The sequence below is a fragment of the Camelus ferus genome, chromosome 9 (genome assembly GCF_009834535.1).
Source record: "Camelus ferus isolate YT-003-E chromosome 9, BCGSAC_Cfer_1.0, whole genome shotgun sequence".
Taxonomy (NCBI): domain Eukaryota; kingdom Metazoa; phylum Chordata; class Mammalia; order Artiodactyla; family Camelidae; genus Camelus; species Camelus ferus.
The window spans coordinates 57,885,740-57,957,066 of record NC_045704.1 but is presented as its reverse complement, the minus strand read 5'-3'; the positions used below and the strand labels follow the sequence as shown (position 1 = coordinate 57,957,066).

Here is a 71,327-nt window from a genome sequence, read left to right as displayed (position 1 = left end):
ATCCAGCTCACACTACATCAGCAACTACGTATTCCATCTCTGCGAAACACTTAGGAAGTCCAGGGAGCCTTGGAGAGGGAGGGAGCTGTGGCTCCACCACTGAGGCATCCACAGTGCCCTCTGCTGGTGTCTCTGCATCCCTGCAGACTAATGGGATAAGCGCTCTTCAGCACTGGGCTTTGGACTTCTCCCTCCTCCACACATCAAGTCCTTGGAGCCAGTCTGCTGAAGTTAGCCTTAAAGGGGAGGCAGAGGAAGAGGGGAGGAAAGCAGAGGTGGGGACACAATCAGAAAATTCAACAGCTAATTCCTCTGCCTTTCTCCCACTTGGTGGCCTTTTGGGAGCTGCCTAACCGTGGGAAGGGGCTGGGGCAGAGCTAATCTGGTACAGGCTTAAGGAGAGCAGATGTTTCTTCCAAGCTGTCACCCAGGAAGGCAATTTTCCAGCCTTGAGTTTTTCACTCTGAATTTCTCTGTCGCTCTCCTCCGGCCTCCATTGCCAATTTCACTAAAATTGACTTATCCTCACTCTGCCACGGAAAAGTGCCAGTCCTGCATGTGGGTGACGGGAAAGTGAGCAAGGCTTGAAGGCAGGGGGGCAGGCTTGAGTCTTCACTAGAAGTGGGACTTGGACCTGTCCCTCACTCTCTCTGAGCCTCAGTTTCCTTGCCTGTAAAGTGAAAATCAGAGTACATATCTCATGAGATAGGTACTGTGAAAGGAAATCAGAAAACTGAAAGTTGTGTGCCAAATAAAAAGCACAAAATAAGTACAGGGTGTTTATCCAAACTGTACGTAGGGTGGCATTTATTTTGTGGGCTAATTTGAGGTGATGATGTTACTGGCGGTGCCACTTCCCAGGGGCTTCAGAGGAGATGGAAGCCCTGATGTCGTATCCACGGCCCTTGGGTAGATGGCTGTCCTGTTAGTCTGTGGGTGGCTGATTTCTGCTTTTGAGGATATCTAATAAGAGCCCTTTCAGTTAAATCCATCATTTGGTCCTATGTTAAATTCCTGGGTTTTTAAAAAATTTTGTTGAAGTATAGTCAGTTATAATGTATCCATTTCTGGTGCACAGCTTTTTTTGGAAAGAGATGGGGTGGAAAGAGATGTTGGCTCTTTCTCCAGAAATGCTACACATTCTGATTTCTGTGCCCTGGTTGACTTGTTCCTTCCATGGGATGTCCCCCCTTCCCCGCCCCTCTTCCCCCTCAATCTACCTGTCCTTGAAGACCTGGGTAAAATGCCACCTTTATCAGGAAACTTCCACAGTCTGGAAAGTCTTCCAGTGACTGAACTCATGTTCACACAGAGCTCCAGAGCAAGATCAAGCTGACCATGCTGGAGGGAGACATTCTGGATAAGCAGTGCCTGAAGGACGCCTGCCAGGGCATCTCAGTGGTCATCCACACGGCCGCCATCATTGACGTCGTGAATGCCGTGCAGCAGGAGACCATCATGAACATCAACGTGAAAGGTACAGGGTCCCGGGGAGGAGATGGAGTGAGGTGGGCCAGTGAGGGGCAGAAGCCAGGATGAGGAAGGGAAGGGAAGCTGGTTGAACCCCTGCCAAGCGGGCACCAAGTGCTTCTGCTGGTCACCTCCAACAGAGATTCAGGGCCTCCACCCTCAGTTTTTTCAGATGAGGAAACTAGGGCTGGGAAGGCTAAGCAATGTGTCCAAGGCCCTAGGGGTAGGAATGAAAGAGAATTTAAACCCACACCTGTGTGGCTCCAAAGGCCATGAAAGCTCTTTCTTCTGCTGCTCCAATTAAGTGTGGACAAAACTCCAACCTCAAACTCCTGCTCTCCAGCCACCTCCTGCCTCCCCTGGGCTGGAACCAGACCTTCCAAGTACTTCCTTGGTCAGAACGTTAACCCTTCTGTGCGGCTGGAGGGGGTGGTCACGCCACGGCCAAGAACTAAGAGCTTTGTGATAGGAGGTGCCTCCAAGTCAGGAGCGACGGGCCACAGCTCCAGGCTGGCTCCCTTCAGGCAGGATTTCCTGCACAGGATCCCGAAGGGTAAGAGGACCAGAGACCTCTAGCTCACCTCCCGGGGATTCCTCCCAGGAGAACTAGCAAAGCTGGTTCACAGTGGCCTGGCAGTACAGAATTATCCAGCACTTGCCTTCCCATAATATTTTCTAAACAAGAATAGTTTCCCATTATCCATAACAACGTCCCCTCAGCTCACTGCCAGGTCTACTATTGAAGAGTAGTTCTAGCCAGGAGCCCCAAGGACACCCTCCTTAATCCTCATCCCTTCAGTGCTTGGTGGCTCTTTCTGAATTGTGGCTTTCCAATCTACTTTAAATCTAGACACATTCACTCCAGGGATTAGTTTAAACCCCTTATTAACTTGCTCTGTAGTATCATCCCTCTGATCCCTGGAAGCCAGCCTCTCTAAGACCACAGCACCCCAGCCCCCAGCCCATCTGTCTTCCACGCCCTGCCCACCGAAGTTGGTCTACTCAGAGGCTCCTTTTCTAAAGCAACTCATTGCTTTTGTGTCTCCAGCCTAAAATAGAACAATCTCAAAAAAAAAAAAAAAAAAAAAAAAAAAAAGACCCTTTCTAGTTTCTACTTAGCCACACCCCTGATCACCCCTGATTGCTGCCAGGAAGGTGCTAAAATTAACCAGTTTTTAGTTTTCAGGCCCCCCTCTCATAACTTCTACTCTCCACAGCTGCCAGCAATAGGGCATTTGAAATCCCTCGGAAATGTTAGAGGCCGCTGTTGACTAAAAGTAGTATCGCTTCCAGGTTTAGAAAATACATCCCAGTGATGGTCATTTCCCTCTCTGCAGGTTAATTAGCTCCAAATTTTCTCTGCTTCCAGATTTAATGAAAAAGAAAAAATGAATCTTGTCCTCCTGAAAATCAAATTGGACAAAGGCTTTAAAGGGGATTTTTTTTTTCAAAATACCACCCAAAAAACTGTGCTTTGCCGGGAAATTCCTTTCTTCTTGTCGGAAAGGCACTCTAGACTACCTCCACGAGCTAAAATACTCGCCGGCTCAAGGGATTCGGCCAGGTCCCCCCATTATAGATATTACCAGCAGAGGGCGCACTCCCCTCTGGTTCTTCACCAGGCTCAACATACAAAGCCAGCGCAGGGCTCCAGAACGCTAAGTAAAAAGGCTTATCACCCACCCACGCCTTCCCGCTTTTCCTACCTGGGTAAACGGAGTCACAGCCAGAATTAGGAGTGGCCTTTGTAGGGAACACACAGAAACAGAGTCTGGATCTCCAGCTTCTCCCCAGAACCCACCAATCATTTGCACAGTGACTCAAAAAGTGTCCTTGGGACATTTTTACTGGTCTTCAAAAAAAAAAAAAAAAAAAAAGAAAGAAAAGAAAAAGAAAAAGAAAAATACGAACAATTCAGTGTATATTTAAGAGTGTATATTACCTGTATACATATACACAACTCTGTGTGTGCATGTGAGTCCTTCAACTGTCTTCTTTTGCTTAAAAGCTAGAACTGTCTATATTCCAAGAGGCTGGCCTCCTGATTTTCTTATTCAAGATAGTCTGTCTTTAATGAGGTGGTAGAGGTGAAACATGAGCATTTTTAAATCTCCTTACTCTGCAAAATATAAAGTGGCACCCCTCCATCCTTCTCCAAAATTAAACGTTCTTACGCAGGTCCATGAAACCCAAAAACTTAGAAATGCTTGCTCTCTAGAACCCAAGTCTTGGTCCCTTTTCATTTTTGCCTTTTGTCCTATGGCCATAGCATGGTCACATCTCAGCCAGAGACACAGAAAAATGCACTCCTGTTCTGCAGTAACCACCCGGCTGGGGGGTGAGAGGCAGACTTGGCCTCTGGGCATGGCTGGCTCTGGGTTATTTCCCAACACTGATGGTGTGCTCCCCGTGGGCAGGTACCCAGCTCCTGTTGGAGGCCTGTGTTCAGGCGAGTGTGCCCATCTTCATCTATACCAGCACCATAGAGGTGGCTGGGCCCAACTCCTACAAAGAGGTCATCCAGAATGGCCACGAAGAAGAGCATCTAGAAAGCCGATGGCCCGCTCCATATCCACAAAGCAAAAAGCTTGCTGAGAAGGCTGTGCTGGAAGCTAATGGGTGCGCTCTTAAAAATGGTGGCACTTTGTACACTTGCTCCTTACGGCCCATGTATATCTATGGGGAGAGGAGCCCCTTCCTTTCTGGCCACATAGACTGTGCCCTGAAGAACAATGGCATGCTGACAAATTACGGCAGGTTCTCCGTCGTCAACCCAGTTTATGTTGGCAATGTGGCCTGGGCCCATATTCTGGCCTTGAGGGCCCTGCGGGACCCCAGAAAGGCCCCAAGCATCCAAGGACAGTTCTACTACATCTCAGACGACACGCCTCACCAAAGCTATGATGACCTCAATTACGCTTTGAGCAAAGACTGGGGCTTCCGGCTTGATTCCAGAATGAACCTTCCTATTTTTCTGCAGTATTGGCTTGCCTTCCTGCTGGAAATGGTGGGCTTCTTGCTTAGTCCAATTTACAAATATAAGCCCACCTTCAGCCGCCACCTCGTGACACTATCAAACAGTGTGTTCACCTTCTCCTATAAGAAAGCTCAGCGAGATCTGGGGTATGAACCCCTCTTCACGTGGGAGGAAGCCAGCCAGAATACCACGGAGTGGGTTGGCTCCCTGGTGAGACAGCACAGGGAGACCCTGAAAACAAAGACTCACTGATCTGGGGGCGACAACAATGTGGATGTGCATATTGCTAGATGTCTGTCAAGCTCTCTCCTCCGGCTTCCTACAGAAAGTAACACAGATACAGGCCCGGATACTACGGCCTCCCTTTTACAAGATGGCCATCTTACTGTCTCACTCCCGCCACCAGAAACCTTCTCAGCCACTGGCCCCGCCAGGAGATTTCTGCCCTACCTGCTCTTTAGAGGACAGACAAGGTGATTTGCTGTCGTTGCTGGTCCTAAAGTCTCAGTTGCTAATTCTGAGCTATCTGGGCTACTTTTCACTGAGAGTTTTGCCTGTTGATTCCATTTTCTTTGGTAAATGCAAAAGCATTTCTTTTGAAAGTTCGTATTCCTTCACACAGCTCAATGAAAATAAATGTTTTAATGGCTTATCAGGAGGAAGTTGTGGTTTATGTGAATATATGCTTTTTTCCTTTCCCCTCCGTTTCCAGGTGTCACCATCTCCTACTTAGGAAAGCAGCATGGAACTGGGGTGGGCAGAAGCATCCGGAGGGGAAACTAGGATCAATTAAGCACCTACTATGTTTCAGGCGTGTCACAGATGACGGGCATGCATCACTTCTTTAACCCTCACCAGAAACCTAGGGGGCAAGGGTTACTATTTCCTTTTATGAATAAGGAAATTTGTTCACAGCCACACTAACTGGTAGGTGACCAGGACATTTAATCCAGATCAACTGCCTTGAAAGCCCTTATCTCCCCACTGAATCGTGTAGCCTGAACTGCCCAAAATTTACAGCAAAGTGGGGAGGGGTGATGGATAGGTTTGTTGGGGGTGCAGCGGAGCACTGGAGCATGGGGTGCTGATCCTTGGGAGAGCCCAGCTCCGTTGGGTCACCTACCTCCTGCCTGGTCCTGTGCAGGAGACTCCCTAGGACCAAGGAGAACCCCTTGGGGGAATCTGAAAGGTGTTCATACCCTTGTCCACTGGGCAAGGAAGGGAGAAGCAGAGAGGCAGACAGCCTCACTGCCAATGCCACTGTCCTTGAAGATCTCTAGAATACTCCTGGGTACATGTGTGTTGGCGACTCTGGCAACTCATAAGCCTGTATTCGAAGCTTTCAAAACACACAATGAAGCCACACCATGGGTTCCTAGGAAAGTAGAGGGTACTTGGGTGAGCTCTCTCAAACATTTGTCTCCTGCTCAGCCCCAGAAGTAGAGGTCTACTCTGTCACACCTCCAGACTTAACTTGTGTTCCTCCTCATTCCTTCTCCCTCACCCTGCATGCTCTCTGCCCTTATCCCTCCACCTCCTTAGCCTCTGTCCCTTCCCTCCATCTTCCCCTTAGTCACTGGTCCCCTCATCCTGCTCAACTCCCCTAAGAGAAAGAGGCCAATCAAGACAACTTTGGGGACGTAAGTGATGACACATTCATTAACTAAACGGAGGACCAACAGCCAAAAGAGATACTGTCAGGCCAACAAGGACCATGTGACCTGAAGCAGGTGAGGAGGTGGCTGTGGGGGTCAGAGTGTGGGAGATGGGCTCTGTCTCCCTCCAGACCAGGGTATTGTCATCTGTATGAACCACAGTCACACAAGAATCACAGCCAACATCAAGATGGCCTCTTTCTTGCTTGGAATTAATGGATCATGAATTCAACTGAATTATCACAAAGGAGATAGTTTAAGCATTCACTGTTAAGAAGAAAGGAAAAGAATGCTCTGGCCCAGACAGACAGGTTTCTGTCACCTTCGAAACCCCAAGGGACGAAGGGTCAGCACCCCAAGATCAGGGTGGAGTCGTCCCACAGGGGTGGGGTGAGATGAGAAATGAAACCCTCTCTTGCTGCCATCCTTCACTACACAAAACACAAGAGGCAGCATCTGTCCTGCCTTGTAAGGTGTGCACACCTCCATATGTCTGTGCCAATAGGGAAGGAAGGAAACAAGGGTGGTGGAGTCTGGATCAAATTCCCATCAGTCATACTTTCAGCCTGGTGAAGCCCCACACCTATAAACCTCTTCACTGGGTTGGCGTGTGCGGAGAAAGAGGGGACGGGATCTGACCAGCTGTTGGTCTTAACTGAATAAGCGTAAAAACCTGGGAATGTTTTGGCCAACGAGTCAGCCATGCTTAATGACTACACAGAATAAAGCACGGGGCTATCTGACCAGCACACGAGCCCGGGGGTGCACTGCATGGGGAGAACCACACGGGGGCAGCAGAGGCTCGGAGGGAAGAAGGAAGCCACGCCAGCCTGGAACTGGGATTGGGGCCCGCCTCATCTCAAAGGACCTGACTGTTCTGGGCAGCTGGGCCCACCCTAAAACGGATGAAGCAATTTAACTTGTATGGTACTGCATGTGAATATCCATCCTTTTTTTTCCTGCAGAAATTTCAGGGTGTTTAATTACAAGATGCTAACCTGGATCCTGCTGGGGGTGTTTTGTAATATATGATAGATACACTTAAGATCAAAAAGAAATCTGAATTCTAAACCACATCTATCTAGCCCCAGGGGTTTTGGATAAAAAATTGTGGCCCTTCAGTAGCAGAATTATGAGCCAGGTAATGCTGTAAACACTTTATAGAGTCATATCCAAATAACACTCAACAGTAAGTACTCTTATTATCCTAATTTGACATATGAGGAAATGGAGACACAGAGAGGTTAATAACTTACTCAGGGTCAACCAGCTGTTTAGTGGTTCAGTTCCAGCAGTGAAAAGGCTTTTTGACTTTAAAGATTTTACATGAAGATGGCAAACTCACACGCCTGCAGGAGCCAGACACTCATGTGTACAGGTGAGGCAGGCTAGAGCTAAGAGGTCTTAGGGAGCGGTGGGGAATGTGGCATGCCTCAGGGGGGGCAGCTGCGGCAGCGCCCCTGACAATTCCTGTGGAAATATTCCCCAAGTTACCAGATCTTCTGACCCTTCAAGGAAAGCAAAACTTCCCATTTTTTTAATGTGAAATCTTTTGATTTCTAAATACTGTCAACTAATTCTAAATTTGAAAATCAGTGTGAAGACCAGCCCTGGGAACGGGATGGCGTGGGCTAGTGCTTAAATTGTATGCGTAATATTTTGTTCCTTAAAAAACGGGCGGTGAGGTGTTGGAGGCCGTCTATTCGTTCTCGGCTATAGGTTCCGAGTATTGATGATACCGTATTCTGTACTTTTCTGTAGAGGTTATAACTTTTTCATAAATTAATTTTGATTAAAAACTAAGAGTTCAAACTCACAAAGCACACCTGTGGACTGGACTGACCCCCATGGCTTCCAGTTTCCCATCTCTGCTCCTGTCTTAGGGGGGCAGATGAGGCGTGGTAAGTGCTGTACACAGTAAAATGTACCAAGATCCGTCAGAGAGATCACGTGCTTCCTGGGGATCCCATCTGGGTCAGGGACTCGGTGGAGCCCTTGCATTTGGGCTGGATATTGACAATGGGTGGGATTTCAACGGGCAGATATGCGTGGGAATGTATTCCAGGCAGAGGCGATGGAGTCAGGAAAGACAGCGTGGTGGGAAAGGGGAATCATTTTCAGGCAACTCTGTGACCAGTGTGGACAGACCAGAGAGCGCAGGTGCAGGAGAGGATAGCAGACACACCTGGAAAAACATGATGGGGAAAGACTGGGGTCACCTTGGGTCACCTCTAGGAGACACTTTGCTTCCTTCCTTCTTTCCCCTTCCAAACACATTTGAACTTTTAACTACTTCACATGTAACATGCCCCACCTTCTCTGGAAAATTAGGCTGTTTAAGAACAAGGAGCCTGTCTACATGTCCCCCCTAGCAGCAAATACTGATAGTCACCGCTGAAGAACTTGGAGATTACTCGCTATGCCGTGGGACACCACTGAAGATTCTTGTTCGGCTGTTCCTGGAAGATGACTTTGGCAGCAGTGTGGACTGAGAGAGGTCAGGAGGATACTTCAAGAATCTAGGCAACAGGGGGCGGGTAGAGCTCGGTGGTAGAGTGTGTGCTTAGCATGCACAAGGCCCTGGGTTCGATCTCCAGTACCTCCATTAGAAAAATAAATAAACAAACCTAATTACCTCCCCTCTGAAAAAATTTTTTTAAGAAAGACTAGAAATCAAGGCCTGATTTACGTAGTGTTGACAAAGTGGACACGGGGCAGCTGAGGCCAGCCTGAGGCAGAATGGGTGTTACTTTAGGCAATGCCTGAGTGTGACCACAGCACCCCATGCACCCACTTTCTGAAGCCAGAAACCTAGATGCCCTTCCCCCACTCTCCTTCCAGCCTATCATTCGGTCCTCCCCATTTCACCTCCAAAACACCTCCCGAGGGTGTCTTCTCCCTCCCTAGTAACGCAGCCTGGTTTCCTCACACCTCTTGCCTTGCCTCCCTGCCCCGGAGAATCAGGAAATTCATTCTCCGCAGTGTTGCTGGAGTTGTCCATCCAACATAAAATCTGACCACGTCACTCCCTTCCTCAAAACCATTCAGTGGGGCCCCTCTGCCCTTTAGGATAGCCCTGAGTGTCTTAGGACAATGTATAAAGGCTCTCAAGATCGAGCCCCTGCCTACCTCTCAAGACTGGATTGCCACCAATCCCTGCCCTGTCTCCGGATTCCCCCACTCTGCGCCAACAGGAGGCCAGTACTGAGGGCTGCCAGCGTACATCACGCTTTAACACACTCCCATGCCAACGCATGGTGCTCCCTCTGCGTACAGCTCCCCCGCCCACCTCTCCTGCCGCCACATCCTTCTCACCTCCTTATCACCCTCCCGAGCTTCCCAATTTATCGCCCCTGCACCTGGTGCGCATCTAAGTGCTATGTACGTGTTCGGCCTTCCTGGCTACACTATCATATCCTGGCGGGCAGGGACTCACCATTTCACCTCTGGGTCCCCAGTGCCTGGTCCTGTGCCTGACACAAAGTGGACACACGGATGGCCAGACGGATGGGTGGATAAAGAGACAGACAGGCAAAACACAAACAAACAACTGAATGGCTGAGATGGGGAGCAAAGGGAGTCAGGGAGGCAGAAGGAAGGACAAAGAACATTCGGGGTAAGGGTGGACGAATGAATTAATTTGCATTCTATGAAGAGGAAATGAGTGAGTGACGAGTGTATGGAGAGAACATAAGAGGGGAGGGACTTCTATGAAGGCAAAACCTAGCTGCTAAGATTTTAAGGGGACTGGAAATCAGATGTACAACCCGAAACAATGCTGTGCCCAGACAGTTTTTATACTACAAAAATAAGGAAGTTCTATTTCTAAAAACTGACTTCCGAAGAAACTCTCCCACTCTCTTACGTGACTCGAGGTGAGGACTTCTCAATCCTCTGGTTACAGTCAGGGCTTCTTAAAGCACCCAAGGGATTCTGGGGAAGTTTGCGGGGAGTCCTTTTCCTTTCTCGTGGCCCAGGATCCCAAGGGTCTGGACACGGAATGGACTTGGGAGTTTCAAAGCGTGAAAGAGGCTCATTATGACCACATGGGGCTGGGGAGGGTGGCAGGGGGAGGACCGACAAAAAGTGGATTGGCCACTCTGTCACCAAGGGCAGGGGGCTCTGGGGTCAGCTGCAAACTCTGGAACAGTCACCAGTCTGTTCTAGAGACTTGAAGCTCCCCACTCAGTAAGAGCTCAGTCTTTCCATGAGAAGCAGAAGAACCCGCACCCACAAAGTCAGCCCTTCCTCCAAACAGGTGCTGGTGACAGGAGCGGGTGCAAGGTGGGCTGCTGGCCCCATCACCATCCTCGTGTGGACCCTGGCTGTTAAGGTAGGAATAGCCTTCTATCTCGTCGGCCGGGACCTAAATTCTTCCTCACACCAGCGCAAGTGTGAAGTCACTACGTAGTGACACGCACCCCACCTCCTGGCCCTGTGCTTGGCTTAATGCCCTGCTGCGCGGACCCCACATTTGGAAGCTGGGGGGTGGGGATAAGAGAGAATATTTGGAAAGAGGGCAGAGGGCAGGCTTAACCAGCACATCAGCTGCCTGCATCTTCTATGGAATGTGGGTCCTTGTTGACAGGCAGGCGCTAGGAACGAAGGTAGCTGGATGAGGGAGGCCTGGGGAAGGGGGAAGAGGAGGGCAAAGGGAAGAGAGCATTTGCTCATTTTAGAAGCAGACCATTTCCTCAAATAACAACAAAAACTCTAGGGGGAGGGTATAGCTCAGTGGTAGACAGCATACTTAGCATGTGTGAGGTCCTGGGTCCAATCCCCAGTACTTCCATCAAAAAAGAAAACTGGGATTAACAGATACACATCACTACATATAAAATAGATAAGCAACAAGGACCTACCATATAGCACAGGGAACGATATTCAACTAGGATTCAAACCGTGTTTCTTGTAATGAGCTTTAATGGAAAAGAAACTGAATACATATATATGTATGTATGTATATGTATAACTGAATCGCTTTGCTGTACACCTGAAACTAACATTGTAAATTGACTACACTTCTATAAAATTTAAGAATTAAAAAAGGAAATAAATAAGAAAAAAGAGAAAGAATGAAAACTGGATTCTCTTTCAATTTTGCTTTCAAAGTTAGGCAAATCCCTTTACTTTCCTGGGTCTGTTTCCTTACCTGCAAAATGAAGGTTGTGGCCCACGTCTAAGGTCCATCCCAATAATACTGGGGAGCCGTAAGTCAGCTACATCTCCCCCGGCACCCCCCATACTTCTGCAGCTAACCCGCACAGTAACACCGTCCTCTCTTGAGTATTTCTGTTTGTGCAAAGCCAAGGCTGAGGCCTCGGTTTCCCAGTCCTGCCCCAGCTCTCTTGGCACCAGGCACCTCATCCGTTACGGAAAATTGGAGACAACACAGTCATCGTGCAAGCAAATGCCTCTCTCCCCCTTCTCGGCTCCCAGGAGCTATGATGCAAGCTCCTAAACCTTCCAAGAACCTTCATGTTTGTTATTTGGTTTGGTCTTCTCCCCACATGTCACACCTGCATCTTTCCACTGGAAGACAAGGCCAAGATCAAGTCCACCTGCAGTGCCCAGCCTAGGCTGCAGCAAGGTTGGACAGTGGCTCTCTCCGTCCAGAGTCTTTGTGGCTGTGAAATCAGGTCTCTGACCCCTACTATGTCACTAACCCAGGGGGCAGTAGGGCTACCTCAGCCAAAGCCTTGAGTTGTCCTGGTCTATCGAAGTTCCACTCTATTCAGACGCTTCCTGACGAAAGAAATGTCTAGCCAGATCTCGTAGCTGTCCCTTACGTCATTAGCCTCTCCAAGGTCACACACTGCCCCTCTTCTCCAACCACAAAGCCAGATAAAGCAGACACTGCCTGATTTGCAGCGGTGGTGACCGAGACTTACAGTCACAACAGTCCTCAGCAGAGAAACTGCTTTATCCTGAGCCTTTGGGGAGGTACCGTCTTGCCCAGGTGTGACACTGGAAGGTATTATGAAGTTCCTCCTTGCGGGGCAGGTATAGCTTAGTGGTAGAATGTGTGCTTAGCATGCATGAGGCCGTCGGTTCAATCCTCAGCACCTCCATTAAAAAATACATAAATAAATAAATATGCCCAATTACCTCCCTGCCCAAAAATAAAAAATTTAAAAATTAAAAAAAAAGAAGTTCCTTCTTTCCTCTCTCCTGCCTGCCCACCGCCCCCCACCCCCACCCCCCAGGCCAAACACTTGAAGTTACACAGTTTGCAAAATGATTCACCACAAGGAAGCTGGGTTGGATGTTAGGCCGAGAACAGAACAGCCTTTCCTTCACTCTCTGGACTGTTAGGACATGCGGGCTTCTCTCTCTCTCACAAGTGTACCCCAGCATCAGGCACTGGCCAGCACACGGCCACTCGGCCGGCTGTGGAGTGAATTCCTCAGGGACTCTGCTCTTAGCAAGCCACAGACTTGGGGCACAAGAGAGGCTGCCCAGACACCAGAAATGTATACAGGTTATTAGGGGAACATCTCTGCAGAAGAGCTATTCCAGCCCTCATAGGTCAGGGAGGGCATCTCGGAGGAGTATCTTCTGTGAGTAACTGTCTGCACTGAACTGCTTCCACTGAATCCAGTCTCCAGTAACGGGTGGGCCCAGAACCTTTCAGTCCTTTCACTCAGGATGAAACCATTCCAAATATGTACGTGGGAACGCCAGCTTGAGCACTGCGTGTACAGGTATCTTCTTCCGTCTTAAGCCCAGGGATATTTGGTACATGAAACACCTTGTCACTTACTTCTTTGGTTTCGAAACCTGAGCATCCTGGCTGCTGTGAAGAGCCAGGTCACCTCATCACAGATGGGTGCAGAAGAGACTGTGAACAGGATCCCGCTAGGGCAGCTGGAAATTGAAAACCATTGGAATGTGCTTTGGGTTAACAGAGGTGACCTTGAAATGCAGGCGGGCAGCAGGGAACTGCAAGCACTTGAGGCACTGACTGGGCGATGCTAGTCTGTTCAAGCTGAGGACCTGCTGGTGGGTTCCTCTGACCACCAGGGGCAGCTGAGAAAAAAAGAAATGCATGGAATTTTGCTTTGCAAAGTGAGCGGAGTGAATGAGGATCAGAAAGGAGAGGACGAAGGCAGTCTGTTTGGCAAACACAGAAGGGCCAGTGGCAGCCTGCGGTGCCCATGGGACAGTATCTGATGAACAACAAAGCAGGCGCTTTCCTGGCCTTCCTTATTATCTTTATTTGGGGAAGCCATGTTGGAAAGGTAGGCATTAACAATGGAGACAGGCAGAAAAGCCTGCTACACGTGACAATCCCCTTGGCATCTGACAGATGCCCCCTGTACCTCTTAGGAGAGGATTTGAGGCTTATGAGTTTTACCTACCAAAATCTCCAAGGAAAAAAGGAGGTGCTTAAATGGTCCTATAGACTTCTCAACCCTTGTTGAGATTTCCATTAAATTCCTATTAAAATAGCCTAGGAAGACTTTGCAAAATCACAGGTACTTGGACATGACCACAGACCAATCCATCAATGCCTGGAACACTCTTTTGGTTTGGGTTTTTTGTTTTTGTTTTTAAAGCTCTCCAGGTAATTCCACTGTGCAGTTAATGTTAAATGAAGAACATCTCTGTCTGAAATTAATCAAGCCCAGAGAATTCCAAGTTGACCAGAGACACCTTCTCTAACTGGGACATGGACAGAGGCTGCTCTAGGAGGAAGTTCAGGTTGAGCATACCCTCAAGGTGCAGTGCTGAAGGCCAGGTCTACTGCTGTGTCCCCACAGGATGCTGAATGAATCCTTCAAGTGCTTGGTTTAATGTAGTTTCTCCAGGGACCAGGAGTTAGACTGGTGGTTGCTTCAAGCCAGAAAAAGTCAGGCTTGGGGAGGAATGTTGCAGTCCCAGAACTGACTGCCCTCCTTCCAGGACCAGAACCCAGCATTTGCTGGCCCTGCTAGGCAGGGAAAGGGCTGTGGACATTCTTTCAAGGAGGTAGCTGTGATGATTAAAAGAAATTAAGGTGCTTTTTATGCTTCCTCTTCTCTATTTCTTGGGAAACCCTTCCTTCCACACTGCTCTCTCATTGTTTCCCTGATGTTGGGCAGAGACTAGCTAAAAAGTATTTTGAGCAAAAGGTCAGTCTAGCTGATAAGTTCCATTCCGTATTATGAGTAGCCACTAAGTTACATTTCCAAGAACTGGGGGAAAGAAAATACTTTGTTACGTGATTCAGGAATACATTTTTTATAGATTAGGGATGAGACCTGAGACTGCCTCTCTTCTCCATGACTACCTTCCCCCTGCCCGCTGCCCAAATTCCCCACAGATCGCTTCTTAACAAGGAATGAAGACACAGATCTCTGCAAATCAGGACAACAGTATAACATAAACACGTTCCCAACCTCCCGAAGCCGTATCAGTGCAGAAGTGCTGCCGTGAATTATGGGTTAGAATGGGCAGACTCTTCAGACATCAGCCAGCTCCACGATGATCTCGGATCCACCAGGACATTAAATCAGGAGGCAGCAAGCTCTCTCTGTACCGGTCCAGGCAGTAAATATCTCAGGATTGTGGGTCACGTCGCCGCTGTAACAACTACTCAACCTTGCTGTCTTAGTGCAAAACCAGCCACAGACATTAGGTAAGAAGGCTGTCTGGGTAGAACGGTATTCCAACAAAATTTTGTTTACACAAAGGGGCAGGCTGGATTTGATAGTTTGAACACTCCTGCTTTACCAGAACGGAGCTTCCATAGACTGAACTGAGTGATATTTAACAAGTGACAAGTAAAGAGAGGAAAGAATGACATGGTAAAAGATGGATATGGATTTAATGACATATTCCGGATTGGTTGCTGAACACCAGAATGCTGTCCAAGGAACCATTATTAAATAAAACCACCTGAAAATAAGGCAATTCTCACATACACAAGCACACACCCACACACACACATACAAAACCTGTTACTTTTAGGATCATTAAATTATTCACTATTTTAACAAACGGCTGTAAAATAACATTACAGGAAAGGAAAATGGGCACACACTTTAGAAACAGTTCAGATTGTCTATGAACACGGTTTCTTAGTTTGTCCTTTTTCACATATGTACAGCCTCCTGATCTTGAAGAGGCCACATGGCTCAAGGGCTTAACTTCTCCTCCTCTTCTTTGAACACAGCATTCAATATTTAATCAAGCCGGTTAACCAATTTAAAACTGCTCCAGGTTCTGCTCCGTAAAGGGCGGCCTGCCCTTGACCAAACTCCCCAGGGAACAAATGATACACTTGCCTCCACCATCATGAATGACTTGGTGGAAGGAGTCTTCAGATGACCGTTTTCAAGGATGAACCAGTTGCCAGGGTTTGCTTTAGAAATCCTAAAACTAGATCCAAGAAACAACCTCCTGAATGCATTCAACCTCACTTAACACAGATATGTTCCCTGAAGAATTGTAAGAGAAATGGAATCACATTTGAGATGCACCAGGAGAGTGGGGCGTTGATGGCTGGACTGTCTTCTTTGCTAAAGGATGCGCTCACAGGACAGATACAGAAGTAGTAGCTGGCTCTCTCATCCAAGGTAATAGACAGAACAGGAGAGGTCAATGAAATCCAAAGATTTCCACTGCCATTAAATTATTTCACATTAACTTCAATCTCTTCTCCTCATTGAACCCACTCTCGAAATCTGCTGCTACAGGACACCCTGGGTGCCGAGGAGATTATGCAATAGTATGAAAACATCAGCAAAAGACCAAGTCACCCATAAAGTCGATCATCAACCCATGAATAATCAAAAGTTGGATGAGATTTCATACGCACAGACTCAAGAGAACTTAAAACAGCTGGAAGAGGTAGATGTGCATGAAAAAAAAAACACACACAAAGGAGAAAGGGCACCTGCAAACTGGCTATATTATTTTCCTGTGAGTCTTATACACTTAGTATTCAGACGACAGCTCAGAATAAATAATGGACGCTTGCTTTGCTCAGACTACTCTTGACTAAAAGAAAATTAAAAGGAATTCAGATCTTCCAGAACTATCTATATTTCGAAAATCTATTCGCCTTTGTGAATAACAATAAACTGATCAACAGGGCAAGATCAGCAGGCTTGACACAAGCCCCGAATTCTCAGGGTTTTTAAATAAGTGTTTTTTATAATGGCAAAAACATGCTTTCCTCTGGTACCCAAGGAGGTTCTTTGCTTGAATATAACTGATCAAGTATAAATTACCAGTATCCATAGAAAGTTGCTAAAATCACAAAAACAATCTTGTGGGCTTTTTTTTTTTTTTTCCCTTCAAGTGTGTCCAACAGTTTGTGAAGACACTTCCATGAAAAGTGTAGGGCAATAATCACTAGCAAAGAAAACAAAACCGCTTTCCACAACTCTACCTTCTAAAGGCTAACCTAAGGGAGGGGTGTTCAGCAGAGGTCACTGAAGTCTATACAAGAGTCATCTAACTACAGTCCCTACTAGGAATGGAACATCTCTAGGACACTCTAATTACATGACAAAGACCAGCTTTGTCAACTAGGACATCTTTGGCCCTTCTAGACTAGCCTTAAGTTTTCCATCAAGCATTAAGAATGTTCAGTGTCCTTATTTTATGATATAAATCACGGCAGGTAAGTCTTCCTAGCAGCTGAGCTGGAGAGCACAAAAAGTCAGACCACACCTATCCACACCGTCACCGCCTCTCTTCAGAACTGCGCACTGCACACCTGTCCCCAGGCCCTCCCTAAGACGGGGGTCATAATACTGCTCTACCTCACAAAGACGCGAGAAACAACTAACAATCATGAAAAAGCATAAAGCACTTTACAAATACAAAAGTGCTCTTTTGGCATTTATATAACAACCAGAAAACATTCATTGCTTGTGCTATTTGGCAATTTTGCATTTACACCTCTCCCTGCTTGTGCCCTCCTTGAGTAAAGTCTGAAGCTTTCTATTGTGCCTCCCTACATAGGAAAGAGAAATTTCTACTCACACCAGAACCCATATCAATAGGGATGGAGGTGGGGGTTGGAATAGCGCCTCCATTACTGCAGAGGGGGAGGGGCACACAGATACGAAGTGAAGGCAAATAAGAGGGAAGAAGCCTTGCACCCCAACATGTGAACATTTGCTTTCCTGGGTTTATCCCACAAGGACAGGAAAACTCGAAGCTACTGGACTTTTGTAGCAGGTCACCGGGGCAACTGCTGGTGGCCTGGAGTTCACTTGAAACAAACATCAAGCAGACTCGGGAAAGGAAAAGTCACACAGAGCTGGGATCACAGATGAGACCTGAAGGAAATCCTGGGCCTGGAACACACCTGACACCAGGGGCAGGGGTCTGGTCATCCACATAGACAACCTTGACCCAGCAAGAAGCTACAATATTTTAGAGGAAGTAGCCAAGAACCAGGAGCAGGACCAAGATTTCCAAGATCTGAAAACCAGTTATGAATGAATTTCCAAACCTCCGAAATTCGGCCCTTGAAATGAGGGTGTGTAGCTTTTCTGCCCAGTTTCCCCTGGATGTCTCAAAATAGCAGCTAACGGTGGCTCAGAGAGAGGAAGGGAAGCGGACACAAGGTATCCACTCCTGTAAGATTGACAAGGTTCCTCTACTTTTTGTGGGACTAGAGCTGATGTGGGGGTACAGGGCAAACAGTGGCTCCATACCTGGTGAAACCAGGATAGAATTATTCATGCCCGCCTTTTGTTTTACCCAATAACCCTCACTGCAACCACACTCCCTCCCTGCTTCCCCCAGACCAGCACCGCCCAAACTATTCTATTGCCTGCCATCCTGTTCCCTCCCCCAGCCCGCTAGCTCGCCTTCCTCAAGATCCTCAAGTGCCTGCCCCTCCACGCTCTTCACCCCTACGGCGTGTATATGAAGTCACCAGGCTCAAGCACATCTCCCAAAGATGAAGAGGCGGGCAAAAATCCAGCACACCCAAAGAACAACTCTTACTCTACCTTCCCCTTCAGGACCCCAAACACCTAAAGGCTCCCCAGTCATTCTCAGATTGTCCCTCCCGCCCCTTCCCCATTTCTTTCTCTAGGGTCTGTCCCCAAGACAACTCGTCCAGACGCGCTCCCCGGGTCCAGCCCTAGCACAGGTGCAGCTTCTGGTGCTGCGCGAGGTGCGTTTTGTAGCGGAAGCCCTTGCCGCAGCCGGTGCACTTGTGTGGCTTGTTGCCGGTGTGGATGCGCCGGTGGCGGATCAGGTGCGAGCTCTGGATGAAGCTCTTGCCGCACTCGATGCAGGTGTAGGGCTTCTCGCCCGTGTGCGTGCGCTGGTGCTGCGTGAGAGTGGAGAAGTCGCTGAAGCGCTTCTCACACTGGCCGCAGCAGAAGGGCTTCTCGCCCGTGTGCACACGCAGGTGGTTCACCAGGTGCGAGTTGCGCCCGAAGCCCTTGCCGCACTCGCGGCAGACGTAGGGCCGCTCGCCCGAGTGCGTGCGCTTGTGCGTGAAGAGGTGCGAGCTGACGCTGAAGGTCTCGCCGCACTCGGAGCACATGTAGGGCTTCTCGCCCGTGTGCACGCGCTGGTGCTTCACCAGGTCCGAGCGCCAGCTGAAGCGCTTGCCGCACTCGCCGCAGCCGTGTGGCTTCTCACCCGTGTGAATGCGCTGATGGTTGGCCAGGTGCGAGCGGCGCACGAAGCCCTTGCCGCACTCCCCGCAGGCGAAGGGCCGCAGCGCCGCCGGCCCCGCGCCGCTGGCCGCCGCATGCGCGCGCCGGTGGCTCAGCAGGTGCGAGCTGAGGCTGAAGGCCTCGCCACACTCCGGGCACGGGTAGGGCTTCTCGCCCGTGTGCAGGCGCCGGTGCTTGAGCAGGTCGGCGCGCCAGCTGAAGCTCTTGCCGCAGTCGGCGCACAGGTTGGGCCGCTCGCCCGTGTGCAGCCGCAGGTGGTTGGTCAGGTAGGTGTTGCGGCTGAAGCCCTTGCCGCACTCGCCGCAGCGGAAGGGCTTCTCGCGCGGGGGCCGGGCCAGCGCCGGCCCCGCCCCGAAGGCCCCCGCCACGCCCACCCCCACCACCCCGACCACCGCGCCGCACTCGCCCGCGAGGCCGAAGGGCTCCAGGCTGGCCGCCGCGGCGGCCTCTGCCAGGCGGTGGATGCGCTGGTGCTGCAGGAAGGCGGCGCCCGGGCTGAAGCTCTCCCCGCAGTCGGGGCAGATGGTGGGCGCATCCATGATGCTGGCCATCAGGCTGTCGAGCTCCCCGAGGTCCATGGCCATGGGGTGGTGGAGCCGGCGGAAGCGGCGGTGGGCAGGTTTTTCGCCCCGGTGCCGGGTCCCCAGGGAGAGGTGCCTCCTCCATGGAAGCACCGGAGGGGGTGGCTGCTCCTCTTCCTCCTCTAGGCGGTTCTCCCCAGCGCTCTCCTCCTCCTCCTCCTCTTCTCGGGGACTCCGGGAAACGCTGTCGGACTCAGACAGTCCTGGGAACATCGCCATCTCAGCTACTCCAGATTGGTCATCCTCTTCCTCACGGAGAGCAATCCCTCCTTCCTCACTCAGCAGCCCCTCTGCAACAGAAACGGCAGCAGTTGGGGGTGACTACACTTGACCCTCAGGAGGTAAACCCAGAGGTAGCCAGTGACAGTTAAGAGTGTGCCCCATGGGTAATACCCTTCCCCAGGTACGCTCACGCCCTCTCTTTCCAAGGTCCCCCCACCTCCATTCCAGCCTCCTGCCCACTGTGGTTCTCCAGGGGAAAGCCTAAAGGAAAGCGAATGCCGAAAGCAGGGGGGAAAGCTCATTAACCTGCCCCCGCAACCCCGCCTGCCCTCCAGCTCTTCAGGCACCTGTCCCTTGGCCCAGGCCCCACCCACTGGACGGGAGGCTCTGCTCAGCAGAGCCACCTGAAAGCCTCACAGGCTGCTTGAGATGGGCAAGTCCGGGATCTCCGAAGAAATTTGCTTACTCTTAGAGCCACCAGCGCCTTTCAGGGACCGAGCCTCAAAAGACAGGACCACTCCAGCCAGCCACAAGAAAAGACTACCTGGCCTAACCAAGCCCTGGGCTGATTTTTAAAATATGATTGGTCAGTCAGGAACAGCTGAAGGTGAAACAGCAAACACACCCCAGCTTAAGGCCTTTTTACTGTGTAAGGGGGTGGGGGTGAAGAGGGAAGGAGAGATAGGGAAGTGAGTGCAGGGCCTGGAGCTTGCGAGTCCAGCTTAGAGTCTGAGCGGGGACACATACTTGTCTGCCCCTGACTGCCAGCCCCTCAGCAGAGGGCGCTCCAGACAGTTACTGAGATGTGGAAGACCGCGTGCTCTGTGCCCTGCAGGGGAGGGCTGCAGGGGGTCTGGGAGGTGTAGGGGGGAGGAATGTAACCTCAAGTTCCTGACCAGAAGGTATTTCAGCTCATTGCTGTCCCCAAGGGATGCACAGGGCAGGATAAAGCCACAAAAGCCACAAAAGCCCAAAGACGAGCCAGGGAAGTGGTTGGAAGCCCAGCATGTACCCTTTCCAGATCAGGAATAGCAAGGGAAAAAGCAGAGGCCTTGGGCGCCTTGGGTATTAGCCATGTGAACCTGAGCAGGTCCCTTACCACTGAGTTTCCATATCTGCAAAAGGGGATGATAGCTGTAACTGTAAACATCTGGATACTGTTTGCTTGGCACTGTGCTAAGTCTTTACATGCAGCAACTCATCCTACTGTCCAACAACCCCATGAGGTTGATCCCACTATTTTACCTATGTCCCTCTTGTGCTGTTACAATTGTTCATTTATGGCGGCAGTATTCTGTACACTGTAAAGTTATATTTACCAGCACAGCCCACTTTAGTCCAAACTGAAAAAAAGGAAGTTCCTCAGCCTTAAGATGGTACAGAACCTGCTTAATGGTCTCCTCTAGAGAGCTCCCTCCCAATGAATGCTGCCACTGGTTATCACTCTGGAGAAGCTTCAAAGAAATGTGAATGGGGCAGCTTCCAGGGAGAGTACACTTTTCCCCTCACCTGTGCAGATGTCAGACACCAGCTCTCTCTCATCTGAGTGCCCCCTGGGAGCTTCCTCCTGTGGGTTGGAGCCCGTCTCCTGCTCTGGGCGGCCTTCTCTCTTGTCTGTGTTGTGTGGGTTACAGCCCATTCCTCTTTCTTCCGGGTCCCCTTCCCTGTCTTCAGAGTTCTCAAAATCAGTGCCCATCCCTTTGTCTTCTGAGTCCTGGGCTTCACACATGCCCTGGTTATCTTCTTGTTCCATCCAGGAAGAACAGGACAGGGGAGGTGACCAGGGATCCCTGCTCCAGACAAAACACACAGATAAAGGTCTTGTGAGTCTAGACGCATCCCCCTCACCATGTCTGGCTTTGATTTCCGTGAAAATAAGAGTACAGAGCTCCAAGCCCCACCTCCCATTTTAATGTAAATAGAAGTGAGGGAAAAGGAGGCTGGTCTGGGTAGCAGAAGGACAGTGGCAACTCACGAGGCTACATGCCAGCTCTCACTGGACTCCAGTTCGACCTGCTCCCACCAATGAAGCGGATTATTCTGTTAATTTGGCTCTATAGCTTTAACAGTGGGGTAACACTGGTATTCCCATTTTACAGCTGAGAAAATCTGAAGCTCAAAAGGAGGACCTGGAGGACAGTATAGCTCAGTGGTAGAGGGCAGGCTTAGCAAGCACCTGCCCCACCCCAACCCAAGAAAAAGAGGAGCCAGCTAGCCTAAGGCTAACTTGTACACAATCAAGTGGGGATTAAACCAGTCATGCTGCCTAAAAGTCCCATGTTCCTTCCTCTTGTTAAAGCTTGCCCTCCTCAAACCCACAGCAATCTTGTGAGGATCTTGAGGGGGCCTCTGAGCAGCCAGAGAAAAAGTACATTCAAGACACAAGAATGACAGAAGCATTGGTATACGAACTTCTCAGCTAAGACCATGTCACCCACAGCAGTGGCATCCTGGCTCTGCAGAGAGGATCTGCTGCTCTCCTGCGAGCAGTGAGCCAAGTAATTCAAGCTTTAGTAGGTCTGCTGGGGGTGGGTGGAACAGATGCAGGGATCTGCTATATGAGAAGCCATCTCTAGAGCTTTATTACATTTTTTTGCCTTATTATGTACTTTAATTGTCCAGAGCCCTTAAAGGAACATGCCCGGGGCATAGTCAGTAACCCCTCTACAGAACAGCCCAGCGTGTGAATTAGAAGGAAAAAATGGTATCAGGTTCCTAAACCTGCTGTAGATGTCAGGTTTACATTTCAAATTTATAAGGGCCCCCTGCCAAGACCGAGCAGTTGAGCCAAAAAATAATTGACTTCTGCCATCTATCACTCTTAGAGCTTAGCCCAGGGCAGCACAGCAGTTTATAGGTCAAGGATCTTGGATTAAGACTTTGATGTGCCCAGCTCTCTCTCTGGGGCCTCGGCAGCCCCCAAATAGGACTTGCAAGAATATGACTGAGCAAGACTCCCCTACCTTGGCTTTTCCCGCCCACCTCTGTTGAGAAGGCTTCCCAGAGGCAGCCCCAGCTCGGCCCACTCTTCATAGTGGAAAACAGGAGTTCCAGGCAGCAGCCATTCTGGCCCGGTCAGCCTTCCTCCGGAGCCCAAGGCAAGTCAATTAACCTCTCTTTGTTTCAGAATCCTCATCAGTGCAAAGAGGATGGGGCTACTTAACCTTTCTCACAGGGAGGGTGTCAGAAGGAAACATTAAAAAGCACTTTGGGCAATACTGTGGAGTGGAATTGGTACTCTGAGTATTCCAAGCGTGGAATTCACACATTATTTCGCTCGTTAAGTCCTGACGCCATTCCAGCACACCTCGAAGGCACAGCAGGCCCTCCGTCATTTTGGTAGACTCATGGCCCTCAGTAGCGTGTTACATCCTTTCTCAGGGCTGATGAGATGCTCCCTAGATTAGAGTGAAAAAAGGAACCCTGTCCCTTAAACATCACAGGAAAATGGCAGTGACTGAGGCTGGTCAGTCAGCAGTGTCCTGGAATGCATCTGAGTTCCTTTAGAATATATGCTGTTAAAAATGCCAGGTTTCAAACACTCAGGACTGGGCTGTAGGAGAAAATCCCTTTAAAGCCATAAGCCTTTTAAGAGGTCTCTCCCGCAAGGGACTGTTGCCCCCAAATTGCTTCTACCCAGCACTCTCTGACCTCTTGGAGTGCAGACTCTGTAGACAAGTGCACCCCTTGTGTCTGCATATGTAATACACCCCGAAGGTGAGGGGGGAGAGGTAAGAGTAAGGTTTTCAAACATGTGACCTATTGGTTCGCTAGTGGCTAAAAGCAGCAGAGAGGTTGGGGGAACTTAAAGGGGACCTAATCAGTAGTTTCAGCCTATCTAAGACCAGCAAGAAGAATTTTATAGCAATAGAGTAAAGGAAATAAGTGTGTCACCAGGAACTCACAAAACTAAAATGCAGGGTATGGTGCCCCGAATGTGGTGCGGAAGTGACTGCTGCTCTTTACCAAGAAGGGCAGGGTTTAAGGGTCCACCCTGGGAAGCAGGGAAGTATAGGGTTTTACCTCTAAGCCCTTTTAAGAAGGACAGAACACCTTCTGAGTACCTCAGACACAGCAAAAATGGAACAAGAGGACTTTGTGACCTGTGATTTCCTGAGAACCAAGAGATAATTTATACCAGAGATAGTAAATAAATAAACATGATTGTTTTAGACCTAAGTGGAGAGCAAGGCAAGAGGCAGAGTCTGAGACTCCTCTTTAGGGCTGGCTCTAAAGTTCACAGCGCTGCCCCACTCGAATTAAGGAAGTTCTGGGTTCCCAAAGGGAGCATGTCCAGATCCTCATTCACACCAGGGGAGGGAAGATTAGGGATGCTCTGAAATGAGTGGGAAAGCTTCTGTCGCCTGGAGAGTCACCATTCATGGGACAGCGTTGACTCAAGTTTGTTTAAAAATGCATCATGTCAGTGCAAAACTGGAAATCTGCATGCCCCACAATATGGATTCAGTTCCATTCATGCCACCACATCATAGGGTTATAAGCAGCTATCAAGTAACAGAGAAGGCTATTTAGAGGTAAGGAAAGACAGTCACAATATATTATTAGATGAAAACTAGCTGGTTTAAAAATAATCTCATTTTGTTTATTAGTATATGCACACTAGCATATAGCATTACACACGTCTACATGGGTTCAGAGAGCAAAACCAGAAGATTATTTGTTAAAATGTTAAACAGCTCTTAGTCACTTCTAGGGGCTTGGCATCATTTAATCTTAACAACCCCGAAAAGCAGGGGATTCTTTTCAACTTCAGAGCCGAGGAACTAGGCACCTAAGTTAAGTCATACAGATCATTAGTGGCAGAGCAAGGGGTAAGCCCCTGGGGTCCAGCTCCAAAGCCCACATTCTGAACCAGAAGCTGGTGTGTTGTTTGGGACAACTTATTCTGAATTCTCTACAATAGAGCCAACTTTGTTTTCAATGTGATAAAATACATTAAAGGAAAACCTATGATTATTGTAAAAGCAACAGAAAGGAAGAGCAGGCTAGGAGTTGTGATTACCCCAATTTAGAAGCCATAATTTTCCAAAGCGTTATCGAGACACTGGTAGAACTGAAGTGTCAGTCACTAGATATCTAGGCACATTCTGTTCCAACTCCATTCTCATTCATTCTCAGAATTAGAACCAGCAACGTGTTTTCCTAGGCAAGGCTAGGATTGGATAATTAGTAGGTGGCAGGGCTTGCTGATAGCTTTGTGGCTACACTGACCCGGGTTCAAATTCCTAGCTCTGTCAGCTACTTCACCTTGTGCAAGTCACTGAACCATGCTGAGCCTCAGATTTTGCACCCATAAAAATAAGGATGCTGCCACCTAACCACGTAAAACTAATGTTTGTAAAAGCCACTGGCACAGTGCAGAGATACAGTAAATGGTAGTTATATTATGAAACTTATTCCAATGTCTTGATTTAAAAGAAAAACACTCACAAACACACACCCACACTTCTCAAATTGCAGGTCACCTTTTTACAGCTTTATTCATGGAGAATCGCCTTTGGCAAGTACAAGCAGAAATTCCTCTGGCCTTACCACTCAAGCCTCTATTAATGAATAGCCCACCGTGTGGAGACAAGACCCCAGGATGGGCTAGCTGCTGAGGGGAGCTGGGACAAAGGAAAAACGTTCAGTTCCATGTTGGTTTGGAGATGCTGATAACCCATCCTGTGTACAGAAAGTTGACCTCTCAAGTATGCACGGTCCAATGAACTCTGACTTATACCATCTGTAAGGGAGCTCTTCTCCCCCCACCAGGAAGGGACACTTGTTTAAACAGAAGGGGGAACCAAACAGAGGTGATGGTGGGAGCAGTCAGGCAAGTAAGATCAATCCTGCATCTGGTTCTAAGCACTGAACTAGCAGTCATGAGGGAGAGCCCTGGTTTGGGCCACCACAGACACTGTGCTATGTGACTTTGAATAAGTATTTGCCCCTCCGGGCTTCTGTTCAATGAGGAGGTTGGGTTTGAATGTGCCTGAGCCCTCCTCTCGCCATCACATGACAAGCCAGAGAGTGAGTCCAGGGAGGCACCACTGTCAGTTTCATTAGACGGTTTCAGCTCCAGCTTGTTGACTCAACTCCCACAGCAAGCTGTTAACTCCCCGAACACCCACCACCACCACAATCCCTTCTGTAGGATGCAGATCACTTCGGTGTGGGTTCGACCAACTTTGCCAAGACTGCTTAAATCCTAGTTCTTAGAACTTGCACTATTTTCATGTCCCTTTCCTCCTACCCTATGCCCCCCAACTCAAAAAGGAGTAATGTTTAGTACTCTATAAAGTCACTAGGAAAATGCTCCTTCTAGACACACTCAACCCCATTTGAAAGGTGAAGCAGATCATTTGGAAGATACAGACACAGAGTGGAGGTAAATGTGATGAATTATGTTGGAAGGAAGGAGGGAGGCAGGGAATGAGGAAGGGGAAGGGCAAGTAAAGCCAGTAGCTGAGCCAGATTTAGAATTGAACCTGCCTCCGTTTATTGGCAAGTTTTCCCAATGGCCCCCTCTCTGGACCTATGGAAAGGCAAGACCTATCCCTTTCCAACAGCAAAAGCGCGGCCACTTAATAGATTCAACTTCATTTCCTGTCAAGAGGCGGAGGCAGACAAGCACACATCTCTCATCCGCCTTATTAATAGGGAAACCGCTGGCTTGGCCGTATTTCTCCGGGGGCATTTTGCACGGGACCCCAACAGCGCGCCCCCTGCTGGCGGGGATGGGAGTGGTAGAGTGTGGTGCTCACCCATCGCACTGCTAGACATTTCCCATTGGAATGACCAACGCAGCTGACCTGCACTTGAGTGGATCCCTCATTTGACTGCAATAATTGCGTGCAGTGAGCATGGGGAGTCACCGACCCTGCTTCCTGTTTGAAAAAGCTAAGGCTCGGCCAGTCAAGTTCCAGGGGACCTTGGTGCTCAGGTAGAGTCAGGCCGCTTCCCAGCGTCTCGTGGCTCCTGGCTATCGGATTCCCACGCCCCGCTCCTGGTCCCCCGGGAAGGTGACAGCTGTCCAAGGCGTGACGCTGGGAGAGGAGCAGGCCCACCTGTGGCCCCGGAAAAGGACGGATAACAGGGGGAGGGAGCCAGCAGCCAGAGAGCGGACTTCTCTCCACCCCCTCCCCGGCGGGGCCGGGAGTCATGTGCCATGGCCACTGCCAGGTGGCCAGGAGCCAGGCTTGCTGGGTTGTCATGTCAGGGGAAGGAAGCGGCCAGGCGGCCAGCCAGGAGCGGCTCCCACTCCGTCTCCACCAGGCTGCGGCTCCTTTCCTGACCCCCTCTCCTCTCTCGCGGGTCCCTTCCTTACCTTGGTGGCCGGGATGGCTCAGGCTCCTGCCTCCCCCCGCAGCCCTCAGAGGCTTCCTCCCTTCACTTCCCACGCCCCCTGCGCACCACTCTCTCCCAAGGGAGGGTTTCCATAGCAGAGTCCGGGCAGGGACGCCCGACTGGGTAGAATCCTGGAAAAACAATTTAAGCCTGCGGTTCCAAAGGCTGAACTCATGACCACAACTGGGGTCTAACCAGGGATTCCAGGGGGTTAATCATTTGTCAGTCTTCAAGCACCAACTGAGTAAACAGTCAACCAACCTCTCAGGGCATATGGCCATCAGAGCCCTGCCTCCTCATGGGTGAGCCTGTGGTCAGAAAGATCGCAAAGAAGTCCACCTCACCATCCTTGCAGGGGATGCCTCCAGTGAACAGGGAGAATGCGTCTGCACCCCAGGGGGCAGCTGACTTGCCAGTCACACGCCCAGAGTGTCCAGCCTCAAGCGGCGGACAGCTGCACTAGGTGCACATCAATTTGACAGAGAGAGCCGAAAGATCCCTGCAGCTAAGTATTGACCACTCTCCAGACAGGAGAAGCTAAAATAATATGGTTTCCTCCTTGCGGTTACTGCTTTTTAACCTGGCGAGGGAAGCCCATGTTGAAAAAAGAGAAAGCCTCAAAGCCAAGGCAACAGAGAAATCAATTTACAGCCAGCACTAGTCTGAGACTCCTTCCAATCTCTATGGTCGAGAATAGCACACATATCCTTGGGGTCAGGCATTTCCTGTCGGTTGGGCTGGGGCCCCTCAGTTTGGCCAGAGGGCCTCAGCCTATCACAGCTGCCAAGCCTCCCGCACCAGCCCACTCCTCCTGTATAAAATCAGAATCACTGCAATGCAGAGACAGATCCTAAGCGCCTTCGAGTTTAGTTTAGACCATCTGCCCTCAGGATGAGAAGGCACAAAAGCTAAAGGTTTCCATGCAGGCATTTACTCATCCATAGTTTGCATTCAACTAAAACAGAATGTTCTCCCTGATGTCCCGGGAATCCTTCCATTCATGATTTTTCTCTCTGCTCTGCTTGGCATTGTCCACCACCACTACCCGTACACAACCTCAGCTTCTTTTCTTACCCAGCACCTGGACAGTCCTCAGAAGAATTGTCTTTAGCTATTTACTCAGCAGCTGGCTCAAATGTTCAATGCTTGTAGTTCACGGAATCATAGACTTGGGACTCCCTTTGCTGAAACTCCTTCTACAGACAGGAAACTGAGGCTCAGAGGGGGAAAGTGGCCAGCTCAGAGACCGAAAGGCAGTTTGCTAGAAGAGTTTTGGCCAAATCTCAATTTTCTGATGGCTTTTCCAGTGATCTTTCCATCTCTTTAATATAAAACACCACTTCAAAAAGAGACAGCCAGATACAGTCGGGGCACATTCTGACTTGTCGCTTTTTTTGCACATTATTTGTCAGGGTTCTCCAGAGAAACAGAACCAACAGGATGTGTATAGAGGAAGAGAGGTAGGAGGAATTGGCTCATGGGATTACGGAGGTTGGCAAGTCGAAAATCTGCAGGGTGGGCCAGCAGACTGGACTCAGAACTGATGTGCAGTTCTGTCTGAAGACCATTTGCTGGAGAATTCCTCCTTGCTCAGGGGACTCAGTCTTTTCTTTCTACCCAGGCCTTCCACTGATTAGAAGAGGCCCACTCACATGATGGAGGTCAATCTGCTTTCCTCAAAGTCTACAGATTTAAATGTTAATCTCATCTAAAAGCTCTGTCACAGAAACACCCAGAATAATGTTTGACCATATCTGTGTCCCTACTGGTCAACCACATTGATGCTTAAAATTAACCATCACACACACTGTAATTAAAAGATACAGTCTGCAACAATCCCATCCTATGTCAAAATTTACTCATGAAACATCTTATTTTTCATAAAATCCATTACTACATACAGATGGTGGGAAGGGGCCTCAGAGCATATGCACTGTAGAAGTCAGTGGGGAATAATCAAAATTAATCTTAATTAAAGATCTACAGACACGTGTGTACAAGCATACACTCCCTCAGGAGAAAGAGATGCAATTTAATAATCTGTTTCACTGAAGGACATAAAGCAGTGGGGTATGAGAGTTGTTAATAAACAGCTTTATTCTGGGAGAGTTGAAGCTGGACTCCTCTGTTAAGGTTACCAGATGGGGTCAGGTGACTTCAGGAAGTCTTTTCCAACCCAGATGATTCTGTGATCATATTTCCACTGGAATGAACAGCCCTCAAGAGAATGTTCATCAGAGCAAATCGGGAGAGAGGAATGTTGTGATGAAAGGGTTTGAGGCACACATTCATTCACCCCAGTTTCCCACTGTAAATTCAACAGGAAAAACTGCTCTCCAGATCTCTGCCTAAAATAACTGTGAGGTGTTGTTGATGAAGAATGGCTGGCGTGTTCCAGCCCAGTTTGTTTCAGCAGTGGGTAAGTGACACTTCTGCATATAATCTGCCTAGGGGTCTTCCAACAAAGAGAACATGAGAATAAAATGTAGGGACATCACCTGATGCTTCAATTTGCCTGGCTGATTACATTTTTACTGTATAGCTAGACTGTTTTCGGCATAAAGTGAAACATTTATATACACTTCAGTACACTCTTTTCAAAATTACATACTTGTGGTACTCTTATTCCCTTACAAGTAACATTATCAGCAAAACCAAGATCACAGGAAAATATAACAGACACACGATCCAGTTTCTTCCATGATAACAAAAATGGCAAGAAAATAAAAGGAGAACCCACAAGCCAAAACACTTGAGATGTATCAACCAACCTCAATGTACAGACTTTCTGTGAATCCCAATTCAAATAAACAAACTACAAAAACAAATGATAAAACATTGTGGACTTGTAAATGCTGATTTGATATCTGATATTAAGGATTATTTTTACGTTTTAAGGGATGAGTGAGGAAATATTTACAGGTGAATGCTATGTCTGGAATTTGCTTCATTTGAAGTGAGATGTCTGGAATTCCAGGACAAAGGGGGCAGGCAGGGGTGCAGACGAAACAAGATGGCCATATACTGGTCCCCATGGGAGCTGGGTGGTGGAATAAGTGGTTTGACTTTTGTATTTGCTAGAAAACTTGCTAACCATGTTTAAGAATAGAAAACATCACATTTTTTTCCCCTGAAATTCGAAGTTGATTATATTCATTTAAATTCTGAGCAGTCCATAATAAAATGTCAGCGACTTCCACAAAAGGATCAGCCTGCTTTTTCACAAAGGATGCCAAACCAGGAGTGATTACAATGCTTAATATTAAATAGAGCTCATGGGTATGGGGGGAGAGGCAGTGGGGAAAAGAGATTAAAGAAACAAGTTTGATGCTTTAGAGTCTCTCTTTTTTTTTTTTTTTTTTCTTTTTGTGAGATAGAGGAAGGGCTATTACATATAAAATAGAATCAGAAAACTGTTTCTACTTTCACCTACTGTGTATTTCCAAAGAACTCTAAGGATGCTGCCACAGCCAATGGTTGTTTATTTCCATGATTAGTTCAGCAACTCTGCACTCCAGAGGGAAGGGAAATAAACCTGGCTGGGGGTCCTGGTTGTGACATCTCTGTGGGAGGAATGCTTTATCCCCAGGGAAGCCAAGCTGAAGAAATGATGTGAGCATCCAACAGATGAAGTACATCAATCATTGGTCATCTTCAGAATGATCTTCTAAGGGGATAAAAAAATGTGTGTAGATGAAAAGGAAGATAGTATACCAGTGATTTATGAAAATGTGATCTCCACGAAATGAACCCTGGCAGGAACAGTATTACTTTATTAGCCAAGACTGAGAACTCTTAAGTCAGTGTCCTTCTCAGAGAAATACCAGGAATGCTACCTAAATATACTCACACCACATTATAAAGAGAACAGCTAGAAGGGATCATGTTCCCACTTTATGCTGGAAACCAAAAGCTTGCAGATATTTTCCGTTTTAGCCAAGGGTACACGGTAAGTCTATGGTGTACGGAACGAGTCACAGGACACGGTTTTCAGCCAGGCAGGGAAGCATCTGTTTCAAGAGTGGGTCGGAGTGTCCAGGGCTCACTCACAGCTTGAACACCGTAGTTCCCAAGTCAGTTGTCAGGCTCCAGCTGTTTGGGTTCCTTCCGTCCCCTTTACCTCCCGTTACCACATTTCCTGGAGAGAGCAGCCGTCCTCACAAACTTGTAAACACAATAATGGTGTTTTTCTTAGACATGTACCCTCAGCCTGAGGGCCTTCAGAGTCCAGGAACTCCCTGGAACTTTATGTGAAAGTGTCTGTAGAAACTCTCTTCCAATGAAAAGGTCCACAGCTTTCCCTTGGACTCTGAAAGGATGCACGACTCACCCACACAAACACAAAATCCCTGCTGTAAACCACCACTACAGCAGACTCAGCATACATTCCTTATCGTTTCAGAAATCATCCAGAGTGGTTTTGGGGTGAGGAATAAGAGCAATTTTTTTTCTGTTTATATATTTAAAAAATTTTTTTTAATTTACAATATTGTATTAGTTTCTGGTGTACCGCATAGTGATTCAGTTTTATATATATATATTTATACACACACACACACACACACATACATACTCTTTTTCATTACGGGTTACTATAAGCCACTGAATATAGTCCTTTACTATACTGTAGGACTTTGTTGTTCATCTGTTCCATACACAGTAGTCTGTATCAGCCGATGGGGGATAAGAGCAATTTCACCACTCTATGCCACGAGAACTTTTGGTGGAGAAGACAGTGACAGTACTCCCCAAATCAGGCAGCACATACAAAAACATCAGTAAGTTTTAGATGGGATGGAGCAGAACGAGGGACCCAGCAAACACAACCTCCTTGATCCAGTTTGCTGATACTGTCCAGCATCCTACTTTACAGACAGGTCAGGCAACAGAGACACAGAAAGGTGGTGTGTATTCATTAGCCATAAACACACCAGTTGAGAGCAGGTATGAGCCTAAATCACTGGCATCTCAACTTTTGTTCCAATCCCCTTTCTGTTCAACCCAACGGAGCCTACAGTAGGTGGCTAAGACATTCACACTGGAGATCTGGGCCTCCCAGCATCAGTAGTTCACCTGCTTTGCAGTCCCTCATCACTTCTGTTCTGTGGCAGGTGCACTGAGGGGGTGTGAAGTTGCTCTTCAAGCCTGCAGCACACTGCCTCTCTGGGTTGCAGCTCATGTATACAAGTTTGACCCCGGGCCTGTGGCTCAGCTGCTTATTTGGGCAATGAGTCAAAGCACATTAATCAAGCCGTAACCTACCCAGGACACAAAATGCTTTGTTAGTTAATCCTTCTCTTTTCTAAAGAAAGAGAATTAAAATCTGGCCAAAGTCACCAACTCATTCCTAACAAATCTTCAGAACGTTAGCAAAGTCACCCTGCCTGCAAATACACCACATGGAAGTACCCAGGAGAGGAAGGGGATTCTGGGAGCAACAGAGAAGTCCACAGCACAAGGAGTCAGGGTCACACGTCCAGCAGTGCACCAGCCGTCCGCATCAAACTCGACGCACGGCTACAAATGCAATTTCTCAGATTCAGCCTCTTTTCCATTACCTCCTCTTGCTCCTGCTTGATTAGCGTTGAGTTCTCCGTGTGGGAGGTGGTGCGGAAGCGGGCCAGGTGGCAGGAGCCAGCCAACTACAAGCTAAATAAAGAGGCTCCATCCGCCAATGATGAGAGGGTCTCTTAATTTTTTTGTTGAAAATTTCTTTAAAGGACCCCTCCTTCTACAGATAAGAAAAATGAGGACTAGAAAAGATAAGCGCTTTGTTTGAATTCACAAAGGTAGTGAGGTGGCTGCAGAAGTGGGGCTACCATTCAGGTTACTGGATTCCATTTAAGTCCAGTCTCCCCTGCACCAGGCTCTCCCAGCCAGCTCCGTCATATTCATGGGTTCAGGGCTCTGGCTTTACTGCTAGCCCTTTGCTGATGCTCCCTCCCTTCCTATTTTTCTTATTCTCTTCTGGACTCCTGCTAACTTTTTCCCCAACCTACTTTGATTTAAATGATTTTTTCTCTAAAAAAACATAAAGAATGTTCTTCAACTTAACTTCATAGGAGCCTCAGAAATGATCTTGGACTTAACAGGTTTTGGATTATCTACTCTTTTTCTTAGAGAAAAGACATCTTGTTGGCTAGAAAAAAGCAGTCATTTGAACTAGGATTGACTTAATGGAGCATTCTGGTAAACATATAATAACTCCATGGCCTGGGTACAGCATTTGAAAAAAAAAAAAAGTCATCATAGAAGAGAGAGGGAGAGCGTTAGAGCAAAAGGAAAGTCTTTGAAGCCTCAACCTGAACAATTTAGTACTGGTTATGTCATTTTAAATGAATTTTTAAAGACTTTTAAAAAATTCAAACCATGAACCTCTCTCATTGAAAAGAGAGACTTTTTCTTCTGCAGAGACTTTTCTTCCTTTTCATTTTTTAGATGCCTAAAGCCAACTATCAAGCAATATTACATGTCCTTCCATAGTGCCATTGTTTGGCCAACAAGTCTTACAGGCCATTGGGAAAAGGAAGGTTGGTGTCAGTGAGCCTGATAAATTCTAACACCATCCCCACACATACTGGTTTCCTGGGTGAACCATGGGCTGCCCAGGTGTGCACCGTCTCAGCAGATCACAGTAATTGCTAGCAAGTAGACTGGCTCACATGAGTATCAGCTATAATATAACTCCAGCTCTGGAGTCTCTTCTCCTTTGATCTCGCCATCAGCACTGTAGCTCATCGAGATTCACCCAGTGACTGCAGAACCCTGTCGAAATGCTCTCCTTGGAAATTCTCTCCTTCCTTAGCACTGCCCTTGTCTCCTCTCCTTCCTTCACCTCTCTATTCCTCTTCTTAGCTCCCAAGACAGATCAAACTTCCAGGTTCCTGTTTCCTCTACCTCTCCCCTCAATCATTTTGCCCTTACCCCTGGTTTTCAAAAAACACCTCCTCTGTCCGGAGATGTCACGAATATGAAACTCTGGCCCCACCCCCTGACCTGCAGTCCAGGTCCACACTGCTCACGATGCACCAAGCATTCCTACCAAGGAGGCTTAATGCCCCTTCCATCCTGAAGTGCTGCCCATGGGACACAGGACCAGAGGCAGCAGAAACAGGGGGGAAGCACATGTGAAGGCATCTACAGACCTGGTTTCAAATAGAAGTTTGCCAATTTACAACACCATATGCCCCTAGGACACGTTAGTCACCTCTTTGCATCTTAGTTTCTTCATCTATACAATGGGGGAAACAAGTTAGCTTGAAAGGCTGTAAACACTACGTGAATTTCCATTTGTAATATATCTGGCCCGAGTCATACTGAAAAACACTAGTTCTCATCCCACATTTTCATTACAAACCAGCTCCTCCTGACAGTGCCCATTTCTGCTAAATCTGCTTCTCGTCATCGGGCTCAAAACGCTGGAGTCGACTTTGACCCGTCCTCTCACCCCTTGCAATCAGATCAGCTGCCAAGTCCTTCCTTTTACTTCTTGCCTCTATTTTCCATTACCGCTATCACTGCAGTAGACACTCTGACTGTTACAGGCACCAACATATCACGTCTGGACCCATCTTAAAACATAGTTGCAACTCCATTTATCATCCTGCTCAGAAACCCTTACAGAAGTGCAACTCTAAGCCCTCAACAGTGTAGCCCAGGCCCTCTCCGCTCTCCCTGACTCCTGCGCTAACCCCAGCCCAAACGGTTGTGCTAACCCCCCAGAAGGCACCCTATGTTTCTCTTCTCCTGCCTGCTGTTCCTTCTCAAGAAACAGTTTGATGGCGTCTCTCCTCTCCTGGAGAGAAGCAATACGCCTAGTGGATAAAAGCTCAAATTCTGGAGCCAGAGCACCTGTGTGAATCCAGTCTCCAGCCCTGTAAGTCACTCAACCTCTTTGAGCCTGGGTTTTTCAGCTGTAAAATTGGAGGAACAACGTATCTAGCTTTAGGATTAGTGTGAAGTGCTTGGAAAGAATGATTATTTCACATTGTATGATTCTTTAAGGTACTTTTCCTTATCTCATTCTGCCCAATGTTAGTTTTTAAAATATAATCATAGTTATAATCATTAGTATCTTATTGTTTGCTCTCTCTCCCCCTCCCTGTCACCTCCCAAATGTAAGCTCCAGGAACATGTTTTATGCACGTTCGTGATTCCGCACATAAGGAGCTCTCAAATGTTTCTTGAGATGGGTAAAGTCAGGGCTGACTATTTCATTCCCTCTGTCTCAAAATGAAGAATTAACAAGACCAGGAAATCTCGTGATCTGGCCGAGATCACATCAGGTAAGGCAGAGCCATGGAAACAACCCAGCTCTCCTAACTGGATCCAATAACCTGTCAGCACCAGGAGCCAAGCATGCTTAATTATCCAGCTAAATAGGTAGACATGATAGAAAGTGGTGATTAGCTTCCCAAGTCAGACAGAATGTTCTCGAAAAAAAAAAATCCCTCGTCCCACAGCCAAAATGTCAGCACCCCTCATTTGCATCAAATAGTCCTGGGTGTGTCCTCCCTCCTTTTTTAACACTCAACTCAGCTGTGGGAAGAACAGAGGCGGCCCAGGGCTGTGTCTGGATTCCTGGTGGGAAATGTTATTGGACTCTCCTGGTCTGACAAGACAACTGCTTCTCTCCCATCCCTAGAGGAAAGACAGGACTAAAACTAACAGAAATTAAACGTGGGGGAGGGGGAGGGAAAAGCTCAGTGGTAGAGCGTGTGCTTAGCATGCACAAGGGCCTGGGTTCAATCCTCAGTATCTCCAGTTAAAAATAATTAAAAAAAAATAAATAAATAAACATAATTACCTCCCCTTCAAAAAAAGATTTAGAAAAGAGAAATTAAATGTGAATGAAAAAAGACCAACATTCAACTTTCACAAAGTTGTTAGGAGACTAAATAAGTTGCTCGGGAGGAGAGGCAGTAGGGAACACAAACAAACACAGGAGAAATTTGTATTTATCATTAGAGTATCTACTCAGACCGAAGTTTATTCTCTGGCAGTTTTCAAGGGCTTTGTGTTCTGTTTTATTTTCTTACTATGACAGGAAGGGCATGATTTCTCGTCTCGCAATCATCAGCCTACAAAACCCTTTTTCCTCAGGGTCCCTAATGAAGCTATGAGACAAATGTAGGCTTTTAAAGACTTTTTTAAAAAGGGCACATGCCATATGGGAAGTAAGTGACAAGAAATAGTTACCAAACCACTAATCCAATCAGTAAGCCCAAGTACCAAATAGGAAGAGGTGAAACAGAAATAAAAGAATTCCTATAGCACCTGCCCCCAGGCTAGTTCGGGCTGTGACCACAGTCTGGTTAAAATTTAATTGACATTTACCTCATATATATTTTTAAAAGTAGGGGAGTGTTTCTTCAAGTTTATTTCACATTTTGATTTCTCATTTCTGGTGTAAACTTGTTTTATATTAAAATAGATCTGGCCAAACTCCCCAAAAAGAAAAGATAGGAAAAGTTCATATATATAAAAATACATCAAGAGAATGAGAAGACAGGCCACAGACTGGCAGAAAATATTTGCAAATATGTATCTGACAAAGGACCATTAACCAAAATATACAAAGAACTCTTACATCTCAACAATAAGAAAACGAACAACCTGACTTTAAAATGAGCAAAAGATCTAAATAGAGATCTCACCAAAGATATACACATGACAAGCATATGAAAAGATGCCCAACATCATGTCATTAGGGAACCGCAAATTAAAACAGTGAGCTACCACTACACACCTATTAGAATGGTAAACAGCCCAAACACTGAAAACACCAAATGCTGGTGCGGACACGGAGGAACAGGAACTCTCGTTCACTGCTGATCAGAATGCAAAATGGTACAATCACTGTGAAAGACAGTTCAGCAGTTTCTTACAAAACTAAGTACACTCATTCCATAAAACTCAGCAATTGTAGGCCTGACTATTTATGCAAATGAGTTGAAAGTTATGTCCATTACACAAAACCATGTACGTGGAAGTTTAAAGGAGACTTATTCACAATTGCTAAAACTTAGAAGCAACCAAGATGTCCTTCAGTAGGTGAACAGATAAACTGCGGTACATTCAAACAATGGAATATTATTCAGAGCTAAAAAGAAATGAGCGATCAAGCCATGAAAAGACCTGGGGGAAATTTGGATGCATATTACTAAGTCAGAAAAGCCAATCTGAAAAGGCTTCATATTGTATGATTCCAACTATATAACATTTGAGAAAAGGCAAAAGTATGGAGACAGTAAAAGATTAATGGTTGCTGGGGGTTAGAAGGGAGTGAGGGATCACTAGGTGAAGCACAGAGGATTTTTAGGGCAGTGAAACTACACTGTGTGATGCTACAATGGTGGATAAGAGTCATTATACATGTGTGCAAACTCACAGAATGTATAACAAGAGTGAACGCTAACCTACGGACTTTGTAATAATGATGTGTCAATATAGATTTGTCGATTTTAACAAACATACTACTCCAGTGCAGTATGCTGATAGCAGGGGAGGCTGTGCGTGTGTGGGGGGGTAGCAAATGGGAACTCTATTTCTGCTCAGTACTGCTATGAACCTAAAACTTCTCTGAAAAATAAAGTTTATTTTTTAAAAACCCACATATGTCAATTAAAAAATCCTTTCCTTTATATCACATATAAGCATACAACCTTTGCCACACCTCATTACAAAAAATTGGCAGTGCCGTCATATTAGGAAAGAATCAAAATGAAATGTTTTACAATTCATTCAACAAATTTCTTTGAACCCTTATCATGTACCACCCTTGGTAAGTTACAAGAGAAGTTCTGCCTTGTGGAGATTACATTCTAATGAAATAATTTTTAAACCCCATTGCTTTCAAAACCATACCCACTGCTACCAGAAACCATTGTCAATACCTGCTTGAGGAATTTTTTTTTGAAGTGATGCTTTGAAATTCACCAAGAGTCCTAGGTGTGGGGAAGAAAAGGTCAACAACTGGAAAGGTGTTCTTCTCAGAGTGCCCTGCCTAAGTGTTTTCAAGCATCAAAGATGAGCTAACCACTTGAATATGCAGGGCACTGAGACACTGAGACCAAAGCGATGCGTTTCTTATTGATAAAGCCCAGAAAGCATGGTTCCTGTTTTGTAACTTTTGGTAAGATCTTGACAAAGCTCTCCAAAGAAAATACAGCTAAAATGCCCCTCTGAATGAAAGTAGGCCCTTTTCTCTTAACTACACACATTTAACCAAATTAGAGCCTCGTGCACATGACTCAGACGTGACCCTCTGCGGGGAGGGGAAACTGGAGAATTGCACACTGCACACTGGGCTGGAACAGTGTTGCTAGTCTCTGGGTGCACAATGCTGAACAAGGATAGGGACTCCAAAAACTGTCCTGCTTTCATTTAAAATGACTAATGTGATTATAGTCACCCACGAACACCGCCTTTATACTGAGGCTTCCAAAGCACTGGGGGGCCTTGAGATCAGGGAAAGAGTTGCCTTAGCCTCAGGAAATGGGTTCAGTCTCGTGGCAGATAGAAGCTTTTTCCACCCAAAGAGGAAAAGCTGCTGATCTTTTTACCATCCCCATCAATACACGATGCAATAAAACCCAATTCCATACCCTACACAAATCATGCTACTCTACTCAGAGGTAAAAACAGAAGGAAATGTCTTCCTTCCTCATCCCTGCCTTTGTTTTCTTTTTTTTTTTAAATCTGCAGAGGTAGGGAAACCCCTCTAATTTTCTCAGATGTGCAGAAAGAGGTCTCTCCTAGAGGACATGGTAGAAGGTGGTCATAACAGCAGGAGAAAGTACTGAAGCAATGGCCCCACCCATGCTACCCAACATCAAGAAAACACCACAATCATTTAGCGCTGATTTTGTTAATCATAAAACTCAGCAATACACAGACCTGCTCTCATATATTTCAAGAGGGTACTTCCTCCCCTCCTTTTTTTTGGCAGTCACATGAAAATTAACTAAGAAAATGACCCTTTGATCCCTCACCAACATGCAAATAATGTTTCACGCCTACACTTTTGCATTTTGAGTCATTACCAATTCATCATCGACTCAGTTCCTGAAAGCCCACAATATGCCGGGCTGTGTTCTGGACATGAAGTCCCTGCCATGTGCAGAGAATATGCCAATATTCCAGCACACTCTGGGGGCTCATTCAAGTTTACTTTCAAAAGAAGACATCGAGCTTCAGGTATTTCAGACCATGCAAAAGATTAGAAGAGAGGCTGAGTAGGGCCTGGAGTGGTCGAGAAAGGGTACCCAGAAGGGGTGAGACTTGACCTGGAGGGAGGAAGAGAAAGACATTAGATGGGCTGGGAGAAAAGAGAAAAGAATTCCTGTAAACAGTTCCATGCCCAAAGGTTTTCCCAGGGATTCTGAACCTGGTCTTTCCAAATGATGGTCATGGGGTTTTAAGGGCATAAAAGTAATGCTTTTATGAAAAACCATTGCCTCTCAAAATAAGATTTATTAGAATGCATTTAGAAGCCCAGCAATACTAGTAGGAAATCTGGAAAGTGAAGGATCTCAGAGGAGGAAGGAATAGAGATTCAGCAGTTTTCTTCCAGAGAAAGCAAAAGCACACCCATTCTGAACAGGCTTGGGAGTCAACAGAGCTAAATTCCAGTCTATCTCCAGAATCTGGGACTCCAAGCAAGTTTCTTGCTTCTCTCTGAGCCCCAGTTTCCTCATTTGTAGAAGAGAGAGAATAATATATAAATCATCAGATAGAAGCAATACATAGAAATTCTCTAGTTCAATAGTTGATACACAGATGTTCCATAAACAGTAACTGTTGTCATCACCTGACAAAGAAGCATAAAAAATTGTCCAGTTAGAGATAAATGAGGTACTACAAAATTGCAGTGTCTTTGGGAAACGTTTGAAAATCTGATCTGTCTTCCAATTCTATATGCTACATTTTAATCCTCGTAGATTGTGTGAGCTATAAACATCAAGGCAACATGGTAAAAGTCAGTGGTTTACTTGAAAATAGCAGGATGACCTTTGTAGTCTAACAAGCCCATAGAAACTTCACAATTGAGAAGAAACCATCAGTTTCTTTAGTCTAGGAACATGACAAAGGTCATTACTTATCCACTTGGGATTAATCCATTCCTATGCTGTCTATAGAGTTTGAAAATTTAGGCTGACAAAGAACCTATTCAACAAACTTTTAATGAGTGTCTTATACTAGACATAGTGATAGATCTTTTTAGGGTCTCCTAATCCATGAGCAAAAGGAAAAACTCTATAGATGCTTTAGAGACATAGTTGCAATGATCTGTCTATGATAAAGGCTTCATCTCCTTTTTTATAGAAAAGGAAAGAGATAAATTAAGACAGATGCATTCTTTAAATTCTTTCACTCATTCCTTCATTTATTCATGTTTTTTCAAAGCACATCCTTTGTGCACCTGCTAGGTATAAAGGACAGAATGGAGAGAGCCATTGTCCTCCAGGGGTTTACATTTTGAAGGGGAAAAAGAGAACATCTAACTATCACAAGGCAGACCCGAGATGCGTGTCATCCAAAGGACACAAAGTACAATGGGGATGGGATTAATCCTGACTAGGGAGGTTCAGGAAGACTTCTACAAGACTTCTGCATCCACTGGACTGGCATTTGGAGAAAATAATCAGGAGAGGTCAAGGATGCCCAACAAACATGGCGTTCAACTTGATGGAGATACACAGATGGAAGAATGTCTGTTCCATCTTGGAAAAGGGAGCTGTTTGCTGCAAGAATGGGTAGGTAATATGAAGTGGCCCAGGTCCCAAGGCCGGTTGAGGTAGGTAAGCACTGAATTGGAAAGAGTTTTGAATGCCAAACTTCGGAGTTACCTCTCTTGATTACACAAACACTACATAGTATGTGTAGTACTAAGAAACTTATTAGGAGAGGGGGGAAAGGAAGGAAAAGAAAAAAGAAGTAGGATCTTAGATGAAAGGAAAAGCCCAAAAGGTATTAACATAGATTCAGGTTCCAGACCTCTTAATGAGCTTTTTGGCAGCTTTTTTTTTTTTTTCACTCTACATGAGCAGACAAGGTCTTTCTTGCTTTAATTTACCATCTTTAACCGGCTTTTACCCTTTCTCCTTGCCTTAACTGAAAGTTAGAAATTAGGCAAGCATGTAGATCCAGAGGAAATCCAAAGAGCTTTTGGAAGGAGGGAGAGGAAATGTGATGCAACTCCATCAGCCTTAGTCATACAACCTACAGCGAGGCACCCTTCCCAGTCCAACTCAGATGCATTAGTCTGTTCTTCTCAGTCTGACTTGTTTCCATTCAGCGCCTTAATCCTGGTAGATTTTGAAAGGCATCTATGTTTTCCTGTCTGTAAAGTTCCCATTTTATGACCTTGGTTCCACCATGGCACCATCTTACTCTCTTTGGAGCCCAGTTAAACTTCTAACATCAAATTTCCCCCAACAACAACCTCCACCTGCACACAGCCTGTATATTCCAACTAGAAATCATCTCCTGAACTCACAGAGCCTTTTCCCTTTGTTTCTCCATCCTCATGCCCTCACCTCAACAACTGGGTTTTCCCGGCTCCATTCCACTCTCACTTCAGATGCTTCATCTTTCCTAGAGAAGCCAGTGAAAAATGTTTTGTTCCCCTTCCTATAAGCTATTCATATAGGATGCAGGGCTATGTGCCTACCACATCATCACGAGCCGTGGGTACTGTCACCTCAACACCAAAGAGGCATCTATAAACGTTCATTTGGCTCCTAAAATGCATTCCACTTTAACTAATATCCCTATGTTGGCTTGTTAAGAGAAGGTATACACTTGAATAGAGCAGTAAAATAAACAAGGGAGGAAAGCAAGGAGAAACAGAGGCCCCTTGGGTGAGTGAGTTCAGTTACAGCAGTAACGCTTGGGCCATTAAAGTTGCCCACTCCTCCATCACAGCTCCTCAAAGACTATTAACTTAATAGCCATATCCAATCGTCTTTACCACACCCTTAGTCCCATGGGAGGAGGATAACACCAAAGGAGATGCAGAGTATTCATGTCACCCTCAGGGTAAAGGACAAATACTTCAGCTATCAGGGCAGGGATACATCACCAGATTGAACTCAGCCTAGCGCTCAGGTAGCCATGGGCGGTTGATTCATTCTAGGGTGGGGGTCGGGGTTGGGGGGGGCGGTTAGGAAAAAGGAAAATCGTGGAAAGTCCCAGAGGAAGGGGTAATCCGATTCTCGAAGCCTGGCCATAACGTACACTGGCCATAAGGTACACTCAGAGCGCCCGTGTTGCCGCTGGCGTCCCCCACCCCCACCTCTTAACGCTCCCTCTCCTCCCAACACACGCTTCACCCCATGCCTCCAGTCACGGTATTTTGCCTCGGCATTCTCTCTGGTTGAAGGTATCAACTTTGCCCCCGACCCAGCCACCGGCAGACGTGGATATTTGGGGTTGGGAAGCCTGCCAGAGCTATACGGCAACCCCTCCAGGACGGCGAGCTGCTGCCCATCTCTCCGCCCACCCACCCTTATTGTGCCATTTGCCCAGTCTGATGGCAGCCCAAGCCGCTGCTCTGAGTCAGGCTAGAATGGAGTGGAGAGGAAACGGGAGAAGACATTTCACAAGGACCAAGATGACCCGCTGCCCCTCCTCGGAGTCTCCTACCCTGGTCCCCTACAGCCCCGAGTAGGGATGGGGGCGCAGAGAGACAAGGCGAGGGGAACGCAGTTGGTCCCCGTCCGCAGCTGCACACAAAGCCCTTCACCTTCTCCTTGCCTCCCAAGCTCCTCCTTAGGCTTCCTTTTACCGAGGGTCTCGGATGCCCCCTTCGGTGGTCGGCGGGACGGTCCGACTGCCTCTCGCCGCGCTGCCTCCTCCCTCGCGTCTCAGCCTAATCCTCCCCACCCCTCGCCTCAGACCCCGGAGGGAGCTCAGCCCGGGCTTGGGGGCCGCAAGAGCACCCCTGTGCGCCCGGAGCCCCTGCACCCCGGGGGAGCGGACAACGGTCCAGTCTACCAGGCACAAATTCGCCCAGAGGTTCCGCCACCCGCTCACAGGCGCACACCCCATCCCCGCAGCGGTCGGGTCGGGTCCCAATGAGCCCCATCCCCAGGCGGCGGGGGAGCCCAGGCGCAGGCACGCTCCTACCTGCGCGGCGGCGGGCGCGGCCAGGAGCGAGGGCACCGCACGCGCCGGCCCGAGCCCCGCGCCGCGGCGCGTCTGCCCTTGTGCTGCGGCGACGGCAGCTGCAGCGGCCGCTGGCTGGCTGGCTGGCAGACTGGCTGGCTGCCCGGCTGACTCCTCACTGGGGCTTCCTGTAGGGCTGGACAAAGGACATTTCCTGGGAGGAGCAGGGGAATGTTCCCAGCATGCCTCGATTTGTAGTTCCCGGGGACTTCCTGCCACCGCAGCAGCGGGCGCCCGGGAGGCAGCTCCGGCCAGCCGAGGACCCCGGGCCCACTTGGGGCTCTCTTCCCCAAGCGCTCCGGGGAAGGGAGCGGCGGGTGAACGGTGGCCTGGGCCCCGCCCCGCGGCGCGCGCCGAGCCCGCAGTCCCGGAGGGCGCTGGTCCCCGAGCCCGAATCCCAAACTGGGGTCCTGCCGCTGAGCTGTCGCCGTGTGCGGGAGGACCGCGGGGGGAGAGGCCTTTTCTTTAGAAATGAGGAAGTTGAAGGTGGCTTCGATTTGGGTTGACTTGGGTTTTTAAATAAATTTTTTTTCTTTTTCTTTTTCTTTTTCTTTTTCTTTTTCTTTTCCCTTTTCTGTTTTAAGCCACCGGAACCCTGCTGGGGGCGGATTAAAGAACTTGACTGCTCACCAGGAATTCAGGTTCCTTAAGATCTTGGCGCTTCATCCTTAAAATCATAAGAGCTGATTGTTCCCAGATCCTGACCCGGTGACATTCCTCCCTCCAGTGTTGGCCTCGTCCCAGGCATCTTTTCAAGAAAAGTAATTCAACTGAGAGATTGAAAACAAATTACATGAATTAACTATTAGACACGTTAAAAACCTGTGTGCTGCTGAATGAGGAACTTGCTGGACTTTCTGCTTATCTTTTCCTTTCACCTTTAGGAGTCAGTTTCCTCGGTTCTGCAAAAACAGATGTGATGGCCATGGTAACAGTGAGCGAGAGTGTGGCGGTTAGGGAAGGGGGACCTTGGCTACAAGAGAGAGGAACCCGCTTCCAGAATATCAAGAGTCTGTAACGTCCTCCACACATTCCTGTCTGATTCCCAGGACCCTCGTGGGAAAATCAAGGAAGGGAACAGAGAGACTAAATAACTGAAAGCTGTGTTCTCTCCCAAGGAGGGTGATCAGTGTAGTGAATGGAGAAAGGAAAAGAGCAGTTCTAGGATGCTCTAAATGTGTTTGAAAAATAGTCAGGCAGGTCACAATTACTTGTAGTATCCACTTGGTCTCTCACATTTCAAAGGCACAGGAATTAGAACATATGGGTGAGGGATTTATTTAGTTTACTTTTAAGAAAAGTGTACCCACTTTTCTTTTCTGCTGTGGTTTTCTTTCTTTGGAGATCCTTAACCATAGGCATAAAATGGACTGGATTCAGGTGTAGAATTAATGAGAAGCACGCAGACGTGATCACCTCCCTCCCCAAAGTTCCTGTTGTATGTCACGCTGTTGACCATCCAGCCTAAATGAATTGTGCTGTGATCTTTGCATTTTCCAGACCCTACAAATTATTATTACTCCTTAATGGTTTGCAGGCTGGTAACATTCAGTGAAAATGTGCCCCTTCCCCACCCCCCGCAAAAAAAAAAAAAAAAAAAAGATAACTGATAATGGTTGTTAGGCAAATGTAGCAACCTCTTCCAGCGTCCAGCTTGAAAAAATGGCACACTTGCTTGTAGCATTTAACACTGTCTACCACCTCCTTGTTGAAGCTATTTTCTGCCTTGCTTCTAACACGGTAGGCTCTCCTCCTCCTCCATTTCTGCCTTCAGCTCAAGATACCTAAAATCTCACTATCTCCATCCCACACCAAACCTGCTCCTTTTATTTCCCCAACCCAAGTTAATTGGTTACTTTAACAGAGATGTATTTAACACTACATGCTATTCTCTAAGCCTGGAGTAGACAGAAGATGCCTCCTGGGTAAATGCAAGCTATGTCTTACCCTCACATTGAAGCTCGCACTCCAGTTAGTGTCACACAGACAATTCCCACACAGGATTCAAGGGCTATAACAAAGCCATCCACAGAGGTTTGTTTTCCTAGAAAGTGGTGCTGTTTCCATAAACTCTTTTCTTCTGGTAAGAGCAGGAAAGGGACAGGAGTGACCAGAGGAGGGGATGGGAGGCAAGAAAACGCAGATAGTACGTTGTAGGGACACAGAGTGTGTGAAATTTGGTTGTGAGAAAGGGGGAGGAGCTGGGAAGGAAGTAGGGTCTAAGGAGGAATTTCTGTTTGTGGGGTTTTTATTTGATTTTTAAGATGAGAGCTCCTTGGGGATGTTTAAATGCTGATGAGAAAGATCTAGGAGAGAGGCAGAGGGTGAAGACAGAGGAGGGAGAAAGGATGAAGGATTAGGCATTCAACAAATACTTGTCGAATTAACTAATTCCTGTTATGGATCACTGCTGAAGATGTTGAGGTTGAAATGAATAAACTGCACATTCCCAGCAAAGATATGCAGTCTGAGGCCAGACAGAAACGACATTCCTTTCTTCCTCGTCATGGGCCTCCCCCACCCTTCTTGTCCTCAGGGAAAGGCAATAGACAAGTGGATAAAGGGAGGGAAAGAAGGGCTCCCTGGCTGTTAGAGGATGGATGTCAAGTTTTCCAACTTGACAGCAGGTTCCGAAGGCACACAACAACTTCAGAAAAGTGTCAACTTTTAAGTCTGTGGGTTTGGGTTTGATTTTATTCTTAAATTAAGCAAATATTTTACCCTTTTTTTTTCTTTTAAATTTCACTTTGAGGTAGAATAGATAACTGTTCTCACTCTCATCTTTCAAAAGAGGAATTGAGCCTGGATAGATTTGCCTATGTTTTTTAAGCTTTCAAGTATAAGGTGGACATCTATTATTTTTCTTACTATCTTGACCATCCATCTCCCCTTTTCTTTGGTGACAACATCTTTGGAAAAATAGCCCCCTTCCCATCCTTTGTGGTTTACAGGGTGGCAGATGGTGGTAGAAATAAGATCAATACCTGCTAATGAACCTGTTCCATTGCTGTGCAAGGGACAAGCTAAAAGACGAAGCAGAGCTGAGAAAAGAGGGGTGTGTGTGTGTGTGTGTATGTGCGTTAAAGAGAGAAAACATAATCACAAGCAAATCTTTATGCTACTGTTGATCATGTCTAAAGCCAAGTTACCCCTAGACTTTTTACATGAGCCAAAATATTCCCTCTTGGGCTTAAGTTATTTCGAGTTAAATTCTATTTCTTGCAGTCAAAAGAGTTCTATAAAACTGGTCATGAGGTCTTGTAGTGCAGATCCTTAAATGTGCAACTGGCTAAGTTGAGGAAGAGTGAGGATGGAAAAGATCTCTCTGTACCAGGCTAGAGAATTGGAAATACTTATGGTAGTAACCAAACAACTGAGCCAAAGGTCTCAGACCCCAGCATTTCAAGGGTGGAGTTTTAGAGGTTAGGATTTTAGACGGTTTGGAATACTTGTAACTTTTCTAAATGTCCTAAAGAGAGAAACATGCTGATGTTGAAACTGGCCTGTGTAGAAGCAGTGAGAAAACAATTGCAGCCTGGCTAAAAGATGCTCTTTTTGCCTCTAGCTGGCAAAATCAAATGGTCAATAGTCAGGTATATTGAGCCATGCCAAGTGGGAAAAATGAAATTCTCTGCTCTTTCCGGAGTGACAGCAAAGGCATGAGGGTAAAAACAAAACAAAACAAAACAAAAACAAAAACAAACAAACAAAAACCTCAAAACTGATAATGGAAAGACTGTTTTCAGGGTCTACATCAGATTCCTCCTACTGTATCATCTTTGTCTGAGGAAGGGAAAATTAACCCCATTTTAAGTAGGGTGACCATATAATTTATCATCCAAAATGGGACAATTTTGGGTGTGAGTTGGGGTGCTATTAATAAGAACACTTGAGTGGCAGCTCTAAATCAGGTCGCCCTAATTCCAAGAGCTATCCACTAGTGCACAGCCTTGCATCAAGAAGCCGATACGTGAGTCCTCCTCAACCCCAGTAATTGACTCAAACTGCCCCTAGGCAGAGGTCAAAATGGTGAGCATTCAGCTAAAGACTGGAAGGTGAAGCAGCCCTAAGGTCTTTCCTTAAAAGAGAGAAAGCCCCAGGCCAATGTCTAGAGTGCAGGAGGGCTCTGCCCCTGAACTACATTAGCAGGTGGGAGCTAAAACAGTTCCGTCCCGAGAAGGGGTGCTCTCCCCAGTTCCCACTGAGGTTGTGATCATGGAGGAAAATTGCCATTAAGAATCTTTCTCGAGCATTCAAGTGGGATAGCTAAACTGGCCAATGAACCCAGTTCCCGGCAGGGCAGGTAAAGCTTGCAATTTCTAATTAGTAGAACTGGATACATCCTATGGAACAGTCTTCTTATTTATGCTTTGCTTTGGGGTAGGAGTTACCCTATTTTTTTCTCTCCATCATTTTTCACCAGCTGGGTGCGGAGTGATCAAATGTGTAGTTCAGCCATAGCTGTCAGAAAGACAGAATAGACATTATGTAAAGAGCATGGACTAGGCATTAGACACCAAGTAGGACTCTCTTTCCTTGCAGTATGTGTCAATGCATTTGCATGTATGTGTGGAGTAATTCGATGGTTTTAAGTGGGGGCATTTTTGTGTCTGCCCACAGCATCCTCCATCCTATCTCTGACAGCCCTTGCCAGGCATGGCATAATTATGTGGGGTTTTTTCCATTCTATTTTTTATTTTAATTGTTCATTAATAATATTTTTTCCAGTGTTATTGACATACAGTACTGCGTCACTTTAAGGTGTACAGCATAAGGATCTGATTTACATACATCATGAAATGATGACCACAGTAAGTTTAGTGAATGTCCATCATCTCATAGATACCGAATTAAAAAAATAGAAAAAAGTTGTTTTTTTCTTGTGATGCAAACTGTTAGGATTTACTCTCTTAACAACTCTCATATATCACAGACAGCCGTGTTACAGTTATCATGTTGTACATTACATCCCTAATACTTATGTATCTTGTACCTGGAAGTTTGTACCTTTTGACTGTACCTTCATCTAATTCCCCCCCTCTCCCCACCCCTTGCCTCTGATAACTACAAATCTGATCTCTTTTTCTATGAGTTTGTTTATTTGTTTGTTTTTGAAAAATAGTTCACCTCGTTCCTGTTACATGACATAGTGATTCAATATTTCTACCCATTTCAAACTGGTCCCTATGATAAGTCTAGTCACCACCTGTCACCATACAAAGATATGACATAGCTAGTGACTATGTTCCCTACACCATGTGTTTCACATCTGTGACTCATTTATTTCACAGCTGGAAATTCGTGACTCTTAATCTCCCTCACCTAGTTCTTTCCTCCCACTACACCCACTCCCCTCCGGCAACCCCCTGTTTGTTCTCCACATCTATGACTCTGCTTCTGTTTGGTTATGTGTGTTCATTTGTTTTGTTTTTTTTAGATTCCACGTGTAAGTGAAATCATATAGTATTTTTTTCTCAGTCTGACTTATTTCACTTAGCATAATATCCTCTAGGTACATCCATGTTGTCACAAATGGCAAGATTTCATTCTTTTTATTGCTGAGAAATATTCCATTGTATATATACACCATGTCTTCTTTATCCAGTCGTCTATTGATGGACACTTTGGCTGCTTTCATGTCTTGGGTATTGTAAATAAAGCTGCAAAGTACCTGGAGGTACGTATATCTTTTCTAATTTTTTGTGTTTTTGTTTTCTTTAGATAAATACCCACGAGTGGGATTGCCGGATCTACTGTGTGGTAGTTCTATTTACATTTTTTGAGGAATCTCCATATTGTTTTCCATAGTGGCTTCACCAATTTACTTTCCCACCAACAGTGCATGAGGGCTCCCTTTTCTCCACATCCACTCCAACACTTGTTTTTTGTTATCTTTTGGACAATAGTCATTCTGACAGGTGTGAAGTGGTATTTCTCTGTGATTTTGATTTATATTTCCCTGATGGTTAACGATATTGAGCATCTTTTCATGTGCGTGCCGGCCGTCTCTATGCCTTCCTATGAAAAATGTCTGTTCTGATCCTCTACCCATTTTTTAAAATTGGGTTGTTTGTTTTTCTGATGTTGAGTTGTATGAGTTCTTTTGGATTTAACCCCTTATCAGATATAGTGTTTGCAAATATCTTCTTCCATTTCGTGGGTGGACATTTCGTTTTATTGATAATTTCCTTTACTGTGCAGAATCTTTTTAGCTTGATATAGGGATTGGGGGCATTTTATAAACCGTGTGTGTGAAAGAAGGGGAAGCCAAGAGGTGAAGGGCAGTGCAGGACTGTTGTTTTTTTAGTGGCTCTGCGTGTATTCACAATTTTTGAAACAACACCCTAATTTCCCTTCTGAGGAACCATCCTTCCCTCAACTTGAGTCTTGTCTGGAAGAGGCTGCCACCCTTCCCCCACCTCCACCTCTTCATCCTCCAGTTCCAGGCCTGCCAGTCAGCACCTCTGACATCCCACAGACCAGTGGTGGGTTCAGGCATGGGTGTGTGACCCAGAAGCTGAGGTTAAAGAAGTTCTTCTTGCTCTGTTGGAATTGCTCATTGAAAAGACAACATAACTCTGAAGATGCTGGAGGGTGTCGCTTGCCAGTGGAGGCAACACAGAGAAAAGAAGGGCAGACAGAGGGAGAAACAGAGAAAGGGAAGTTTATCTGAAGTCTTCACTTCAGCCAATCCTAATCTATCCCTGTGCTCTTCAGTTCCAGGGAGGATTAAATCCCATCCCCAACACAATGTGGTTTTTAAAAAGTTTATCTAATTGAATTAGATTTCTGCCTATTTCAACAGAAATATTTCTGACTAAACTTGGAGATTCTGAATGTTTTTCAGTGTTTCTTGCAGGGAAAGTTCTCAGGAAAGGGGTGGGTGGTGGCGAGCAGGATGGGGTAGACTCACCTGGATGACGGCCATCAGTGATGTGGTCTTTTCCTCCGTGGACGCCGTGTTTGGTGCTGCTCTTCCACCTGGTACTGGAAATCTATGCCAATCCTACAAGAGAAGAAAATCAAAGGTATAAACATTAAAAATGAAGAAACAAAACTGTTATTTGCAGATAATATGATTATCTACATGGAACTTGTCATAAATCAGGAACCATTTATTGTTTAGTGTTCACAATTAATCTCTATTTCACAAATAAGGAAAATGAGGCGTGGAGAGGCTACAGTTACCCAAGGTTGCTCGGAAGTAGGCCTAAGAGGCTGAACTGAAGCCTGTGAGGCAAGAAGAGAGATGAGAATGTTCACAGTGAGAGTGTGAAGGGGAGAGCCAGGAAGTCCCATCCATCCATCCCCTCATCCGTCCAGCCATCCAGCCATTCATTCGGCAGTTGGACACTCACTGTATTAGTGTACGCCTGCTCCCTTCCGAGCAGGGTGCTCGGTGCCAGGGATGCTAGAATGAAAAGTTGCAGGTCCTGACAGCAATCTTCTGCTGGAAGAACAATAACCACGCGAGGAGATACCGCTGTGACTGAGCGTGCATAGAAGACCATCAGGGCACAGAGGACATTGGGACTGTCAGAGGTTGCTTTCCCAGTGGTGACACCAGAGCTGAATCTTGAAGATTAGAAGTTAAATTTTCTGAGCGAGGAGCTGGGTGCCTCAGGCAACAGAGATGCTGTAGGGTAGGGTGGGGCAGGGAGTCATGCAGAATGACAATGACTGAGTCTAGAGGAGTAGGCATGGCCCCAGGACCTGAATGACATCGTGACTCATGCTAAGTGAGGAGACTGTGGACGCAGGACCAGGGTCTTGAGACAGACTGAGAAGTAAATGGCTCAGTCCTTAGAGGTTGACTGAGAAAGTGGGGTTAAACTGCTTTGTTTTCTCTGACACTGTCTACGCTCAACAGCATTAATTATCACTTCCACTGGCATGCTAATTTTCCCATCATTTACCACTAGTCACAGCTTTTTTTTTTTTGGTGTATATATATATACATTTTTGGTGTGTGTGTGTGTATATTAAATATATATATTCATTAAAGTATAGTCACAGCTTTTTAAATGGTGTTACCAACACTTTCTCCCCTTCTGAGCAAGATGCTTTAGCTGAGCAGATTGCCTGGTACCCCCGCCCCCAGCTCGACATCTTTTCTCTTTGAGCACTGTGGGTTTATCAGGTAAGAGGGTCCCCCAGCCTGGTTCCAGTAAAGCATTAAAGATAAATCTGTTTATTCAACAAATGTTCACAGAACATTTATGGTGCTAAGGTGCACCAAGTGAATAAAACATACTTTCTGCTCTCAAGGAGTTTATGGGCTCGAGTTGACCAAACGACAATAACATTTAACACAAGAATCAGCAAACATTATATGAGACTATGTGTCAAGCCTTGTTCTATATGCTTCCAGATAAGACTCCTTCACTCACTTAATACGCTCAACAGCCCTAGGAAGCAGCTTGTAAGAGGCAGCATCCCTGCCCGATCCACCCCGCTAGTCGGCTCGGAACCCAGCAGAACAGCCCCCGTGTCTGTGTTCTTGTCCCCTTCACCTTGCTGCCTGACTGACAATCTAGTGTGACAAATAACACGGTGCAGACAAACTGCAGCAGAATAACATCCCAGGTGCTACTAACCCAGTCTTACAGGGTTGGGAAACATTTTCTGGGAGAGTTTCAAGCTGAGCCTGGAAGGAGGAGTAGTTAGCTAGGTGACAGAGGAGGGGAGGGCTAAAGGAATCTTTTGTGCAAAGATCTGAGCCTAGGAACAGCTTGGCATTAATCACAGAGCATCCTGGAAGGCCAAAATGAGGCCAAGATGAGGGGGTTGGGTGTCAGGGTGGAGAGAACCAGAAGTAGAGCTGGTGTTACTTCACATGTTAGTGCTACAAGAAATCACCTTGACAAGACAATGGAACTAAGTTCCAGAAAATCCTGAGCTTAAATATTATATGCCTTTTCAAGCATGATGACCATTTTCTTTCAGACCAAAATCGGAATCATTTTGTAGAGTCATGGTTTCCTTTAGGTCACACGTCTTAGAAAAGTATTTCTTTTTTTTAACCTTTTAATACTATGTTTAATAGAGACGTGAATAATTTTTACAAATCATTAAAAACCACATTTAACACAATGCATAATCATTCCTAACCACTGGACGTTAGAACGAGTTTGGCATGGTGGCCTTCGTACAGACTTTACATCAGAGGATTAGGATCGGAGTCGCATCTCAGCAACCTACTAATTAAGTGGCCTTGCGCACATTTCATAAAGTCTTTATTATCTCAGTGTCTGCATCCATAAGATGGGAGTGATGATATTGATTGGAGGGTTGTTGTAAGATTAAAGACAAGTAAATGCCTGGCAGAGTGCCTTTCACAGAACATACTTATTAAATAGCTCTTCCTCCTCTTCCTCTCTTCCTGGATAGTCTGCAAGTTCCTTCAGCTCAACATTTTCCAACCAAGAGCATTGTTTTCCTCCACACTTCTGCCTTCTTTGCCTATTTTCAGAAAAATATTACTTATTAATTACACAGAGTTACGTATTCAACCATTCATCTTTGTTGAAGGGAGTAAAGTTGCATTGACAGAAGTATAAGATTACCCCACAAATCAGGTACTACTACGACTGAACAGCCATTCTTGTAGTCAACGTTTATTTACTGAGTATATACTATACGTCAGGCCTAGTGTATGACACCAGAGGATGCCTCAGTGAAGAAGATGGGTTCTTGTGCATATTTCAGCAAATCCTAACTTTCTTAGAAAGTCTGAAGCGTTGTTTTCACACTTAGAGAATTTACAGGGTTTTTTGTCCAAACATCCAGTTTTACATACAAAGGAACTGGGAAGGCTAAGTGATTTACCCAAGTTCACTCATCTCAGCGTAGTGGAGTGCTGCAGACTTGACCTAGAGCCACACTTCCAGGCCAGTGCTCCTTCCAGTGACTCCTTCCTCCCTGGTATATTCTGAACCATGTGTTCAAGAGGAGTTTTTGCAAAAAGAAGTCAGGATCCTTACTGCAGTCCTTCTATACCAACCTGACACTCTCTGCCTCTCCCAAGGTAACACTCTACCTATGGCCAACATTGTCCAATTTACAAAAAATGTTTTCACATTCATTATCTCAGTTGAGCTTCAAGGGACTCTACGAGGTAGACTCTGGGACTATGAATATCCCCATGCAGAGGAGGAAAAGGGGTTTCAGTGGCACGAGCCAGAGGGCACAGTTAGCTGCCCCAGGACAAATCCCACAGAGGCATCCAAACTCCCTAGGGAGAAACCCGAGATTCGGCACCATTTAACTCAGGTTTCTACCAACACTCCCAACACAAGGGATGAAATGTAAACTGGTTCCAGTCCCACTCAAGAAGGAAGTTTTCTTGGAGAGAAATGTAAAAACACTCCTGGGGCTGCAGATTGATCTCCACTGAAATTTCCTGTGATCTACACTGCCATGTTTCTTCAAGAGGTCCTGAAGCTGGCAGCTGAATTCCAAAACAAACCAGTGTGTGAACGCAGTGCAGGGGAAAAGATTTTTTAATATAAATTTTAATTAACATTAAATGAAACTCCCATGAAGTCATCTGGTTGGAAAGGGAAATCGAAGAGAGAATAAAAACTGTAGAAATGTGGGAAATGTTTTATTGGTATAAAGCCAATAAATAAGTAACAGAATGGAATCTTAAAATATGTATATATACACATTATAGATTATACAAGGGATACGTGAATACGTTCTTGCTATTATGGAATTAAATAATCAAGTATTTAGATTAAAAATTAAAAGTCACCCTTCAGATACCATGAGTAGTCTTGCTACTCTTCCAGTGATTTGAGAAAAATATTTTTTTAGAACCGTATCTTGAACAAGACTATGTAGCTGTATCCAAGTAAGTTATCTCTGCTCATGGTGAGTGTGAGTGACTAATGTTTTCCAGTTACGAGTGCTGGGAAAACTGTGACATAAAAGATGATTCCAAATAAGTGAAATATTCTGCTATAGTTAGTGCCAACAATAAACCCTTTATTTGAGCATAGAGGGAGATTTGATTTTCATTAATGGAAATAATCAGCTGTTTTTTGTCACCCTTCTCTATTAAATATATTAATTTAAGGGGACAGCAAATTACCCAGGGTCTGGATCTACCTTTTGAGGCCTTGATTCATTGTCTGAGGCTCAGTTCTTTATTCTACAGGTTTAGTTTTTTTTTTTTTCCCTTTGACTTGAAATTCTTTGCTCCTTCCACTATCATATTTCCCACCCCGTGAAGGCCTACAGCTCCGATAGACTGTGCCACAAAACACTTGTGTTTTATTTTATGCTCTTTTCATTGGTTCATGTGATGTTTTCTGCAAATTGTTGGTTCTGTCTCCCCAGCTAAACTCGAAGCTTCTTAGGGGAGAAATCTCAGTTTGTGTGTATCCTCTCCATGCCTCCCCTACTGATGCCCGGGCTGCACTCTGCACAGGGTAGCTTCACAAATCCCCAAGGGAGTGTAGTCTCACTGGGATTCAGAAAGCTACCCAGTGGCCATATCCCGCATCCTTAGTGCCGCAGAAACTTCTCGGAGCTGGGCAGCCACCCAGAGTAGATGCTGAGTTCCTCCACAAACTCACTAAGCCTCTTCCTGGCTCTGCTCTCCCAAGTCAAATATTTTTGGTCCTGTAGTTAGTACTCCAGTTGCATTTAGTTTCTGGCTCGGCTTCCTGCCTACCGTCAGCCAGAAATCCTTTCTGGTCCAGAACTTCAACTCCATCCTCTGTCTTCTTTCGCTAACTTTGTTTTCCTCTCCTGCTGTGGGATCCACTGTATGAGCTTGTTTCTTCTGTCTGCTTCCAGAGACGCTTCATCTATTGCCAGTGGGCTCTGTAATAGTTGCTTTAATCATTAACACTTCCAGTTATTTATAGAGCGTACCCACGTCAGCCCAGGAAATGTTTACCTCCAGTCAGGCCCACCCAAAGGGAAATTCTGTCCCAGGATGGTTGTGCCTTGTGTGCTTAGATTATACCAGCGTGTTCTCCTGCCTAGAGTATGGTCTGTCCAAAGTGAAAGGGATTTAACTATGAAGAGAAAATAATGCACATTTTTTTTTTCTGGGAGATTTTATTTATGGTCATTTGCTTGGGCTGTTGATATAAAGAAACCAGTTTAACAGCTTCAAAAGGTCAACTGAAAAAGGAACTAGTCAACCTGTGTACTCATTAAAATGAATGGGAGAGTTACGGCGAGTTATTAGAGCTTATGTCAAGACTGTTTTTGTAGAGGGGAGCGGAAGGCAGGGCCAGGTGGTTAACTGGGATTATGCCCTTAGCTACATCTGCTGTGATATCTGGGTTTACTCCACGTCAAGACCCCGGAAAATGAGAACAAGGGTATGTCCCAGGCCAGGGTCTCTAGAGACGAAGATTAGGTGAAGGATTTTAAAGGCACAGAATCCAGAGGCATAACTCTTCTAAGGATTCAGATGGCTACAAAAAAAAAAAAAAAAAAATGCAGTTCTAACCAGAGCAGAAATAAAAACCTCACAGTCACCAGAAAATACCAGGTGTTTTCAAGGACCACACTGAAACATTGGCTGAGCACATAGGAAGGGAGAAAGCTGTGAAGCCAGAGTGCAGGGACTCAGGGTGGATTCAATGCCCATGGTTCATACCAGGAGCCTCTCTATCTGTACACCGCTCACATCAACCCCAATTCCTCACCCTGTGGTAGCGCCCATCTTTAAATCTGAAAACTCAAGTGTGTCCTGGACTGATAAACAGCTGAGAAAGCGTAGGGAAGAAAGAAATGGGGGAGTGGGGCTAAACCGTAGCCCCAAGGCAACAACAGAGCAAAAAACGAGTAACCGGATTCTCTTGGAGGTGGCAGATGAAGGAACCTATTGTTACCGAAGAGAGTCACCTAGCCAGGAGACCCTGAGGCATTACATTAGCAGATGAGCACAGATGACTCTCCACTCTGCCTCCAGTTTGGAACCATATGCCTGCTATAAATGGTGTTTGGAGAGAAGGGGCGGAGATGAAGTGTCAGGTTTTTTTTGCCTCCCACGTCTCTATTAAAATTTAGCTACTGTGGGCAGGGTATTCAACATCTACTTTTTTGGTAGCCCCTCAAATTGCAGTGGGACACTTGGTAGTGTTCTTTGATGACACGGTCAGGGAGGATGGTTAACGCACAGCAGTAGGTGGACTGGGTCCAGCCAGTCCTCAATGTTGAGATCTGGGGCCCATCTAGGGACAGAGCTTTGGAAAAATAATGGCTGGTAATTATTAAGAGCCTCATATGTGCCGGAGATGCGCTAAGAGCTTTAAAGTTATCTCCTCATTTACTTCTCATGACAAACCAGTTAGGCATTACTGCTTTCTCTATTATACATGTGAGGACACTGAAGCTCAGAGAGGCTCAGTAATTTGCTCAAAGTCACAGAGCCGGTAAGTACCAGAGTCTGATTTCAGACCCAGGTTTGACTCCAGGTCTCATGCTGCTAATTGTTGTGCTGTCCTACGAAAGGCACTTGAGGGGCATCTAGTTCCATAGTCCTAGATTCAAAAATAAGAGTGAGGGGGAAAGGTGGGGAGGGATAAATTGGGAGTTTGGGATTTGCAGTTACTAGCTACTATATAGAAAATAGATAAACAGCAAGGTCCTACTGCACAGCACAGGGAACCGTATTCAAAATCTTGTAATAACCAATAATAAAAAAGAATATGAAAAGGACTATATGACTGACTCACTGTGCTGTACACCAGAAACTACCGCAACACTGTGAATCGACTATATTTCAACTAAAAAAGAAGTAAGGGTCAGCTGCTTCTTTCCTTTTCTGAGTTTTCTTCATTTCATCACATTTACACTGCATATCCAGGTGCCAATATTGTACTCTTAGTTACATGCTGAGTTGTGTGGATGGGTGGACGGAGTTTACTTCTGTGGAAGGACCTGCCGTTTTATGGTCCCAGTGTGATAACAGGGTGTCGTTCCCAGGGTGTAGGGTGGGGTGCACACAGTTCTCAGTCTCAGGAGATTTACAACCTCCTTTCAAAGATAAGACAGGCAAATCAAAAGGTAATCCAAGGCAGCATGTGATCAGTGCTAAATCAGCAGGAAGAACTCCCCTCTACACTGGAGAGATCATCTCCCAATGGGTAGTCAAGACAGGATTCCTGGAGGAAAAACAGGATCTGAAGTGTGTGGGAGGGTGTTTATATGGATGTGGTAGAATCATGAAACAGAGGCATGAAGCGAGGAAGCAAAAGGCGTGTTTGGAAACAGTGTAGGCACCAGGTCACTTGAGCTCGGCTCACTAGGGGAGGAATAGGAGATGAGGCAGGAAAGGCAAGCTGAAATTGGACTGTGCAGATCCCGGAAACGAATGCAAAAGAGATGAGGCAGGAAAGGCAAGCTGAAATTGGACTGTGCAGATCCTGGAAACGAATGCAAAGTAGTTTGAAATCATGATAATAAATAAGAGTCACAGCATGAAACACCAGACCTATGTAGGTGCTTGATAAACTGGGTGGGGTGGGGGTAGGTTATTGTGCAGTAAAAGCAGAAAGAACAAGGGCTTTGAAAAGAAGGTCGACTTTGCGTCAAACTCTAACTCCGCGATTTACTAGTAATATGACTTTGGCTACTTAATTTTTCTGAGTTGTTATTTATTCATCAGTAGTTCCAATCTCACCTGGTTATAAAGCAGGATTCAGCAAGCCTTTTCTGCAATGAGCCAGATTGTACATATTTTAGACTCTCTGGGCCATATGGTCTCTGCCATTGTACAGTGAAGGCGCAGAGACAGCATGTAAACAAATGAGCTTGGCCGTGCCCCAGCAAAATTTTACTTACAAAAACAGTCAGCCAGCTAAGTTTGACCTTTGGGCCATAGTTTTCTAACCCTTGTTATAGAAGATTAAATGAAATAGTATCTGTAGAACACCTAGCACAAAGTAGGCTTTAAATAACCATTCCCATCTCTACCAATTGCTTTTGGACCCCCAAAGTGGCTTGTATCCCCATTACCACACTCTGGTACAGTTGATACTTCTGTGTATATTCTTTATCACTTGTTTTTCTGCAGTGCTGGCCATAATATTGTCATATAAAAATGGGCTTCAAAACCAATAGATTTCTTAGGGTGTTATTTGCTAAAGGTATAAAGAAAAGGAACTCTTCATGGTCATAATAATAAATGAGAACCATGTCCAATTTCTAGGCTGAGAAGGCATGTGGCAATACCCTCTCTTTCCTTGCTACTTAAGCACCGGAATTCCACCTGCTGAATTTAGAACAGGGAATTTGCACAGGGAATTTGGGGTGAAAGGGCGCCCTCTAGTGGAGATATACAGAATTCAGTTGAATTCTCTTCGTTTCTCTTAGGAGTAACCAAGATGAATATACTTTGCAAGCAGTCTACTTCTTATAAACCCCCTATATGTGACCTCATTTGATCCACACCTGTGTTTTGGGGTGATTTTTCTCCTGAGGAAATTGAAAAAGAAGTGGTTAGGGACTTAGGCAAGGTTACACTTCATGAGGTGAGCCAATGGGTGGGCAAAGTGGATGAGGCTTGCTCGCCCTCACAGTCTCACCCGTTGCCAATACCATGACAAACTGAGCTGCAGGAAGAAACCATCAGCCCGTCTCACTGAAACCTCTCGACTGCAAAAGCGTTCTAACTGAGCTTGACAGGCTCCAGGCAAAGCAGTCTTCCAGATGTAAGTCAAGTTGCCCACCAGGAAGGACCTAATGATTCTTTCCAAAGCTGCCATTTGGAGTCACAGCACACTCATTTGTAACTGGCTCGCCATCGACCTCTCCCCGCCCCACCAGTAAGTTACTTCTTTAGTTGCTGAGTGAGGTTTGCTGGCTGTGGGACCAAGCCCATGCGTTGCAGAGGGTACACACGGCCACCCTGGAGCCCTCTGGTAGCCACCTGGGGAAACGCTGGAAGCCCACAGAAAAGCAGGACCATGTTACAGATGGAGAAGCCGGCTCTCGTTCCATTCAGGAAAAGCTCGACAGATTGGACATCTTTGAGCTGTTTGAATAACAGGATTTGCAAGGTACATTAAGAGCAAAACAAAGATTGTGGTAGGAAATGTTTAACTTAAGAAAACAGGTCTAAGCAAGCTGAAGTACAAATCCTAATGAGTCTTACTTGTTCCTTAGAGCAGTAGGCTCTCAAATTCACCTCCTACTTATCCCATAAACAGGAAGATGTTTTGAACTGACTTTCAACCAAATCATGGCATTTCCCCAGGAAAAAAAAAATTAAGTTAATGGGGAAAATGTTCTCAATTCTATCCATAATTATTTCTCTCTCACTGATACTAAAATCTAGTACAGAATAAAAGTATTCCTTTAGTGAACACTTTAATATAGCAGGATTTTAACTGTGGGAGGGGAGAGAGGGTTTGGGTTTTTTTCAGTTGGGTGGAGGCTTGTTTATTTGTTTTTACTGGAGTACTTTGACTTCAGACCTTTCTTCATCTGAATACGTTTAAGGACCACTACCTAAAATCAACTCTGTTCACAGTGTGTCATCTGAAAACAATGGGCAAGTTAGTATTTTATAATTTGACAGTTGTGTATAATGACAATGCTTCTCCCAAGTGAATGCATTTTAGTCAATTCAACCTCTTGTTTACTTCAAGCTTCAGGACATTAGAATGAGAATTTTCTTTCCTTGGTTGACACCCATTCTAAAGAATTGGGCCTTCCACGTGGTCCCAGGATCTCTTCTGATGGGTGACCAGAAGGTTCAGGCTGTCCCTTGCCAATGTGTTTGGTGATGCTCTGTGATCATTCTGATCATCTGGTTCACTTCCCTGTGAGTCACGCCTTTATGCAAGTGACTGGTCTGGAAAGCCAGCAGACTCCTCAGCTCCAGACTCTGGAAGAATTGGCTAGATGTTTCATGTTGGCCAAGAGGAATCAAGTCTGCCAGATTTAGGTCAGACTCTTCAACTGACTGTGAGTTCAAGGTTTTTTAAAAAATTCTCAATTTCTCAATTTTCTTCTCCAGATCTAGCTAATAGACTTCATGGAAAGAGAAGCAACACTCTCCCCTAAGGGTCCCATGTGTGCTCTGGGTGGATGAGCTTCCCAGCTGCCTCAAAAGATTTGGGGGAAATTGAACAGATGTCCAGCTGATGCTAGTGGGGCTGTTCTGGGGCCCAGAAACCAGGCTGGTGGGGCAACCAATCATCCTGGTTTGCCTAGGACGGAGGCGGCTTTGAGGACGTGGGACTTTCAGTGCTAAAACTGTGAAAATCCTAAGTACATTGGAATGAGTTGGTCACCCCACTGGTTGGAAAGAACTAGAACCTTGTCTGTAATTGGGGTTCAGAAATATACAGGCTACCTAGTGAACTGGAGAACGCGGAGGGAGGTGGGAGAGGAGGGACTCTCAACTGGCCCGTAGAGAGCGAATGACCAGGAATGAAGAAGCGTCCCTGGAATGGGGCTTCCTGAGCAGCAGTGTCTGGGGCTCGGAGGAGCAGCTGTTCCAGGCATAATGCAGAACAGTTCTTCCTGCCCCTCCACCCAGTCCCCCGTCATCCCCAGGGCACCCGTGAGCCCTGCAAGGGCAGGGCTGTGGTAGACGTGCCAGAATCGTGTCTCTGGGGGCTCACGGAGCACAGCTGCAGCCGTCTTCCTGAAAGAACTGGACACGAGGGTGCGCTGGCCAGAGAGAAGAGAGCGCAGGGGACACAGGCAGACACTCAGATGTCCCGAGAAGGGCAGCAATGGCGAGACCAGGTCCCAGAGATGATCAAAGTGACAGTGGACAACAGAGGAGAGGCTCAACAGGGGCTCAGATTACATATGAGCTGGTGGTCTAACTTCTAGAAATCTCAGAGGAAGACACCACCAAAACTGGTGATTCCACTAAAGTTATGTATTTCCGGAAATTCCCAGAAATAGCTGGAGAAATCGAAAGTGGAAAAATAAAAGCCTTCCTGCTAGCCAGCCGTTGTCAGGCATGGAGGCTCAAGATTTAGATTATTATTATAAACGTGACCCTGGGCTAAAATTATACAAAACTACCCAGTAAAGCTTGGGACACACAGACTATAATTACACTAAGCTTCTTTTTAAGTAAACTTTTCACTGAAGTACAAGTACTTAGAGAAAAACACATTAATCACAGGTGTTCAGCTCAATGAACTTTTTTCCAAAGAGAACACGCCTGTGTGCCCCAAATCCAGATTAAGAAACAGAACGGTATTACCATCCCAGAGACCGAGCTCTTGTCCCCTCCCAGTCTCCACCCTCCCAAGGGCAACCACAACCCTGACTTGTAACATGGTGCAGTAGTTTGTCTGTTCCTCGAACTTTATATCAGTTCAAGAAACACACATAACTCTTTTGTTTGCCTCCTTTCACCCAATGTTATGTTTATGAGGTTCATCCATGTTCTTCCGTGAGGGTGTGGTTTATTCGTTGTCATTGCTGAGTAGGATTCCATTGTGAATATACCGTTACCTATTTATCCATTCTACTGCGGTTGGGCATTTGTGTTGTTTCTAGTTTGGGGCTCTTGTGGACAGTGCTGCTGTGGACTTTCCACTGCAAGTGTTTCCGAAAATATGTGATGTGTTTCTGCGGGATGTACGCCTGCGTGGCAAGGTCATAGGGCGTATGTATGCTCAGCTTTTGGAGATACTGCCAAAACAGTTTCCTGAATTGCTCTAGTGATTTAGACTCTCTGAACGATATTTGAGAATTCTATTTGCTTTTTTTTCCCCTCTGCCACACTATCTTTTCTTTCCTCTTTGGCCATTCTGGTAGGTGTAACATATGCATAAAGCTTTTAGTGTTATTTTCAGATCTGGCAGATTCCTTGAAGTGTGCCTCTCAGTTATTGAGGCCTTTTTTCTTGGATTTGGCCTGACAAAATCCTCAATATAAAGATCCAAGTGATTTTCTCTTTCTGAGAAAGTCGAATATGTTTGTGAAGGACTTGGCTTTTAGAAGTTGCATGTCTTTGTTTTCGAAGCTTTAGAATCTTTTACATTCTGAATGTAAGAGCAAAACAAAAATAAAGCAAAAGAAAAGAAAACGACAGATTGTGAAGGTGATCACAGAAGAAATTTTCCTTTCCCTCCTGAGCTGGTTCTTAATAAGACGTCTACAGTGGGAGAGTGCGTGTGCCCCTACTGCTAGAGTGTACTTCAGCCTGCTTAGCAGAGCGGGCTCAAGAAGCTGATTATGTCTGGCTACTGTAGCCTAACATATGGACTTTTGATTGAATCTATACATCCCAGAACAGAGAAGATTATTGCTGGAGACCTGCAACCAGTGTTAGCGGAGGACCTGCAAGACTTTTCTTGTAATCGATCTTGGAATGGAAGACTTCTCTCATCAGGGCATTATTCTAGGGGCAGCTGTGGTAATTTCAGTGGAAAGGATCTGTGAGGACCAAATTGCAGTCAATAAAACAAATCTGGTGTGGCAGGAGGACTTCATGAATTTCCACTCTAGAGATTGATCTGTAAAATGCGCGTGATTGGTTTTCTCGGTTATCACTTTTGGCCCGGAGAGTTTGAATTCCACAGAACTATTTTTGGCTTTACATGAATCATTGACTTAGCTGTCTCCAAAGTGTTAGCATACTTGGGCTGGTGTATGGGAGCACTGAAAGGACTCAGAGGGAACAGGGCCTAGAAATAACGTGATTTAAAAAAATAAACTAAAACCAGATATACATGTTTGTGCAAAATGGGCTTCATTCTCCCAGTACTGCTAACAAGCACAGCTAAGAACCCGCAAGCAAAAAGCATGACCACATTGATGAGGAAGCAGGTGAATTGAAACAGGAAAGACATTACCTGAAAACTTTTAAGAATCGTGTTATTATTAGCATTTTCCTCAAAATCACTTAGGTATCATAAAGCTTTATAGGAAACTTGGGGTTTGGTTGCAAGGAGAGAATTAGGGACAGGGTAACCCAGCTATTCTCTGAAGGACTGCCTCGTCACAGCTCTTAATTTCACAGACTATGTACAATAGCCTTGCTCCCCAACCAGACTGTATGCCTCTGGAGGGCAGGGACTATGTATTCACTCAACAAATTTTGTGGAGCCCCTGCCTAGGTGCTGAGGGTGGTAAACGATGCTTCCCGCTGTCAGACCTTCATTCAAGAATAGAGGGAACAAAACGTGCCCATGGAACTGTGAAGGCATCTTGAGACCAAAAATCAAGGCGGGTGGCTCCATGTAATCAATGGATCACTTTATTAGAGGGTAACTTGCTCATAGAGTGGGATCAGGATTGGACGGGCAATGATCTGTAAGCACTCTGCACCGCCAAAGGGCCATTGGGACCATTTTATAGTTAACCTAGGGTATGGGGTAGGTGCTTGGAAACAGGATGTACATTCTTAAGTCAAGATTCACAAATGGGTAACTAGTCTCTCGGGCACTGCGAATACGTCAGGGAAGGTTTTCATCATTGTTTGGGGACTAACAGAGCATAGAGGCCACCTGGTCCTAAGGATTATTAAGCAGTATTAACTACAAAGCCCTTGACGACAGAGAAGTGATTTACTGCCCAGTACAGTCTTGGATGGGGTCAATGGAAGGACAGGAGAAACTGTAAGGACACAAGATGCAGGCAGTTATGCTAACAGCCATGCATTCCGCCCCTGACCTCTTGATGGTCCTGAAAGGGAGCAGGACCCTGTAGGGCCCTCACCCCCCAACCCCTGCCTCTTGTTTATAGAAAAGCTGAAGGCTGTCAGGCCCCCCTGAGTCATAGAAGAGCAGGCTCAAGCAGTTGATTAGAACAAGCCTGCAGGGATTGGGGGATGGCAATGACTCTGACCACGTATCTCAACGATTAACTGAGATTATTCCTTCAGTTCCCTTTAAAACTTTCATGGCTGAACAGAATCTTTGGAGTTGTTTTTGTTTTTGTTTTTGTTTTTAAGGAGGGACCAGGGAGTGGAATGCTGGGTCCACTAGATTGCAGGCATTCTGGTTAAAAGCAACTTTCCTTTCTGTTAGCAAGGCTGTTGCCCCCAGGATCATACCCCTGTCCCCACCTTGAATAGAAACCAGTTACTCTTATCCAAGCCTCAGGAGGCAGCTGCAGAGAAGAAACAAGAACTGGTTAAAACCGAGAAGTCCAAGACGGTGGAGGATCTGACTTCCAGTGGACCTGGAGCCTCAGCACATGCTTATTGTAATATATTAACATGCTAAATGACACACCCGCCAGAGCCATGGCAGTGGACAATTGCCATGACAACAACCAGAAAAGCCCATACAGGGACTGAAAACCTTGAACAAGGACTGGCTGGCTCCATCACACTCGTAAGGAGGGCATGATGGCAGAAGACTCCCATAACAGTCCATGTGGCCCCACCCAGGCTGGAGCTGTTCCTATTGCCCATCTTGGCTGACGGCTCCCCGCACCAATGCCTCTTCCTCCATCAAGTGCTTTTCTTTCCTCCCTTCTCTTTTGAGAAATAAAAGCTGTCCCCTCTGCCTCAGCTGTGAATCCTTGCCAGCCAGCAAGCACTTTGGTGGGCCTCTTAATTTCGGGGTCACGCTATCAGCTAACGTCCCTACAGCCTCATCTGGCTGTCTTCCGCATGGACCCTTGGGCGAGGTATCAGGAGGTGACTTGCCTCCCTAACCCACAACAGCAGTATAAGCAACAGCAAAACAAAGGATTCCTACTCCTCACAAAAGAGTACTGAGAACTATGGTTCCCCATTTACGTGGGAGAGGAGTAAGCCACCCAGAGGGTAAAAGCATAAGCAAAGGAAAGCTTATCAATTTGATTAATGAGCACTTTCATAAATAGGAGTCAGACCACCAGGTGGACTTTTTTGGGGTCCCCAATCCAAGCCATCATCCACATTCGGAGTGGCTGAACGTAGGAAGTGTCCACAGCATCCCCCAGGCACTGGAGACAGGCAACAGACCACAGACCCAGCGGTCAGAAGGACCATGGACCTCCATGGATGTTGAGGCCCCGGCGAGGAGGACACTGCCAGTAACCCGAGCTAGTGTTCCTTCCATACATAACTCCCAATTTTGACAGGTCTTTGATTGTGGCAGCCTGACCGCTTTCTTGCTGTTAAAGGCTTACACCAATCCAGTGGCTGTGTTGGCACAGATTAGAGCATATTTATGCCCTTCTGCACAGGCAAGGCCCTATGCAGTCTGCTTGCCAGCCAGTAACCAGACGGTCAGAGTGTCCAATGTGTCCTGGGGTGGGGTACATGGAGGGGGTGTGCCCCAAATGATACGGAGAGCAGTCTTTATCTGCAGCTTGGAGGTCCGTATATTTGAGAGGCAAATGGAGACTTTTTCCTATTTCCCATGTTTTTTGGGAGCCTCTATGTCTTGATTTTCAGTGGAGTTATTCTGCCATGTCAGATGGAGGTCTGGATATATATTTACATCCAGTTCACAGCTTGCACCTGGCATTAACACGTCCAGTCCCTGGACTTGTTTGACAACCAGCTTGGCCTCTTCAAAGCCTCTTGTGGGGTATTTAAGCCTTAGATTCTTAGATTTCTTTTTTGTTTTGTTTTTTGTTTTTGTTTGTTTGTTTTTTGTTGGTGGTGGTGGTGGGTTTTTTGTTTGTTTTTTCACTAAAGCATATTGGGGTCTTAGTATCTGGGCAAGGTGGGGAAAAAAAGGCCGCCAGTGCCCTAGCAGAGCTATAAAGGTGTGTACTTCTTGTTCATTGTGGGGAACAGGATAGGTCTGTGTTTTATTAATGACAGCCTCAGGCATCACTCGGGTCTTACCAGACCAGATAGCTCCCAAGAACTTTCCTGACTGCCCCTCTCCTTGCACCATGTCAGCCTTTACCTCTGATCCCCACGCCAGGTGCCATTTGGGTTTTCCACCAGCCACAAGGGACTACTGAACAGGTTTTGTGCCATCTTATAACCCCCAGCTTTTCTAATTGCTTGACAGTGGTCTTTATTTCTTCCTGACCCCTGGATAGGTGATATTGTTTTATTGCCGCCACTCTCTGGGGGCAGAGGCAACTTTACAGGGCTCCATTTAGCATGGCCCCCCATTACAGGCTTGACTGTGGTGGTTTTGAGGTCCCGTGACGGCCACCATAGCTCGCTCACTTTCTTTTTTCCATTTTTGCTTTCCTATCGCTTGGGTGAACATGTCTAGCAAGCCCTTTGGACTTTTGGAGCACCCCTGTTCTCACGCTCCTGCCAGAGTATTCCATAAACCTAGCCAGGTCCCCCACCCTGGAAGTGGCTGGCCAGCCTGGGCTTCTCCCACCGATAACTGGGCTCTCCCCACCTGGCACGCCCCCTTTATCCTGTCCTTCATCACTTTCTGTCTCCTGTCTGGGTCGTCAATTGTTGGAAGACGGACGGAACAAAAATTACCCATGGAACTACGAAGACATCTTGAGACTGAAAAACGAGGCAGGCGGCTCCATGCAATCAATAGATCAGTTTATCTGAGGGTGACTTACTCACAGAGTGGGATCAGGATGGGTGGACATCCATCCAGAAGCATTCACAGCTGTGCCCTGAACCACAGTTTTATAGCTAACCTAGGGTACGGGGTTAGGTGCTTGGACGCAGGACGTGCATTCCTGAGCCAAGCTGTACACCTTGCTAGTGCCAGCCGCTTACTTGAATCCCTGACTAGTGCCTGCTCTCAGACTAGACTCCTGGGGACTCTCTTCTCCTCCTCTGCTCTGCCCTCATGAGGTCACTCATTTCTTTGGGCTAGCACCAGTCACTTGCCTGCCTATGTGTTCTCCTTCACAGACCTTTCTTCCAGCACCTGTGGCAGGTCTGCCAGCCCGGCTTCCCACTGCCCCACTCTGTTGGTGGAAGAACCACTTCAAGCTTGTAGACCCTTCCAGGATGCTCTGTCCAACTCTTTCCTGGACTATGTATCTTCATTCATAAGCACTTTAATTCCACAAATATTAATTGAGCTTCTACTTAGTTTCAGAGGCTGTGCCTCCTCTCTTCTGGAAGAATTTGCAAATAATTGGTGTTAATTCTTCTTTTAAATGTTTGCTAAAACCATGAGAAAAGCTGAGAGAGCCTATTCTTTGCCACCAGAAAGGAGCAAACTAATTGTCAAAAACAGATTTTCTTAAATAGAAAGAAGATTCAAACTGCGTGGAAAATGGCTCAGAGCGCTTGGAAGGCCTTTTCATGGTCTGACAAGACAGTCAACGATAGAAAATTACAGTTCAACCCATTTATGAACATACATGTGAAATCTTGACCGAAAACACCAATGAATCAAAGTGTCACAATATTATTAATGGAAAAATCATGATGAAAGAGCCATTTCATATCAAGGATGCAAGGACAAAGCATGATTTAGAAGTCTATTAACACGAACAATAGGTCAAAAAGGAAACTGCACCAACTCAGCTAATGCTAAAACAGTAGTTGATAAAATATCCATTTCTGATAAAGGCTTTAAAAAAACTTAGAATTCACAGGCAATGCAGCACCAAGAGTAAACCTAATGTAAACTATGGGCTCTGGGTGATCATGGTGTATCAATGCAGATCCATCAGTTGTAGCAAACGTAACACTCTGGTGAGAGATGTTAACAGCAGGAGAGGCTGCGCACGGTAAGGGCAGGGGGCATGTGGGAACTATCTCTACTTTCTCCCCAGTTCTGCTGTGAATCTAAAACTTTTTTTTTTTTTAAACATTAAGTCTGTTTCAAAAAACTACTCATTCAAGAGTATTTCCTTAAAAATGATAAGGAATATATATACTTCAGACCAAGAGAAACAGTGTATTTGATGGTAAATGACTGAAAGTCATTTCATTGTGTATCAACTATCTCTAGTATTATTATCATTTGAAAGGTCCTGGTTAATACATTAAGACATGCCACAAAAATAAAAGGAATCACTTTTAGAAGGGAAAACACAAATAACTACTATTTTACAAATGATAATATCCACTAGAAAATGCAAAGAAATAAACTGAAAAAAACTTTAATTAATAAGAACAGGAAGCACGATACCCAAGCTCAAGGACAATATAATTCAGTATCTTCTTTTGGTGATAATAAAAATGATAATGCCCATGTTGCAGGAGCACACATTATGTGGTAGACACTGTGCTATGTGCTTTTCATTCACAATCTAATCTGTTAAGAAATCCTTTAGTATGAATTAATGACACTTCATGTAACACTTACGAGGAACGTACTCTCTTTATCTCCATTTTATAGGAGAGGAAACTGGGGCTTAGGGAAGCAAGTTAACTTGTCCAAGGTCACAGAGCTAGTATGAAGCAAAGCTGGAATCAACGAAGTCTCATTCTTCATTATTACTGCTATGGTTATTCTTATTACCATTACTGAATTATTATAGGCTGAAAGTGTAGGGAGACACTATTTCGCAGCCTCTCCCATTTCTGCACATCCTGTGAGCAGCAGCACTGTCAGCCTTTGTTCCTGGCTGTTTGTATAGTAAGTAGCCTTGGAAGCTAGAGATAGTCTCCATCCAGAGCAAAGGGCAGGTGTATTTACCATCTAGTATAATAAAGATAATGTCTTCCTTCAGGAAAAAAAAGAACCTTCATAAAAATTTGGATTCCCTAAGCTCAGAGTTCTTCTGTAATGCAAATCTCTGTGTATGCAGGTGGTACCTGGCCCTCTTCCCCTTGCTCTACTGGAACTGGGCTCAGGAGATGATAACCCTCTGGCTACTGCTAACGCTGTGAGAAATGGAGTCCTCTGTCTCCGACCTCGGTGTCCCATGTCTTCTGCCAACAGCCAAAAGCTGCTGCAGATTAACTTGCTAGTTCACACGGAGGGTAAAATTGCAGACCCTTCCCGCATCTAGAGAGATTTTGATGATAAAGACTTTGAACTTTCCAAATTGGGTGATAGTTTTATCCTTCTGGGTTTTTTGAATTTAATCAAATTATTCTTAGTTTCAGTGAAGGAATAAATAGCTAAGCATCACTACGAATTTTTAAAACAGAAAAAGAGAGTAAAGAAGGAGTACTTGCCTCCCTCGATATTAAATTATTTGTAAAGCTATAATAATGAAAACAGTAATTGTGGTTCTGGCGTGAGAAAAGATGGGCAAATCAATGAAACAGAAGGAACAGCTCAGAATGAGATTCTATCACACAGAGGTTACAATGTCGCAAGGGAAGCACCACAAATCAATGGTAGAAAGTTGAACTACTGAACAAAATGTGGCTCCAAAACGCCAGTTGGATGTTTGGGGGGGGAATCAATTTACAGATTCCTGTGATGTATCAGTACACACACTTCTGATGGATAAGACTTAAATATGAAGAAACATATTAAACCATTAGCAAATATAAACAAAGCCTGGAAGAGAGTCTCATTTCTGGACAGGAAAGAACATTTTGAAATATCTTTCAGAATTTTGAAATTGTCATGTCCGTTGACCCAGGACTTTGACTATTTAACTATAATTTAACTAAGAGGGTGCAAACGTCATCTTTAGGGATCTAAGACCATTGACAATTGCTTATTGCTTCCTCCAGAGAATGGTAGGATTTCAATAAATGTTTATGGAATAAGCAAAAAAAAAAAAAAAAAAGTTGCACCAAAACTGAAAATTGTGTGTGCAAGGATGTCATTGCGGTCCTGGCTGTGTGAGTCAGTTGCCAGCAGTTACTCTTTGCCTTAAGATTTATATGAATTTGACTTGAGAGAATTTAACCCTGAAGACTGTTTATTGCCCTCCCCGTGATTTCTATGAGTTTTGGGTGTTTTATTTTCTCCTACTCTCTTCTCTCTTGCTCAGAGTTCTGGCTGTGTCTGAATCCTCCTCGTTCCCACTTGTGTCTCTCCTTTCAAAGCTAGTTTCATCTTTTTTATCTGAGCAAGCCAGTTGGATGTGGCCTTCAGCCCCCTTTCTTTAATTTTCCATCTTCTTAAAAAAACAGACACAGCAAAACAGCAAACACACCTCCTAGCACATTTGGGAGCAACTTTTACAGGTTTGGGATGACAAAAGGGATTTTTATAGCCACACAAATCAACTCATTCAAAAATTAATGTGAGGCATTCTCATACATAAAAGTGCTTTGGCCGCTCTCCTGTGAAGAATTTCTCACTGGCTACTTTTCCCCACGAAGATCCTGTCTTGATTGTCACTTGGCTTCCTCTCGTCACCTCAGGACTTTCCTTACATCTCATCAGTCTGTTTCCAGGGCTTGCTTCCCCTTGGGTTGCTTAGGGACAGTGGAAACACCTCGCTTTGTTATGCAGAGCGTTTTTTCTTTCTCTGCCTTCCCCAGTCTCCAGCCTATCTTGGCATCTAGAAAGCCGGACTATTCAAAGGACCATTAATTTGGCCTTAAGCTTCAGCAACACAGAAAATGGATAGCAGTTTTCACATTTCAGACTTTCTGTTGCCCACCAAGATTTATAAGGAAAAGGGAAGCAGTAAGATGTTTGCTTTCCCTTTGATGTGAAGTATGTCTTCCCTCTTCCCTCAAAAGGCAGAAGTGGCTACAGACAGTTTGAGCTTTAAATATTTTTTTTCACCCAGCTACATCTGTAATAGTAAGAAAATTAAAGACAATCCAAATGATCATCAATTATATAAATCATGATGCAGTAAAAAATATGTAATAGATTTAGATGTTATGAAATGGAAAAGATGGCCAAGATGAGTTATTAAGGTTTTTAAGAGAGAGAGAGAGGGAGAAAAAGCAAGTTGCAGGAAAGCATGTATAGTATGAAACCCTTTGGCACCGGGCACATTTTTTGTTGTCACAACTGGCTGGTGGTGTCGCTGGGGTTACTACTGAGGCTGACCAGCTTACAGTGCACATGGCAGTTTTCCAAACAAAGAATTTTCTGGCCCCAGATACCAGTAGAGTCGAGGTTAAGAAACCCTGTTCTGGACGAATATATGCCAAACTTTTATCAGTGGGTATTTCCAAGATTTGAATTATGGAAGAATCACATCCTTTCCAAGTTACTAATTTCTTTGTTTGCATTTCTTTTAATGAGTTTATTATCATCTAAAAAAAAAAGACTTTGAAAAGCTATAAATATTTGGGAGAGATGGCAGGCACATTTAAAAAAATCAGTGTATTTACTCAAATTATGCGGCAGATGAGCCGATAGGAAGAGATCAAGACCAGAGCAGCTAAGAGAGGAGAGGCGTGGCTTGTTCCCAAAGGACGCCGCTGAACTGGGTAATGAACTCAGGTAAGAATCAGGCCCTCCATCCAGGGAGGCCTTCATCCGACCTCACAGATGGTCGGTTCTTTCCTGGTCTCACTTGGAAGTGCTCCAACTTCACAAGATTCCTGTTGGCA

General features: G+C 45.9%; 2 protein-coding genes and 1 pseudogene across 6 annotated transcripts in view; 1 reads left to right on the top strand and 2 right to left on the bottom strand.

The window, feature by feature from the left end:
* LOC102513590 overlaps window positions 1-1,342 on the bottom strand; it is a 3,511-nt pseudogene extending 2,169 nt beyond the window's left edge.
* Window positions 1-5,105, top strand: part of LOC102512447 (3 beta-hydroxysteroid dehydrogenase/Delta 5-->4-isomerase) — an 8,481-nt gene extending 3,376 nt beyond the window's left edge. For all 4 annotated transcript variants that reach the window (XM_006184290.3, XM_032486932.1, XM_014558870.2 and 1 more), the window contains 2 exons: window positions 1,313-1,477; window positions 3,888-5,105. In XM_006184290.3, the coding sequence (XP_006184352.1) occupies window positions 1,313-1,477; window positions 3,888-4,699 (977 nt within the window). In that variant the 3' untranslated portion in view covers window positions 4,700-5,105. The remainder of the gene's footprint in view (window positions 1-1,312; window positions 1,478-3,887) is intronic.
* Window positions 5,106-14,889: 9,784 nt separating this feature from the next.
* ZNF697 (zinc finger protein 697) lies at window positions 14,890-43,171 on the bottom strand. 2 transcript variants are annotated; one of them, XM_032486929.1, is made up of 3 exons: window positions 43,025-43,171; window positions 21,053-21,333; window positions 14,890-19,611 (listed from the first exon to the last, which is right to left on the bottom strand). In XM_032486929.1, the coding sequence occupies exons 2-3, from the start codon at window positions 21,294-21,296 to the stop codon at window positions 18,194-18,196; spliced, it is 1,662 nt and encodes a 553-aa protein (XP_032342820.1). In that variant the 5' UTR covers window positions 21,297-21,333; window positions 43,025-43,171; the 3' UTR covers window positions 14,890-18,193. The 2 variants fall into 2 exon arrangements, with proteins under 2 accessions (XP_032342820.1, XP_032342821.1); XM_032486930.1 differs by lacking the exon at window positions 43,025-43,171 and adding an exon at window positions 26,874-27,155.
* Between the last annotated feature and the right edge of the window lie 28,156 nt (window positions 43,172-71,327).

What these genes read in the sequence shown, in the direction of transcription:
- ZNF697 (XM_032486929.1), bottom strand. Translation starts at nt 21,296, where the DNA reads ATGGAACAAGAAGATAACCAGGGCATGTGTGAAGCCCAGGACTCAGAA. An exon ending in GGTGTCTGACATCTGCACAG is followed by an intron (nt 19,612 to 21,052) that starts GTGAGGGGAAAA and finishes TTTCTGTTGCAG; the next exon opens with AGGGGCTGCTGAGTGAGGAA.